This window comes from Oncorhynchus tshawytscha, linkage group LG09 (genome assembly GCF_018296145.1).
Source record: "Oncorhynchus tshawytscha isolate Ot180627B linkage group LG09, Otsh_v2.0, whole genome shotgun sequence".
In the NCBI taxonomy this organism is placed as follows: domain Eukaryota; kingdom Metazoa; phylum Chordata; class Actinopteri; order Salmoniformes; family Salmonidae; genus Oncorhynchus; species Oncorhynchus tshawytscha.
Window position 1 is genome coordinate 17,909,850 of NC_056437.1, and position 72,089 is coordinate 17,981,938.

Genomic DNA, 72,089 nt, shown 5'->3' on the forward strand with positions numbered 1-72,089 from the left:
CAAACCCCCCTCCAACCAGCAGCCTGTCCCTCCAAAATGTAAATCCCTTCACTCCGACCCTCAGATTGAAATGCATCTAATTACGTATCCCTGCTTGCTGCCATATTTGGTCACGACGGCTATGAAAGGAGGACGTAGGGAGGGAGGGGTTAGAAACAAAATGCAACCTATTGTGTTGAACCTTGACCCCTTCAAGGGTCAACTGGCATGTGACACCAGGAGGGGAGGGGCTTAAAATGGGCCTCACATTATCAACCACTCTGCTCCCCCAGGGGCAAAGTTGTTTCGAAGGGATACAGCTTTTGACAAAACATTTCGCAGCAGGTTAAGAACTTACACAGCAGGTTAGGAGAATTAGGTAAAGGGTTATCTAAAATGTAAAACAATTCAACTTTTGACATCAATTTGACAAAAGTGGTATCACATTTGTCACAATTATAGTATTAACCATGTTTTGAGGCTGTAGTGTTTGTTTACATTTATATTGTTTACAGTGTAAAACTAGCTTACATGACACAGGGGCAAGGGTGTGTGTTGGGGGAGTAGCTAAGTGGGGTGCACAGGGTTTACACCAAGACAAACAGGCAGGCTATGACCAAAACGACAGCCATGCTCTCCACTGAAAACATCTAATGAAACATTGAAGTGCACTACTACTTTCAGACCAATTCTCCAACTCTAATCACAAAGAAGATGAGAGGCGGGCTAGGTTGATTATATCGCGGGTAGCATTCTCCTCATCCTGGTGATAATGGACCTAAGAGGGCTGGCTGGCTGGGGAGAGATCAGTCTGCTGAAGGAAAGCCTATTTGACTTGGGCACAATAGACAGATGGTAGACATTGCCCCATGCCCCCTCCCCCAACCCCAACCCACCCTTCAACCATGCCCAACTGGAACAGGGCCCCCCTAGTCTGGACCCTTCCCCTCCCCCTTTCTGCCCTCTCCAGCACCCCATCAATAACCACCAGTGACAAATCCCCCCGACACACACACACCACAAAAGAAAAACATTTAGTTCTTTCCAATCAAGTTTAATGAAAAGATCTTTATAAAGATGACACTCATATCTGTACATTAAGAGACTGCAGGTTAACCAGTGGACTCTGAATCATGACATTGTGTTGAATCACGTGGTGGTGCAGCGAAAACCACACAGATCAAGAAACTCCTGAACACAAGCTCTGAGGAATTGAACTTTGGAGTTTCTCAGTAAAGCATGTTGAAGACTGAGAAAAATATATATAATTGAACAAATATTTAGTAGAACAGAGAAACTTGTTGTACAAAGACAGAGTAAATGAATACATAAAGCCAGCTTTGACATGGTTTCATGCCCAGAAGTCTTAGGAATTATATGAATAGACCTGCTGCCTTAGACTGCCTTTGGTTTAGTTCATAAGTGGCTTGGTTTGGATTAGTAGTGGCACGTGTGACTATGTACATATTTATGCTGCCATAGACACCTTTGGTTTTCAGATAGAGATTAAACAAGAAGCGTCTCTGTAATAGTAACAATACCAGCCTTTAACAGAAGTTGCTTTGACAAAACCAATGCTTTCTGTAGAATACAATACATATTGTATCTGTACCAGGAGTCAGTGGTCCCATACCAATGGATAAGACCACCTATAGAACAGATGACAACAACACAGATTACATTCTCAGAAAAACAGGAAACAATGTAGCACAATAAAAAACATTTCATCTTTGTGTTCTACATGCTTTGGATGAGGTAAAAGTGGTACAAAACACCTATACCACAGGAGCAGTACATTCCCACTGTCTCCAGTGTCTTGGGCTGGGAGCTTGATCTTATTTATAGCCATATCATGTTTAAAGGGTCCTTTCACCCAATAAATCATAGTTTGACGTTCTCACACAGAGTGGTTGTCAAGCTATTTGGGGTTAACTACCCCTTTAACATATTTTCTCTCTAAACTGTATTAGCAGTAACAAAGTAATAAAGCCCCTGACTATCATCCACTGAGATATCATAAAGCGGTTTAAAACAGGATCCAACTAATAAATACATTCATCAATAGACTACACTGTCTGTAAGTGACTGCAACAACTTACTTAATAAGAGAGAGACAGTAAGAGATAAATAGAATAATGTAACTGGATAAAGGGTTTGTGACCAAATCCCTGACTGGTGTACTCGGAGGTAATATTTCCTATTCTTAAAAATAATGAGTTGTAGACTAAATAACTCGATATTACAGCCTACTCCCTTTTCACATGTTGTTTCTACCCCTTCGTAAAACATTTGGTTGGTCACAACAAACAATCAACAACAAACAAGATATCAAAAATGGCTTCATCATATTTTCATAACATGCGGATACTTAAGTTTACAGGCTCAACAATACATGCAAATAAACATAATGCTGTTCTTTTCTTTGTTTCTAGACGTGAAAAAACGATTCCTTGCCTGAGGTCTGACTGTTCGGTTTATGTAAACAATGAGATCACGCTCCCACACACTCACACTTTACGCCACACAAGCCGTCAGTCGTTCAGTATGTGCTTTGGTTTAGAAAATAGTCTGTTGATTTGGAACAAGCTTGTATCTTTTATACAATGCATGCTGATAACATTCAAGAACTAATATTTTATAATATATTTTAAACACCTCTACCTTTTATCCAGAAGTTATTTGAAAGATAATCACCACCCACCTCCTTTAAAAAATCTCTTGCTTAGGAAACTAGTGTTTTTGCTTTCTGACAGTACAGACAGTTTGACAACACAGCAGAGGGTTCTTCAGTTAAAATGTGAGGAACCATCCCTGAAGATATGGTTTAGAGTTATCACCCTCACAGCTGAAACATGTTTATCCTTTTCGCTCTGCTCTTTCATTTCATCTGTGGACATTCTAAATGCCTGAACCAAAACAACCAGTTTTACAGTTTAACGGAACTCATAAGTGTGGATATGTACTTTATGGACGCCAGACCCTGACATCAATGTTCCTGAGTTATGTACACTTTTTTGAAGTAAAAATGACTTTTTTCAACACTTAAGTGATAAACATGTAGGAAAGAGAATTTTAAAACTATGTACTTACTAGTCTAAAACGAAGCAATTACAACACATTCTTAGATGTTCAGAAATGACACGTATGTAGTCCTCCTGAGGACATAGTGAAGACAAAGTAAGGCAATGAGGTGAGGTTGGTCCAATCAACATGAGTCATTTCTACCACAAGGCTGTTTGTGTGGAACTAGGAGTGGACATAATAGCATCGTTAAAACTACACTGACATTGAAAAACATTAGTTGTTGTTAGTTTGCAATCATTTTCTCTTTGGATTTCACCTTACAATCTCCTACACTAGTACCAGTAACACACTTATCCAGGAAGCAATACTCTCCCCTCCTCACAGCATTAACAGACGAGAGGAACTTGTTGAAAACCAAAAGCAAACTTAATACAGGGATACTGGGAGAGTATTATTAAATGGTTAATCTGAAGAGTGAAGAGGTAGCAGTGTGACAGGGCTAGTAGCAGTAGACCAGCCTTTTAAAAATGCAGACAAAACAACAGTACCAACAGAATATGATGCCTCAAATTAAAAAGAAACACCCCTACCTGACCCAAACCCCTTAAAGTAGAAATACCCAGTCTAAACATTCACAAACGCATAACTAAGTTCTCAAACATTTTACACCCAAGTTAAACTACAAAGTCTGACCTATGAACTACAAATAAAGCAAACATTGCTGTTAGAACACCCCTGATCATTTTCTAATAATGCCACGTTTCCAACAGGCAGTGTATGTAAAGGTGATAAGTTATTATATGCACACTGGCTAGGCTGACTCACCGGTCCGATCTAGCTGGAGAACATAATATTAGTGACTTCTAGCCAACTTTGCCTGGGGTTCAGTATGTGTCTGATAATGAGGCAGGAGAGCCAATGAGGTCCCCCATTGGCCAGCGAGAGACAGCTACAACAGCCTGGAGGAACGACAGCACGGACTGACACCCTGGGAGGGCTAGTTTGGTTGGATGTTAAAAGCTATCATCAAAACATATTTGAGCCACCTGGGATGGGGAGGAAGGCGTCTTTGGTTTTATGTCAGATGGAGAGGTGTGGTGTGTTGACCCTGAGATAGCCAGAACAGCTGGCTGGCTGAATGTGGATTTATGATGGGTTCTAAGGGTGAAGTAATGGTTGGTATTAGTAAGATGAGGAACAGTTCTCAAATAGAGGTACGGAATCATGGTTGCCATGATGAGGGTGATAGTTGTTAAGCGGATGAGGGTATGGGTGATAGTTGTTAAGAGGTTGAGGGTACGGATTAACACTGGTAACCGGGATCCTGGGACTGTCCCTGGACCACTTGTCACATTTCCCGAAAAACATGTGACAAGACCTGGGAAATTACCAAATTTACCTCAATGTTGCAGTAATGCAATTCCACCAAATGCCAACATCTACAGCAGCAGATTGGCAAAAAATAAAATGGTACATTATCCAAACAAGTTGTCACATGGAAGCCTTTAACCTAGCATATTTTCTTTACACAAAGTCGTCATAAATGCAAAGCAAATGCCGGATTGCACACAAGACCCGAATGCAGTTTAGAGTTCTCATCAGAAATGACAATTCGATCCCGGGCCGACCCAAGCCAGTGAGCTGAAGCCTGATCCCAGGCCTGGTCCGACATCACAGAATAAAAAAATGCCAGATTTCTAGATAACAGTAGGCTATATTGATTTAAACTGGTGTTGAGAATAACGTGGTGGAGGTGGGAAGCACCGGAGTGAGGAGACGAGGAAACAGGCATTGGGCCGAGGAAAAGCAAAGAGAGAGGATAACACCTGAGTTATGATCAACTGAATGATGAAAATATTAGAATAGAATAAAGTAGGCGAAAGCAAAATTATTGCATGTATCAAATTCTTGGTTACACTGAAACTGACAAAGTTATATCCAACCGTTATACTAAATTAAAGCAATAGTCGTGTGTGGTCACCTAGATGATCATTTCAGCAGTTTTAATTGAGACAGCACCATCGCACTGCTTCGAGACAAGCGTGGGGGACTCGTCTAGATAAATCAATCAATGTCCGGTTTTTGTTTTCACTGAATCTCCGTTTGGATATTTGGTAGGCTGGGGAATTGTTAGTCAAGTTGAGGTGAGTGCTAATGATCATCTTTACTCTAGTTTGCTCATATATTAGCTGATCAGAAAATGTTGCTAGCATGTTATACAAGTCTGCTTGCTCTTCACTCGCATAGTAGCCTGTCCTACTCGCAACAAAAAGCCTGTGTCAATCAATCAATGTAATTTGGTTTCACTGAATCTCTGTCTATATATTTGGTTCATTTATCTTGGCTGGACAAGTAGAAGTGGTAGTTAATTTATTTGTTTATCACTGATCAGAAACATTTAGAATGGAATAATGTAGCCAAATTCAAGTGTATTATCTATTGACTCAGGTAGTAGCCTTATATAGAGCCTAGGCTATTTTCCTATAGTCCCAATAATCCCACTGAAACCAGAAATCTTGACTCTTGTCTCGAAATAAAATTCCTATCTTCATTCTGTAATCTATAGGTTGCACTATCAATGCATGTCTGCTTATGCTCCTGAGTGGCGCAGCGGTCTAAGGTACTGCATCTCAGTGTTAGAGTCATCACTACCCTTGTTCGATTCCAGGCTGTATCACAGCCGGCCGTGATTGGGAGTTCCATAGGGGGGCGCACAATTGGCCCACCGTCTTCCGGGTCAGGGTCTGGCCGGGGTAGGCTGTCATTGTAAATAAGAATTTGTTCTTAACTGACTTGCCTAATTAAATAAAGGTTAAATAAATCAAAAATAAAACAATGCATGTCAAAATACCTGGAACATTTCCCCCGTTTCTCTGCGCTATTTCGTATTCCTGACCATATGAGAGGATCGGTACAGAATGTGAGATCAACAAACAGTACGAGAGGAGAGTATGGTCCCCGTTAAGATACATTGATCTTTAAACAATTTCCCCTCTTCAACTACTAGTTATTCATGAGCTGATCTGCTATCTGTATAATCATCAACTCCATTTTGCCAAATAGGAGATATTTTGTCATTTGATGGAGGTTAACAAGCGTAGCAACTTTAGTCATTTGACTTTTGTTTGACTGCCTTTACAAAGTTTGTATGATTCGACAACACTATAGCCTACTCTGGGCTCTGTGGGTCCTGACCATGCTCTGTCTCGAGATAGCATATTTCAGCAGTAGTCCTGGGCTAAATTAATTGAGTAACATGATAATGCTCGGAATTCATGAATAGCCTGTTTCGCAATTCACAACAATGTCATTGGTGATCAAAGTTACTCTATCATTACTAAATATCAGTTTCACTTGCTGTGAAACCTTTACAGTGGCGCAGCCAAGCCGGCATTGTGGCACAGCGACAATCTTATTTTGGGAGAACCCAGGCATAGTGACATATCTTGGTTTTAAAGGGCTGAGAATGGGCACATCACATTTTTTTAGGTATTTCCCGGGACTCTTGGGATAAATATAAATTATTCCCCGTATTAAAACTTGGTAGGTTTTCGTGAAAATATGAATCCCTAGTTGAGGGTATGGGTGATAGTTGTTACGAGGGTGAGGGTATAAGTGATAGTTGTTAAGAGGTTGACAATATTGGTAAAGTTACTCGGGGTGAGTGGTTATAAAGGTGAGGTAATTCATTTCAAGGTGTTTCTGAAGTTGAGGTAGAACCCATGTGTGTTTACAAGGGTGAGGAGGTACTATGGGTAACCGAGGCTCCAGATGGTTAGCTGAAAATGAGGTAGAAGCCAGGTGTGTTTACAAGGGTGAGGAGGTACTATGGGTAACCGAGGCTCCAGATGGTTAGCTGAAAATGAGGTAGAAGCCAGGTGTGTTTACAAGGGTGAGGAGGTACTATGGGTAACCGAGGCTCCAGATGGTTAGCTGAAAATGAGGTAGAAGCCAGGTGTGTTTACAAGGGTGAGGAGGTACTATGGGTAACAGAGGGTCCAGATAGTTATCTGAAGATGAGGTAGACAGCCTAATAGAACCCAGGTAGCTGTGGTTCAGCTGCAGTAACCATGGTGAAGTGTCCTCTATGAGGGCGAGGTGTGCATCCTCATATGACTAAGGAGGTTGCGTTGCTGGGTGAACTTTCCGCCACACAGCTGGCACTCGTACGGCTTCTCCCCCGAATGGACCCGCATGTGCTCGGCGAGGCGGTACTGGCGTGTGAAGCGCATGCCACACTCCTCGCAGGCGAAGGGCTTGAGGCCCAGGTGACTCCTCATGTGGCGCGTCATGGTGCCTCGCTGAGTGAACAGCTTGCCACAGATGTTACAGGGGAATGGCCTGTTCAGCCAATGGCTCTTCTCGTGTTGCCGTAGTGATGTCGCGTCCTTGCAGCTCTTACTGCAGACTGTGCAGAGATGCCCAGGTTCTTCAGGGTCAGGCTTCATCCCCTTTGATGCAGAGTCATCTGGGCATGTGTCCGGATCTTTGTCCTTCAAGTATCCACCACATTCCTCTTCCTCCTCCTCGTCTTTCAGGTAGAGTTGGTCGTGGGTGTGTGTGTCGACATGGGCATTGAGCTGTTCTGAGCTGGGGAAGCCTTTCCCACAGGGGATGCAGACGTACAGGTTGTCCCCCACACCTGGCTCAAACCCTGGCTGGGGCTGACGGTAGATGTAGTTGGTGTTTCCATTTCTCCTCCCTTTTCTTCCTCCTCCTCCTCTTCCACTGTGCCCGCTCCCCTCACTCTGATCTAGACCGTTCTCCTCTCCATCCACCTCTCCATCCTCCAGCTCTGGGGTCACTTTATCACCTCGGGGCCTCTTGCGAGGGGCTCTGGGCTGGATGTCTGTGGAGGTCTTTGGAGGCTCTGGCTTAGCACTAGACGTTGTGGGAGGAGTGGGAGTGGGGGAGAGAGAGGAGGAGTGGGGGGAAGAGCTCTGGAGCAGACTGCTGGGGGACACCTCCTCTGTGGCAGTGCTCTCTGATGGACTCCTTTTGGACAGGTCCAGTCCCAGCCCATTACTCCTACCTTCTCCAGAGGGGCTGAGGGAGGCACAGCGCGAGCCTGAAATAAACACCTTCTCGGACAGATCCTCTCTCAGCCTTCCCTCCTGGCTCGGTCTCTGGTTCCTCTGGCTCCCCTTCTTGGACCCTGAGTGGTTGTTATGGTGCTGGTGGTTGTGGAGGGGGGTGGAGGAGAGGCAGAGTGGGCCAGGGGTGTGTCCATTTGGGGTTGGGGAGGTGGAAGAGGAGGGGGTCATCTTGTTGGAGCTGGAGGGGGTCTGACCGTTGTGTTTGAGCTTCCTGCGACAGAGAGCAGCCAGTTCAGTCAGCTGGAGGTAGGAGGCGGCGATCAGGAGAGACGAGATACTGTGGTCACTGACGGAGTCAGAACTGGACAGACAACCTGTATAGATGAAGTCCAACACCTAGAGGAAAGGGGGGTAGAGAGTAATCTTTATATTGTCCCAATGAGCAATTTGTTTCACAGCAAGTTGATATCAGAATGCAGATAAAACTGCTAGGCTTCACAGCATTGATGTGGAAACTAAAACGTTGATTAATGTGTACTGTCCGTGGCTACTAAATTACATGAATGACAGAGTCCCATACAAATATGTCTGTATATGTGACTGTGGTCAGTGAGACACTGCCCGTTAAGTGACCCACCTGTCTGAAAATGGAGGGGCTGACCATCTCTGTGTCCAGGTTGATGAGGTTGTCGTGGGGGACCAGCGACTTGAAGTAGACGCTGCTAGCCGCCAGGACGTTCTTGTGGGCGCGGAACAGCGCGTTCTCCACCACGATGATGACATCACACAGGTATCCTTTGGCTCGCTGCTGGTTCAGCTGCAGTAGCAGCTGCTTTGAATGATTCTGCTGTTCCATCACACACACTTTGGTTTACACACCTGGGGAGAGAGGGAGAGTTCAGTTCTGAGAACTCACAGAAATCCCACCACTAATGTTCTGAGACTAATTTAAACTCCTGCAGGTCCAAACGTGCTCCTGAAATTCTTGCAATGCCCAGGATGCCTAAAAAAAGAAACGTAAAAAGTTGCCCAAGTATGGCCAATACATTACACCTCTCTGCTCACCCTGAAACCATCACACTGTTTTCCTCAAAGATGGGCCTCAACAACATACAGGCAGGAGGAAGAAAGATAACCAACGCGATAAACTAACCACCAACCCACTAACGAATACCAACAAATATCAAAAACCTGGTAAAAATAACCTAAATTGTTTTTTTTGCTGCTCTACCATTTATTCTTGGCCCATTGTAGCTTCTTTGGTAGCAATAGATTCTGAGGAACCAGAGAAAGTAACCATGAAATGGTTCTATTCATTATCACAGCACACAAACACTGTAACCCAGCTCTACAGTACTGTCAGCTAACCCATGTGCTCCTGATCAGCCATAAATGGAACTCATTAGATGGGTAAAGGACTGCATCGCTAACGCTCATATCTATATACACCCACCCTGACAGTATGTGAAGTGAGAATTCAGGTGGGCTTTGATAATGGCAAATTGTTAACTGCTTTCGAAAAAGAAACAAGTTACGCTGCGTTCACACAGGCAGCCCAATTCTGATATATATTTTTTATTTTGACCAATCAGATCAGCTCTGAAAAAGATCTGATGTGATTGGTCAAAAGACCCATTAGAGGAAAAAACATCATAATTGGGCTACAAATTCTTATTTTCAATGACGGCCTAGGAACAGTGGGTTAACTGCCTTGTTCAGGGGCAGAATGACAGATATTTACCTTGTCAGCTCGGAGATTCAATCTTGCAACCTTTCGGTTACTAGTCCAATGCTCTAACCACTAGGCTACCTGCCGCCCCAACGCAGCCTATCAGACTTCATTTACCGGGTTAAACAATTAGTTTAGCCAGTCAGTAACATCGCCAGAATACAGATCCCAGCAGAAAATCATAGGCTGCCCTACACTGGTGCGGTATCAGGGGAAAACAGGTTCTTCTTAAAGCAGTCTTCTTAAAAGCAGAACACAAATACTCACAGATTGGTCTCACAGATTGGGGATCGAGACTGAGTGTACAAAAAAAAAGTGTAGGACCTCACCGCCCCCTTTTGCCATCAGAACATGCTCAATTCGTCGGGGCATGGATTCTAGAAGGTGTTTGAAAAGCTGGCCCATGTTGACTCCAATGCTTCTCAAGTTGGCTGGATGTCCTTTGGGCGGTGGACCATTCTTGATAGACACAGGATTCTGTTGAGTGTGAAAACCCCAGCAGCGTTGCAGTCCTTGGCACAAACCGGTGCGCCTGGCACCTACTACCATACCCAGTTCAAAGGCACTAAAATATTTTGTCATGCCCATTCACCCTTTGAATGGCACACATAAAAGACAGTACTGTGCAGCAGTCTTCATCGACCTGGCCAAGGCTTTCGACTCTGTCAATCACCATATTCTTATCGGCAGACTCAGTAGCCTCGGTTTTTCTAATGACTGCCTTGTCTGGTTCACCAACTACTTTGCAGACAGAGTTCAGTGTGTCAAATTGGAGGGCATGTTGTCCGGTCCTCTGGCAGTCTCTATGGTGGTGCCACAGGGTTCAATTCTCAGGCCGACTCTTTTCTCTGTATATATATCAATGATGTTGCTCTTGCTGCGGGCGATTCCCTGATCCAGCTCTACTCAGACAACACCATTCTGTATACTTCTGGCCCTTCTTTGGACACTGTGTTAACAAACCTCCAGACGAGCTTCAATGTCATACAACACTCCTTCCGTGGCCTCCAGCTGCTCTTAAACGCTCGTAAAACCAAATGCATGCTTTTCAACCATTCGCTGCCTGCACCCGCACGCCCGACTAGCATCACCACTCTGGATGGTTCCGACCTAGAATATGTGGACATCTATAAGTACCTAGGTGTCTGGCTAGACTGTAAACACTCCTTCCAGACTCATATCAAATATCTCCAGAGTCGGCTTTCTATTCTGCAACAAAGTCTCCTTCACTCACGCCGCCAAACTTACCCTAGTAAAACTGACTATCCTACCGATCCTCGACTTCGGCGATGTCATCTACAAAATAGCTTCCAATACTCTACTCAGCAAACTGGATGCAGTTTATCACAGTGCCATCCGTTTTTTACTAAAGCACCTTATACCACCCACCACTGCGACCTGTATGCTCTAGTCGGCTGGCCCTCGCTACATATTCGTCGCCAGACCCACTGGCTCCAGGTCATCTACAAGTCCATGCTAGGTAAAGCTCCGTCTTATCTCAGTTCACTGGTCACGATGGCAACACCCACCCGTAGCACGCGCTCCAGCAGGTGTATCTTACTGATCATCCCTAAAGCCAACACCTCATTTGTCTGCCTTTCCTTCCAGTTCTCTGCTGAGTGGCTGCTGCCAACACACTGACTCAACTCCAGCCACTTTAATAATGGGAATTGATAGAAATGATCAAATCAAATTTTATTTGTCACATACACATGGTTAGCAGATGTTAATGCGAGTTATATCACTAGCCACTTTAAACAATGCTACCTAATATAATGTTTACATACCCTACATTATTAATCTCATATGTATATACTGTACTCTATATCATCTACTGCATCTTTATGTAATACATGTATCACTAGCCACTTTAACTATGCCACTTTGTTTACATACTCATCTCATATGTATATACTGTACTCGATACCATCTAATGTATCTTGCCTATGCTGCTCTGTACCATCACTCATTCATATATCTTTATGTACATATTCTTTATCCCCTTACACTTGTGTGTATAAGACAGTAGTTTTGGAATTGTTAGCTAGATTACTTGTTGGTTATTACTGCATTGTCGGAACTAGAAGCACAAGCATTTCGCTACATTCGCATTAACATCTGCTAACCATGTGTATGTGACAAATATAATTTGATTTCATTTATCACTCCAGTGTTAATCTGCTAAATTGTAATTATTCGCCTACCTCCTCATGCCTTTTGCACACAATGTATATAGACTATTTTTTTCTCCTGTGTTATTGACTTGTTAATTGTTTACTCCATGTGTAACTCTGTGTTGTCTGTTCACACTGCTTTGCTTTATCTTGGCCAGGTCGCAGTTGTAAATGAGAACTTGTTCTCAACTAGCCTACCTGGTTAAATAAAAATAAAAATACACAATCCATGTCTTAATTGTCTCAAGGCTTAAAAATCCTTTAACCTGTCTTCTCCCCTTCATCTATACTGATTGAAGTGGATTTAACAAGTGACATCAATATTGGATCATAGCTTTTACCTGGATTCACCCGGTCAGTCTGTCATGGAAAGAGCAGGTGACGATGTTTTGTACACTCAGTGTATAATCAGTGTTAGTAACTAGGCTTACTGTTAACATAAGCCTACAACCATTATCATATGTCAGCTATTGGTATTCAAACACCTGCTTTAGATAAAGATTTTTATGTAAACAACTTGATTGGAGCAATTAACAATAGTTCTATTTACAGTACTGAGCTTCAGCAAAACTTAAAACCGAACTACTCTCTAGTTCTAATCTTCCATATCCCCCTCCTCCAATCTGCTGCCCTACATCTGTACGAGTAGCATTTACATTTGAGTCATTTAGCAGACAATCCACAAACCTTGTCGTTGCAAGTACCATGCTCTACCAACTGAACTGCACGGGACCCTTGGGTAATTTAAAAACAGGATGGTACAAAATTTGAAATAGTACTACTGATAACAACGCATCTCATCAGTCTTGCCATCAATACAGTATCACAAAACACACGCTCCCTCCCCCAAAAATACACACTGAAACAAAAGAGTTGTTTGGGTAATCCATCTAACGACTGCACAACACACTGAGGGTGATAAGATGCTGAGGGTCCATTTATGAGCCTACAGCCCCGTTCTGTCCCCCTACTACCCTGCCTGCTCAAAAATCACCTCATCGCTTAAGATGAGAGAACCATAGACTTACAGTATATAATCAAACCATAACCAGGAGGGCAGGCTGGACAGAACAGGCCGTAACCAAGGCATCTGGAGGGAAGAGAGAACAGAGAGCAGGCCATATAACCAGGTGGTCTGGTCTGGAGAGGATGTCTGGCCTACAGGATCAATGAGTTAGCCTTGCTAGAATCTGATAAACACTCCTGTTTATAAATTATTTCAATATAGGTTGCCTGTACTGTTCCATCTTGTGTTCTAAAACTGTTCTAGTCTGTTCTAGCCTGTGTTCTGTAACTGTTCTAGTCTGTTCTGTTCTACCCAGTGTTCTGTAACTGTTCTAGTCTGTTCTACCCAGTGTTCTGTAACTGTTCTACCCAGTGTTCTGTTCTACCCAGTGTTCTGTAACTGTTCTTGTCTGTTCTGTTCTACCCAGTGTTCTGTAACTGTTCTAGTCTGTTCTGTTCTACCCAGTGTTCTGTTCTACCCAGTGTTCTGTAACTGTTCTACTCTGTTCTACCCAGTGTTCTGTAACTGTTCCATTCTACCCAGTGTTCTGTAACTGTTCTGTTCTACCCAGTGTTCTGTAACTGTTCTAGTCTGTTCTGTAACTGTTCTAGCCTGTTCTGTTCTACCCAGTGTTCTGTAACTGTTCTAGTCTGTTCTGTTCAACCCAGTGTTCTGTAACTGTTCTGTTCTACCCAGTGTTCTGTAACTGTTCTACCCAGTGTTCTGTAACTGTTCTGTTCTACCCAGTGTTCTGTAACTGTTCTAGTCTGTTCTGTTCTACCCAGTGTTCTGTAACTGTTCTAGTCTGTTCTGTTCTACCCAGTGTTCTGTAACTGTTCTTGTCTGTTCTGTTCTACCCAGTGTTCTGTAACTGTTCTAGTCTGTTCTGTTCTACCCAGTGTTCTGTAACTGTTCTAGTCTGTTCTGTTCTACCCAGTGTTCTGTTCTACCCAGTGTTCTGTAACTGTTCTACCCAGTGTTCTGTTCTACCCAGTGTTCTGTAGCTGTTCTTGTCTGTTCTGTTCTACCCAGTGTTCTGTAACTGTTCTAGTCTGTTCTACCCAGTGTTCTGTAACTGTTCTGTTCTACCCAGTGTTCTGTAACTGTTCTAGTCTGTTCTGTTCTACCCAGTGTTCTGTTACTGTTCTAGTCTGTTCTGTTCTACCCAGTGTTCTGTAACTGTTCTGTTCTACCCAGTGTTCTGTAACTGTTCTGTTCTACCCAGTGTTCTGTAACTGTTCTAGTCTGTTCTGTTCTACCCAGTGTTCTGTAACTGTTCTAGTCTGTTCTGTTCTACCCAGTGTTCTGTAACTGTTCAAGTCTGTTCTGTTCTACCCAGTGTTCTGTAACTGTTCTGTTCTACCCAGTGTTCTGTAACTGTTCTGTTCTACCCAGTGTTCTGTAACTGTTCTAGTCTGTTCTGTTCTACCCAGTGTTCTGTAACTGTTCTAGTCTGTTCTGTTCTACCCAGTGTTCTGTTCTACCCAGTGTTCTGTAACTGTTCTAGTCTGTTCTACCCAGTGTTCTGTAACTGTTCTACCCAGTGTTCTGTTCTACCCAGTGTTCTGTAGCTGTTCTTGTCTGTTCTGTTCTACCCAGTGTTCTGTAACTGTTCTAGTCTGTTCTACCCAGTGTTCTGTAACTGTTCTGTTCTACCCAGTGTTCTGTAACTGTTCTAGTCTGTTCTGTTCTACCCAGTGTTCTGTAACTGTTCAAGTCTGTTCTGTTCTACCCAGTGTTCTGTAACTGTTCAAGTCTGTTCTGTTCTACCCAGTGTTCTGTAACTGTTCTGTTCTACCCAGTGTTCTGTAACAGTTCTAGTCTGTTCTGTTCTACCCAGTGTTCTGTAACTGTTCTAGTCTGTTCTGTTCTACCCAGTGTTCTGTAACTGTTCAAGTCTGTTCTGTTCTACCCAGTGTTCTGTAACTGTTCTGTTCTACCCAGTGTTCTGTAACTGTTCTGTTCTACCCAGTGTTCTGTAACTGTTCTGTTCTACCCAGTGTTCTGTAACTGTTCTGTTCTACCCAGTGTTCTGTAACTGTTCTTGTCTGTTCTGGTCTACCCAGTGTTCTGTAACTGTTCTAGTCTGTTCTACCCAGTGTTCTGTAACTGTTCTGTTCTACCCAGTGTTCTGTAACTGTTCTAGTCTGTTCTGTTCTACCCAGTGTTCTGTAACTGTTCTGTTCTACCCAGTGTTCTGTAACTGTTCTTGTCTGTTCTACCCAGTGTTCTGTAACTGTTCTGTTCTACCCAGTGTTCTGTAACTGTCCTAGTCTGTTCTGTTCTACCCAGTGTTCTGTAACTGTTCTAGTCTGTTCTGTTCTACCCAGTGTTCTGTAACTGTTCTGTTCTACCCAGTGTTCTGTAACTGTTCTAGTCTGTTCAGTTCTACCCAGTGTTCTGTTACTGTTCTAGTCTGTTCTGTAACTGTTCTAGTCTGTTCTGTTCTACCCAGCGTTCTGTAACTGTTCTAGTCTGTTCTGTTCTACCCAGTGTTCTGTTCTACCCAGTGTTCTGTAACTGTTCTGTTCTACCCAGTGTTCTGTAACTGTTCTAGTCTGTTCTGTAACTGTTCTTGTCTGTTCTGTTCTACCCAGTGTTCTGTAACTGTTCTTGTCTGTTCTGTTCTACCCAGTGTTCTGTAACTGTTCTGTTCTACCCAGTGTTCTGTAACTGTTCTTGTCTGTTCTGTTCTACCCAGTGTTCTGTAACTGTTCTAGTCTGTTCTACCCAGTGTTCTGTAACTGTTCTAGTCTGTTCTACCCAGTGTTCTGTAACTGTTCTGTTCTACCCAGTGTTCTGTAACTGTTCTAGTCTGTTCTGTTCTACCCAGTGTTCTGTTACTGTTCTAGTCTGTTCTGTAACTGTTCTAGTCTGTTCTGTTCTACCCAGTGTTCTGTAACTGTTCTAGTCTGTTCTGTTCTACCCAGTGTTCTGTAACTGTTCTAGTCTGTTCTGTTCTACCCAGTGTTCTGTTACTGTTCTAGTCTGTTCTGTTCTACCCAGTGTTCTGTAACTGTTCTGTTCTACCCAGTGTTCTGTAACTGTTCTGTTCTACCCAGTGTTCTGTAACTGTTCTAGTCTGTTCTGTTCTACCCAGTGTTCTGTAACTGTTCTAGTCTGTTCTGTAACTGTTCTAGTCTGTTCTGTTCTACCCAGTGTTCTGTTCTACCCAGTGTTCTGTAACTGTTCTAGTCTGTTCTACCCAGTGTTCTGTAACTGTTCTAGTCTGTTCTGTAACTGTTCTTGTCTGTTCTGTTCTACCCAGTGTTCTGTAACTGTTCTTGTCTGTTCTACCCAGTGTTCTGTAACTGTTCTTGTCTGTTCTGTTCTACCCAGTGTTCTGTAACTGTTCTGTTCTACCCAGTGTTCTGTAACTGCTCTAGTCTGTTCTGTTCTACCCAGTGTTCTGTAACTGTTCTTGTCTGTTCTGTTCTACCCAGTGTTCTGTAACTGTTCTAGTCTGTTCTGTTCTACCCAGTGTTCTGTAACTGTTCTTGTCTGTTCTGTTCTACCCAGTGTTCTGTAACTGTTCTAGCGTTCAGTCCTAGCCTGTGGGTTCTAACCTGTTCTCTGTAATATCCTATGTTCTGTTAGCCCGTGTTCCGTTTGGCTGTCCAGTGTTTCATCTGGTCTTCCTGTCAGAGATCACTGCCAGTAAATCACATGATCTGGTAATCTAGCTGGGCTTTAGGCATTAGGTCCGCTACAGGACGCAGTTTGGCCCTCTGGTAAGACCTAGGGAATACTGATAATCTGAGCCAGTCCAATTGAACCTCCTTAATGCTCATTAACTTAAATTAACTGTTTTCTAGGAATAAAATAAACATCCTTTCCACTCACCAGGTGGGCTGAACGTGGAGCGGGACATGAAAAATAACATCCCCATTGTTGAGCCAGGTTTACTCCCGGTGTTCTGGAAAAGGGCACCCCAAGGATAGCCCATGTTAACTCCTAACAGAAGTAGTTTGTTCGATGCATGCCAAGAGGAGTGTAGTTGGCTGGCTCTTACTACCTTCTGATGGAAGACATTTTTTAAGTCTATTTGCTTCATATTATGGCAATTTTGTTCCGTCCAAGTTTGTATTCATCCAGTTCAACCAAAAAAGGCCAGTAAGTTTTTACAGCCACAATCCCGAGTTTGTGTTTCAGCCAAACAGTAGTCTTATCACCTGGTATAAAGCTGAGGGATGTGGCTGAGGAAATGTAACCACTAAAACTTATAGACCAAGCTAAAAAAGCAGAGACTGGCTGTACATAATAACATTGATTTGACGCCACAGTTTTTAAACATATTGCTACACATTGTTTGTGTAAAACTGAAATGGCAATAAAACATACAAATTTGAGTAAAATAACCTCAGGCCTATTCTGGGCCATGATAGGGTAAGAAAGGTGTACTAGCGGATGTAAACAATCATGAAGCTTTTGTTATATATTCTTCAGGAACCAATGGGTAGAAATCATTCATAGAAATGTAACAGCAGGAAACATTCTAAGAGATAGTGGCAGCGATCAGAAAATAAATAAATAAATAACCAAATCTACAAATTCCAGAACAATTATTTTTTTTATTTCAGCTATATATATACATATATATATATGTATATATATATAATTTTGCACGCCCAATTTTTCAGTTTTTGATTTGTTAAAAAAGTTTGAAATATCCAATAAATGTCGTTCCACTTCATGATTGTGTCCCACTTGTTGTTGATTCTTCACAAAAAAATACAGTTTTATATCTTTATGTTTGAAGCCTGAAATGTGGCAAAAGGTCGCAAAGTTCAAGGGGGCCTAATACTTTCGCAAGGCACTGTATATACACTATTTTGTAGCAATTCTGCTAGATTTTGGTCAAACCTACGCAGCAAAAAGTTAAATCAATGCTACTGGTTGCTATGTTGCAAAAGCCCAACGTTTCTCACATACTGGAGAAACATTTAAATTCAATGCTGTGACCATCATCCTACAAGCATTCCAAACCAGTGCTGCTCTACCATGATCTAAAACAGGGATCAACAATTAGATTCAGCCGCGGGACGATTTTTTTCTTGAGCAGATGGTCAGAACATAATTACAAATCATTTGTAGACTGGAAATTGACTGCAAGAAGTCCAAATAGATATAATATTTAACGAAAACAACTCATTCAAATCTTGCTCCAATTTGCTTACCGCCCAAATAGGTCCACAGACGATGCAATCTCAACCACACTGCACACTGCCCTAACCCATCTGGACAAGAGGAATACCTATGTGAGAATGCTGTTCATCGACTACAGCTCGGCATTCAACACCATAGTACCCTCCAAGCTCGTCATCAAGCTCGAGACCCTGGGTCTCGACCCCGCCCTGTGCAACTGGGTACTGGACTTCCTGACGGGCCGCCCCCAGGTGGTGAGGGTAGGCAACAACATCTCCACCCCGCTGATCCTCAACACTGGGGCCCCACAAGGGTGCGTTCTGAGCCCTCTCCTGTACTCCCTGTTCACCCACGACTGCGTGGCCACGCACGCCTCCAACTCAATCATCAAGTTTGCGGACGACACAACAGTGGTAGGCTTGATTACCAACAACGACGAGACGGCCTACAGGGAGGAGGTGAGGGCCCTCGGAGTGTGGTGTCAGGAAAATAACCTCACACTCAACGTCAACAAAACTAAGGAGATGATTGTGGACTTCAGGAAACAGCAGAGGGAACACCCCCCTATCCACATCGATGGAACAGTAGTGGAGAGGGTAGCAAGTTTTAAGTTCCTCGGCATACACATCACAGACAAGCTGAATTGGTCCACTCACACAGACAGCATCGTGAAGAAGGCGCAGCAGCGCCTCTTCAACCTCAGGAGGCTGAAGAAATTCAGCTTGTCACCAAAAGCACTCACAAACTTCTACAGATGCACAATCGAGAGCATCCTGGCAGGCTGTATCACCGCCTGTACGGCAATTGCTCCGCCCACAACCGTAAGGCTCTCCAGAGGGTATTGAGGTCTGCACAACGCATCACCGGGGGCAAACTACCTGCCCTCCAGGACACCTACACCACCCGATGTTACAGGAAGGCCATAAAGATCATCAAGGACAACAACCACCCGAGCCACTGCCTGTTCACCCCGCTATCATCCAGAAGGCGAGGTCAGTACAGGTGCATCAAAGCTGGGACCGAGAGACTGAAAAACAGCTTCTATCTCAAGGCCATCAGACTGTTAAACAGCCACCACTAACATTGAGTGGCTGCTGCCAACACACTGACACTGACTCAACTCCAGCCACTTTAATAATGGGAATTGATGGGAAATGTAAAATATATCACTAGCCACTTTAAACAATGCTACCTAATATAATGTTACATACCCTACATTATTCATCTCATATGCATACGTATATACTGTACTCTATATCATCTACTGCATCCTTATGTAATACATGTATCACTAGCCACTTTGTTTACATACTCATCTCCTATGTATATACTGTACTCGATACCATCTACTGTATCTTGCCTATGCTGCTCTGTACCATCACTCATTCATATATCTTTATGTACATATTCTTTATCCCCTTACACTGTGTATAAGACAGTAGTTTTGAAATTGTTAGTTAGATTACTTGTTGGTTATTACTGCATTGTCGGAACTAGAAGCACAAGCATTTCGCTACACTCGCATTAACATCTGCTAACCATGTGTATGTGACAAATAAAATTTGATTTGAATTTGATTTGATTTGCTTACATTTGTATACAATCACATATAAATCTCTATTAGCGTGGGTATACTTTGGATCAAAATTTCCAAAAATATTATCACTTGCAGCTGATTTGCTGGTGTTTTTACATTTTAACTCTAACAATAATAATAAACTCTAAAATGTATGATTCATTGACAGTTGAGAGAACGAAATCTTGAAAAAAAGAAAAAAAAATCAATAGGCGATAGGCCTACTCGTCTACCACAAAATGGATAATGCCCTACGTGCAGAGGGGGTGGCGAAGGGATCCACCAATGTCTTTTATTCAATTAGCCTATATATATATATATTTTTTTTTAAACATTTATTTTATTTCACCTTTATTTAATCAGGTAGGCCAGTTGAGAACAAGTTCTCTATTGCAACTGCGACCTGGCCAAGATAAAGCAAAGCAGTGTGACACATACAACAACAGAGTTACACATGGAGTAAAACAATAAACAAGCCAATAACACAATAAACAAGTCAATGACACTGTAGAAAAAAATAAAGTCTATATACAGTGTGTGCAAAAGGCATGAGGAGGTAGGCAATAAATAGGCCATAGGAGCAAATAATTACAATTTAGCAGATTAACACTTGAGTGATAAATGAGCAGATGATGATGTGCAAGTAGAGATACTGGTGTGCAAAAGGGCAGAAAAGTAAATAAAATAAATACAGTATGGGATGAGGTAGGTAGATTGGGTGGGCTATTTACAGATGGACTATGTACAGCTGCAGCGATCGGTTAGCTGCTCAGATAGTTGGTGTTTAAAGTTGGTGAGGGAAATAAAAGTCTCCAATTTCAGCGATTTTTGCAATTCGTTCCAGTCACTGGCAGCAGAGAACTGGAAGGAAAGGCGGCCAAATTAGGTGTTGGCTTTGGGGATGATGAAGTGAGATATACCTGCTGGAGCGCGTGCTACGGGTGGGTGTTGTTATCGTGACCAGTGAACGTGACCAGTAAGGCGGAGCTTTACCTAGCATAGACTTATAGATGACTTGGAACCAGTGGGTCTGGCGACAAATATGTAGTGAGGACCAGCTGACTAGAGCATACAGGTCGGGTGGTATAAGCTGATTTGGTAACAAAACGGATGGCACTGTGATAAACTGCATCCAGTTTTCTGAGTAAAGTGTTGGAAGCTATTTTGTAGATGACATCGCCGAAGTCGAGGATTGGTAGGATAGTCAGTTTTACGAGGGCAAGTTTGGCGGCGTGAGTGAAGGAGGCTTTGTTGCGAAATAGAAAGCCGATTCTAGATTTGATTTTGGATTGGAGATGTTTAATATGAGTCTGGAAGGAGAGTTTACAGTCTAGCCAGACACCTAGGTATTTATTGTTGTCCACATATTCTAGGTTAGAACAGTCCAGGGTGGTGATGCTAGTCGGGCGGGCGGGTGCGGGCAGTGAACGGTTGAAAAGCATGTATTTGGTTTTACTAGCGTTTAAGAGCAGTTGGAGGCCACGGAAGGAGTGTTGTATGGCATTGAAGCTCATTTGGAGGTTAGTTAGCACAGTGTCCAAGGAAGGACCAGAAGTATACAGAATGGTGTCATCTGCGTAGAGGTGGATCAGGGAATCGCCCGCAGCAAGAGAGACATCATTGATATATACAGAGAAAAGAGTTGGCCCGAGAATTTAACCCTGTGGTACCCCCATAGAGACTGCCAGAGGTCCGGACAACATGCCCTCCGATTTGACACACTGAACTCTGTCTGCAAAGTAGTTGGTGAACCAGGCGAGGCAGTCATTAGAAAAATCAAGGTAATTGAGTCTGCCGATAAGAATACGGTGATTGACAGAGTCGAAATCCTTGGCCAGGTCGATGAAGATGGCTGCACAGTACTGACTTTTATCGATGGCGGTTATTATATTGTTTAGTACCTTGAGCGTGGCTGAGGTGCACCCGTGACCAGCTCGGAAGCCGGATTGCACAGAGGAGAAGGTACGGTGGGATTCGAAATGGTCAGTGATCTGTTTATTAACTTGGCATTCGAAGACTTTAGATCGGCAGGGCAGGATGGATATAGGTCTGTAACAGTTTGGGTCTAGGGTGTCACCCCCTTTGAAGAGGGGGATGACTGCGGAAGCTTTCCAATCTTTAGGGATCTCGGACTATACAAAAGAGAGGTTGAACAGGCTGGTAATAGGGGTTGCAAAAATGGCGGCGGATAATTTTAGAAAGAGAGGGTCCAGATTGTCTAGCCCAGCTGATTTATTTGGGTCCAGGTTTTGCAGCTCTTTCAGAACATCTGCTGTCTGGATCTGGGTGAAGGAGAAGCTGGGGAGGCTTGGGCGCGTAGCTGTGGGGGAGGCGGAGCTGTTGGCCAGGGTTGGAGTAGCCAGGAGGAAGGCATGGCCAGCTGTTGAGAAATGCTTATTGAAATTTTCGATTATCATGAATTTATCAGTGGTGACCGTGTTACCTAGCCTCAGTGCAGTGGGCAGCTGTGAGGAAGTGCTCTTGTTCTCCATGGACTTTACAGTGTCCCCAAACTTTTTTGAGTTAGAGCTACAAGATGCGAATTTCTGCTTGAAAAGGCTAGCCTTTGCTTTCCTGACTGACTGCGTGTATTGGACAGTTGCATATCATGGGGACTATTCGATGCTATTGCAGTCCGCCACAGGATGTTTTTGTGCTGGTCGAGGGCAGTCAGATCTGGAGTGAACCAGGGGCTATATCTGTTCTTAGTTCTGCATTTTTTGAACGGAGCATGCTTATCTAAGATGGTGAGGAAATTACTTTTAAAGAATGACCAGGCATCCTCGACTGACAGGATGAAATCAATATCCTTCCAGGATACCCGGGCCAGGTCGATTAGAAAGGCCTGCTCGCAGAAGTGTTTTAGGGAGCGTTTCACAGAGAGGAGGGGTGGTCGTTTGACCGTGGATACAGGCAATGAGACAGTGATCGCTGAGATCCTGATTGAAAACAGCGGAGGTGTATTTGGAGGGCCAGCCCTACATCAAATCAAATTTGATTAGTCACGTGCGCCAGATACAACAGGTGTAGACCTTACAGTGAAATGCTTATTTATGAGCCACTAACCAACAGTTCAGTTTAAAAAAAAATATGGATAAGAATAAGAAATAACAAGTAATTAAAGACCAGCTGTAAAAAATAACAATATATACAGGGGGGTGCTGGTACATGTACATACATCTAGTGGTATAAAGTACTTAAGTAAAAATACTGTAAAGTACTACTTAAGTAGTTTTTGGGGGTTTCTGTACATTACTATTTATGTTTTTTACTTTTACTCCACTATATTCCTAAAGAAAATATATACTTTTTACTCCCTTACATTTTCCCTGACACCAAAAAGTACTCATTACATTTTAAATGCTCAGGCAGGACAAAATTATGGTCCAATTCACTCACCTATCAATATAACGCTTTGTCATCCCTACTGCCATTGATCTGGCGGACTCACTAAACACAAATACTGAGTTTGGAAGTTCTTGGAGTGTCCAACATCTGTCTAAAAAATTTTAATCATACTGTCTGAATTGCTTAATATAAGGAATTTGATGTATAGCATTTACTTTTACTCAAGTATGACAATTAGGTACTTTTTCCACCACTGCATACATCCAGATTTCAGTTAATATTCTTAGTTTGTTGAAAGTTATTCATCTTATTCCAAAGCTGTGAAAAACAAACCGAAGCCAGCAATCCACAGGCTAAAATTAGTGCAAGTATAGAGGTGGTTGCCAAGCTGGTAATACTAGTTCTGGAATTTGGCTATGCCCTCTGGTCATACAAGCCATTTGTTAGGCGTTTCTGGTATTTCTTCAAAAAACATAGTGCAACCTCTTGAACACAACCACACATGACAACTTAAATCAAAAAACATGACGATCTGAGAAAATGACATATTTACCTTAATTAATTGATGAACACTGTTTATTTACAATCCTCTCTCACCTCACAACCCTCGGTTCACTATCTTGCTAAGGCCAAAATGTCATAAATATGCCAACTTTGAGTATTTGTCAATTATGCTTTTAAAAACAAATGTAAAATATACTGTATGTTAACAATCCTTCCTACAAAAGGACCCTTGTGAAAATACCCAAAATCATGGTCTTTTTTTTGTCCTTGCTTCGTATTGAATCCCTCTACTGGAGGTATGTTTAGGCCGGAGGTCATCCAGCCTGGTCCTGGACAGCTAACAGGGGTCTAATCCTAATCAGTACCCACCCAATTGATTTAACCTAACCTTTATTTACCCCGGTTAGTCTCATTGAGATAAAAATCTATTTTGCAGAGAGACCCGGTCCAAGATAGCAGCAGGGTCAAAGTTTAAGTGCTGGGCTGGAACTGTCCACATACACGCACAAGACTTTAGAGAGGTAGAGATATTTGAAGAAGTGAGCAAGGCATTGTGAGCAAGACATTCTTGACATTTTTCAAAATAAGCCTCTGATCGTCAAACGTCCTCTGTGTTAATGTTGACAGAGTTTATTCTAACCAGAAACTGGTGTACCGGTTCGCCGTGGTTCATGTTAATGTCATGTTCCGTTCCTTCCTTTCAGTGAGAAGGGAGGGGGGTTGGATTGCATTAATCCCAGATACCTGAAATGAGACAGGCTGCCAGTATGGAGTAGGCTACCTCATTCATAGATGCAAACTGTTTTAGCGCCTATTGGCAATAGCATCTTCTCAGGGGAGTTTTGTTAAGAGCCCCAACGCTAATCTAAACAAACACACATCGCTTGCTGTACGTTTCTGGAAACATAAGGAACGCATCTTTGATAACAATATAGATATATTTTTAAAAGGTTAAATTACTACACCTTCTTTAGCGTTAGGGGTCACACACGGCCATATCTCCACGTTACATCGCTTGTTTTCAGAAGACAGACGGAAGACATAGTTAATTAGCATAGGTGGCTTCCTATCTAGCGTTCTCCAAACACCAGTGCTGTGTATAAGCGTAACTGGGAAGGAAGTGTAGTTCGGAAGCTGGAGGCACACACAGCTTGAAGATGTGTGCAAAACTGCTACAGTAAGTACATTCTTTCTTGCTAATTTGAAAGATAAGGAGCATACCAGCATATGTTTGGAAAATCATTTTGAAAGCGATGATTGACGTTTCTAAATGTTAAAACACAGCTTCGGAATTGTAGTTCACATGGAGCCAACAGTGGGTGAATGTAACTGCTGGAAACCTTACGTATGGAGAAGCTAAGAGTAGGTTAGTTACCAATAATCTTCCTGCCAGAGTGCCAATAGGAGGAGAGGTAACCTGGAGTGGAGCCAATGAGAGGGGTACACTATGAAGGAAACTATATTGAACAGAAATATAAAATGCAACATGCAAAGTGTTGGTCCTATGTTCCATACGCACAAAAAACAAATTTCTGTCACGGATTCCCACAGTACTGCTGCTCATTCCGTTCACCAGCTCAGGAGGTCTGACCCCCAACCCCGGACTGGAGGTCTGACCCCCAACCCCGGACTGGAGGTCTGACCACCAACCCCGGACTGGAGGTCTGACCACCAACCCCGGACTGGAGGTCTGACCACCAACCCCGGACTGGAGGTCTGACCACCAACCCCGGACTGGAGGTCTGACCACCAACCCCGGACTGGAGGTCTGACCACCAACCCCAGACTGGAGGTCTGACCACCAACCCCAGACTGTCTCGTCTCATTATTCAGCTTGTCTCATTACGCACACCTGGTTCCCATTAATGTTATGGTGCTTTTTTTGGCTGTGTGTTTATAGTAAAAATGAAATAATGTCAAATTAAAAAAAGGGGATGATGACGCAATCTTTGCGAGAGGAAGGGAATCTGATTCCATTGGTACTCAACTTGTGGCTCAGACACTTCATTCAGGATAAATGGAGTTAAGATGGAGCACTATTGCCTTTTCACAATGACACGCCGAACTGTGACCATCATTGACTGGGACGCACAGCCTTAACGCGCAGTTGAACTCAGATGCCCAAAGTTACCTCGGTAACTCCTCAAATTCGACAAGGCTCTGGTCACAGATTTGAAAGAACCCCGTAAACTGCAGTTATGAAGCTGGCTTAAAGCTGTACCTATTGTGACACTTACAGAGCCAGGTTCACCCAAGGTGTTCCGGGAAAGGCCAGCGCAAGGATAGTTCATGTCACGTTTACTCCTAACTAGCCAGGGCTGGATTAATGCAAGGGCTTACAGGGGTTGAAGGCAATATAGGTAGTAGTGGGCCACGGGTAAGCTGTTTGTTCACCCGCACCCACCCGCAATTGCTAAAACCCATCCTCAACCGCCCTACTAAGTGATCAAGTGAAAATGTGAGGCCCGCACCTGACCCTAACCTGCAAATATAGAAATGATGCTGTAGGCTACAGTCAGAGATGGAGGACCGATTGTTTTGTCAGGTTTGACAGATACGTTTCTGCTAAGAATTTCGGTAGGCTATCAGTAGGCTTGTCTGTAATTAGATACATGCAGCTTCTCTTCCGTCATTACATGCTGCCCTAGAATAGGGTTTCCCAAACCCGGTCCTGGGGCCCCCACTGAGTGAACGTTTTGTTTTTTGCCCTAGGACTACACAACTGATTCAAATAACCAACTCATCAAGCTTTGTCTAGTTGAATTAGCTGTGTAGTGCTAGGGAGAAAAACAAAACATGCACCAGGGGGGCCCCAGGACCGGGTTTGGGAATCCCTGCCCTGGAAGACCTTGCGAACCAGAATAATGTCATAAATGATAGAATGAATGCATCAATCTAGTTGACATAGGTAAAGTTCTGAAATCTCGGCTTCTTTCGCTGAGAAAAGACGTTTAGGAATCAGGGACAAAATACAATAAATAAATACAAAAGATGCACAGTCGCATTCTCTCAAGATGCTGAAAAAGAGAAATCATATTTCTCCACTCCTATTCCCGAGTCAAAATGTACATTTGGTGTATCATTCTACTGCAAGAAATGCTTAATTCTGCAGGGGTTAATATTAAGACTGAAAGATTATAGTCAGTGTCCGGATTTCAGTTTCCATTTAACCCCTCTGCACAGTAGGTTACAGTTCCCTTGACGTGCTATAGGCCTATTTGAAGTCCCCTTCTTGTTACTGTCGAATTTGTATAGCGCTTCACAATCATCACACATAACATAAGCATTGCTATCATCCTCTACCACTTCACCAAAACTTTCCTGTACCTCCCTTCTCTTTACTTTCAACTCTCCATTACGCAGCTTTTCACTTCTCCGTTTTGCTTCAGTGGATCGACGTTAACTTTTTCCTTTCACAGCATTATAAGGCTGCGTTGAGACAATGACTTATCAAAGACCCAAGCCCAGCTCATTAAATCCCTACCATTGTGTTGCTGAGTTGTCATAATGCTTCAGCAAATGTACATTATCCCAGGGGCGTTGGAAGACACAATGTAATGTACATAATATATGTCCCTCTTACTGCACTGAATGCCTCTGCTGATCCTACAGTTATTGTATGCTGTAATCATATGCCTATGAACCAGACAGAGTTATACTGTTAGCACTGAGTCCACTATGTGTAACTCACCCTACACTAACATTAATCACCCAAGCATTTCTACCTCTGCTAAGCTTCCCTGGATAACAAGAACACCTATGTGAGAACTGCAACTGGATCCTGGACTTCCTGACGGACCACCCTCAGGTGGTGAGAGTACAGACAACAAAACATCCCCCACAGGGATGAGGTCAAGCGACCTGGCAGTGTTGCGCCAGGACAACAACCTTTCCCAAACACGGCCCCATCCACACCGACGAGGCTGTAGTGGAGTGGGTCTAGAACTTCAAGTTCCTCTGTGTCCACATTAGAGGTCGACCTATATATGATTTTCCTAACGCCGATACCGATTACTGGAGGACCAAAAAAAGCTGATAACGATTAATCGACCGATTGTTAAAATGTACTTGTAATAATGACAATTACAACAATACTGAATGAACACTTATTTTAACTTAATATAATACATAAATAAAAATAAATTTAGCCTCAAATAAATAATTTGGTTTAAATAATGCAAAAACAAAGTGTTGGAGAAGAAAGTAAAAGTGCAATATGTGCCATATAAAAAAAGCTAACGTTTAAGTTCCTTGCTCAGAACATATGAAAGCTGGTGGTTCCTTTTAACATGAGACTTCAATATTCCAAGGTAAGAGGTTTTAGGTTGTAGTTAATATATTATTTATAGGGCTATTTCATAAACCTTTTACTATTGGATGTTCTTATAGGCACTATAGTATTGCCAGTGTAACAGTATAGCTTCAGTCCCTCTCCTCGCCCCTACCTGGGCTCAAACCAGGATACATCGACAACAGCCACCCTCGAAGCATTGTTACCCATCGCTCCACAAAAGCCGCGGCACTTGCAGAGCAAGGGGAACAACTACTTGTGTATTGATTTTAAGAAAGGCATTGATGTTTATGGTTAGGTACACGTTGGAGCAATGACAGTCCTTTTCTTGAATGCGCACCGCATCGATTATATGCAACGCAGGACACGCTAGATAAACTAGTAATATCATCAACCATCATAACTAGTGATTATGAGTGATTGATTGCTTTTTATAAAGATAAGTTTAATGCTAGCTAGCAACTTACCTTGGCTTCTACTGCATTCACGTAACAGGCGGGCTCCTCGTGGAGTGCAATGAGAGGCAGGTGGTTAGAGCGTTGGACTAGTTAACTGTAAGGTTGCAAGATTGAATCCCTGAGCTGACAAGGTAAAAATCTGTCATTCTGCCCCTGAACAAGGCAATGAACCCACCATTCCTAGGCCGTCATTGAAAATAAGAATGTGTTCTTAACTGACTTGCCTAGTTAAATAAAAGGTGTAAAAAAATGATAATAATAATCATAATTCAAAACCCGTCCAAATCGGTGTCCAAAAATACCAATTTCCGATTGTTATGAAAACTTGAAATAGGCCCTAATTAAATCAGCCATTCCGATGAATCGGTCGACCTCTAGTCCACATCCCAAAGGAATGAACATGGTCTACAAACACCCAGCCTCTTCCCCCTCAGGAGCCTGAAAAGATTTGTCATGGGCCCTCAGATCCTAAAAATGTTCTAAAGCTGCACCATTGAGAGCATTTTGACTTTCTGCATCACTGCTTGGCATCTGACCGCAAGGTACTACAGAGGTAGAGGTCGACCGATTAATCGGAATGAACGATTAATTAGGGCCGATTTCAAGTTTTCATAACAATCGGAAATCTGTATTTTTTTTACACCTTTATTTAATCTTTTTAACTAGGAAAGTCAGTTAAGAACACATTCTTATTTTCAATAACTGCCTAGGAACAGTGGGTTAACTGCCTTGTTCAGGGGCAGAACGACATATTTTCACATTGTCAGCTCGGGGGATCTAATCTTGCAACCTTAACTAGTCCAATGCAATAACGACCTGCCTCTTTCTCGTTGCACTCCACAAGGAGGCTGCCTGTTATGCGAATGCAGTAAGCCAAGGTAAGTTGCTAGCTAGCATTAAACTTAACTTATAAGAAACAATCAATCAATCATAATCACTAGTTAACTACACATGGTTGATGATATTACTAGATATTATCTAGCATGTCTTGCGTTGCATATAATCTGACTGAGTATACAAGTATCTGACTGAGCGATGGTAGGCAGAAGCAGGCGCGTAAACATTCATTCAAACAGCACTTTCGTGTGTTTTGCCAGCAGCTCTTCGTTGTGCGTCAAGCATTGCACTGTTTATGACTTCAAGCCTATCAACTCCCAAGATGAGGCTGGTGTAACCAAAGTGAAATGGCTAGCTAGTTAGCGTGCGCTAATTGTCGTTGTGTTGCTGGTTCGAGCCCAGGGAGGAGCGAGGAGAGGGACGGAAGCTATACTGTTACACTGGCAATACTAAAGTGCCTATAAGAACACCCAATAGTCAAAGGTTAATGAAATACACTGCTCAAAAAAATAAAGGGAACACTTAAACAACACAATGTAACTCCAAGTCAATCACACTTCTGTGAAATCAAACTGTCCACTTAGGAAGTAACACTGATTGACAATACATTTCACATGCTGTTTTCAAATGGAATAGACAACAGGTGGAAATTATAGGCAATTAGCAAGACACCCCCAATAAAGGAGTGGTTTTGCAGGTGGTGACTACAGACCACTTCTCAGTTCCTATGCTTCCTGGCTGATGTTTTGGTCACTTTTGAATGCTGACGGTGCTTTCACTCTAGTGGTAGCATGAGACGGAGTCTACAACCCACACAAGTGGCTCAGGTAGTGCAGCTCATACAGGATGGCACATCAATGCGAGCTGTGGCAAGAAGGTTTGCTGTGTCTGTCAGCGTAGTGTCCAGAGCATGGAGGCGCTACCAGGAGACAGGCCAGTATATCAGGAGATGTGGAGGAGGCCGTAGGAGGGCAACAACCCAGCAGCAGGACCGCTACCTCCGCCTTTGTGCAAGGAGGAGCATGAGGAGCTCTGCCAGAGCCCTGCAAAATGACCTCCAGCAGGCCACAAATGTGCAAGTGTCTGCTCAGACGGTCAGAAACAGACTCCATGAGGGTGGTATGAGGGCGCGACGTCCACAGGTGGGGGTTGTGTTTACAGCCCAACACCGTGCAGGACATTTGGCATTTGCCAGAGAACACCAAGATTGGCAAATTTACCACTGGCGCCCTGTGCTCTTCACAGATGAAAGCAGGTTCGCACTGAGCACATGTGACAGACGTGACAGTCTGGAGACGCCGTGGAGAACGTTCTGATGCCTGCAACATCCAGCATGACCGGTTTGGCGGTGGGTCAGTCATGGTGTGGGGTGGCATTTCTTTGGGGGGCCGCACAGCCCTCCATGTGCTCGCCAGAGGTAGCCTGACTGCCATTAGGTACCGAGATGAGATCCTCAGACCCCTTGTGAGACCATATGCTGGTGCGGTTGGCCCTGGGTTCCTCCTAATGCAAGACAATGCTAGACCTCATGTGGCTGGAGTGTGTCAGCAGTTCCTGCAAGAGGAAGGCATTGATGCTATGGACTGGCCCGCCCGTTCCCCAGACCTGAATCCAATTGAGCACATCTGGGACATCATGTCTCGCTCCATCCACCAACGCCACGTACCACCACAGACTGTCCAGGAGTTAGCAGATGCTTTAGTCCAGGTCTGGGAGGAGATCTCTCAGGAGACCATCCGCCACCTCATCAGGAGCATGCCCAGTCATTGTAGGGAGGTCATACAGGCACGTGGAGGCCACACACACTACTGAGCCTCATTTTTACTTGTTTTAAGGACATTACATCAAAGTTGGATCAGTCTGTAGTGTGGTTTTCCACTTTAATTTTGAGTGTGACTCTAAATCCAGACCTCCATGGGTTGATAAATTTGATTTCCATTGATAATTTTTATGTGATTTTGTTGTCAGCACATTCAACTATGTAAAGAAAAAAGTATTTAATAAAAACATTTCATTCATTCAGATCTAGGATGTGTTATTTTAGTGTTCCCTTTTTTTGAGCATTGTTCCACTGGTAGAGGAAATAGTCCTATAATTCCTATAATTACTACAACCTAAAACTTCTTACATGGGAATATTGAAGACTCATGTTAAAAAAAACCCACCAGCTTTCATATTCATATTCATATTTCATGTTCTGAGCAAGGAACTGAAATGTTAGCTTTCTTACATGGCACATATTTTACATGGAACATATTGCACTTTTACTTCTCCAACACTTTGTTTTTGCATTATTTAAACCAAATTGAACATGTTTCATTATTTACTTGAGGCTAAATTGATTTTATTGATGTATTATATTATTAGTTAGTTAAAATAAGTGTTCATTCAGTATTATTGTAATTGTCATTATTACAAATAAATAAATAAAAATAACTTTTTTTTAAAAATTGGCCGATTAATCGGTATCAGCTTTTATGGCCCTCCAATAATTGGTATCGGCGTTGAAAAATCATAATCGGTCGACCTCTACTACAGAGGGCCCAGTACATCACCTCTATACCAGGCTGTGTCAGAGGAAAGCCCTAAAAATTCTCTACCTCCAGCCACCCAAGTCATAGACTGCTCTCTCTACTACCGCACGCAAGCGGTACCGATGAACCAAGTCTGGAACCAACAGGACCCTGAACAGCTTCTACCCCCAAGTCATACGACTGCTAAATAGTTAAACAAATACCTATCCGGACTATCTGTACTGACCCCCTATTGCACTAACTCGTACATCACATGGAGTGCATTCAGAAAGTATTCAGACCCCCACATGAGACTCAGAATTCATTCTAACATTAAAATATGCAGTACAAATCTCCAAACGTCTTTTAGTTTTTTTTATACCACAGTTAGCTGTGGTATAGATTTTTTATACCACATTATAATGCTCCGGGGCTAATTTTGTTAGCATTTTGGTTGGATTTTCTAGATACAGAACATAAAACAAGATTTATGAAGCAAGAATGATCTCTTATGTCTAATAAAGCAAGTACTGCAATAGTTTAAGCATATGTTGCAGGACAATAAACATATTTTTTCAGAATATAAAAAAAAGAAAATCAATGTCAAGGGGGTTAGCAACCAATTGACCAACCACTGACGGAGTTGACAACAGAAACTCAAAACAGACATATTCTTGTCTTTAAAAATATAAGTTATATACAAACATTTGTAAAATATGGAAAATTATTAATTTGACAATCCCCAACAAATTATAATCATTCTATCAGATGTTTCAGCACTCTGACAGAGTTTGTTTTAGGGAGTTGATAAAATGATTCATTTTTCTTTTTTATTCAAATGGTATACAAAGTAGCAATTTTGTTTTTCCTCAGTTGATTTGACTAACTAAAATAAACATTTGAACCAACATTAATATTCTAGCTTAATATTATATAAGGGAGATGGAGTTGACATGTTTCATGTTGTGACCATGGGGATTTCAATATTGTTTGCTCAAATCTATCAATAGTTGAGAACTTGTCAGACCATAAGTGGTATTGTTGCACTACAGTTAATCAGGAGATAAGTAAGGGGTTCTCATGGTATAGCTGACCCTGCTAAATAATCATCCATTTATGATTTTAGAAAAATCTGATGGAGTTGACCAAACTCCAGAGACATTTTTTTTAAATCAAATTTTTGAGAGAAATATTGCTTAAAGTCAAAGATGGCTATTGCAAGTAACTACAGTACATGTGATACTTTCAGTTAATATTCATTTATGCCAGTTATTAGAATTTTAAACACTTTTGTGGCGTTTGAAATTGTGATCCTTTTTTCCGGACAGGGGCATTTCCTGGCAGAGAGCCGACATGGAAATGACTAAAACTGGAAAATTACTAAAAACAAATGTTTTCCGTAATAAAATTCCCCTAAATTACATTTAAGATCAAATAATTAAACAAAATTCACCCTTTCAACTATAAAAATTGAATTTCCCTGCTGGACAAGGATTGTCCCAACTTTCAGGAATCCCTGAGCTACATTGTTTGTTTACAAGACAGAAATGGCAACAAAACAAACATTGGAGTAAAATAACATTAGGCCTATTCTGGGTTATGATACGGTAAGATAGTACTAGCTGATGTAAGCCGATGTAAGCCATCATTGATGCTAATAAGGTATATTCTTTAAGAATCAAATGGGTATAAATCATTAAATTAAATTTAACAGCAGGAAGTATCCAATATTGTAAAAAATTACAAATAATAACATAATAGCTATAATTCCATAACATCAACTTATTGCTACTGCTTACACTATGCAGGTTTCCATGGACCCAAGTTTAATCAACAAAAGCAATGTTTCAAAAAAACTCAATTGAGACATGTGTAATGGAAACATCATATAGACAATATTTTTATCCGTTTGACGGGTGGATTTTTCTTGTCTAACTTGCTTTGAGACAAATGATGATGGAAACTTATTTGAAAAACAGTTATGATTGATGAATGATTTTGAAGGTAAGAGGGGCATGTGAATCACCTAGGCCTAACTATAAAAGGTCCATTCCACATTTAATTCTAATTGCTGGCAAAATCTATTTTTTCCAACTATAAAAAAAATGATGCTTCTTTGCAGGACAATGATTGTCCTGTCTTTCAAGAATACCTGAATTGCTTCGCCTTGCTTTTCTGTTCGGTTGGATGCAAGTTTCGCCATATAATTATTTCAGATCTATAGGAGTGCAAGTTTCACCATGGCACAGACCATGGTGATATGTTGGTACATGAACACTATTGGAATATGGCAAATATTAGTCAATTATTGCATTCTATCCATGCTGGCTTTCGCATGCTACCTGAGACATGAAACAGATAGGTGGGAGGGCAAACTGGTTACCACCAATTTATGAATGAGCATTGCGCAACTTGCCTAAATGGGTAATGGAAACACATCAACCACAATTATGATTTATTTATTTTAAGGTGTGACGTCATTACACCCTGCTGTTTTTAATCGACAAATAAGTTCAATGGAAATGCACTGTAGCAGACAAATGTCACATCTATTTCTATGTGAACTTTGTAAATGTTGATTAAAAAAAAAATCACTGGACAAGTTAAAGGAGTATTGTGTAATATTCTTGATTTGTAATTTCAGAAAATGTCCATAACAAATAAATAAATGGCAGTAATAGTTTTCCATAATTTTTTCACACAAAAAATATTTGGGGGCCCATACTGGCTACCGGATTCCTTGCTCCAGCCAAACACTACACCACGCCCACACACGTTCGTTTCTTTGACGTAGTACCTTTAACGGAAACATAGCTGTTGATACACAGTTGAGAGAATACAATCTCGAGAGAAAAAAAACAAAAAAACAAATGGGCGATGATACCCGTCTACAACAAAATACATAACACCTCAGAGTTTCTAAACCCAAAGGCCGAACATCGCGAGACTTCCGGGAACGCTTTAGATAGCACTGCATCGGTCTGCGGACCCAAATGTAGCATGCATCGGTCAGAAAATCCATTCAGACTGTGAATGAATCAGCGATTCATAATTTTTTGTTGTTGCTCATATTACTTTCAACCTTCCGAGAATACCTCGTATTTTCTGACAACTGATGCGTCCTCTCCTTCAGTGTCGAATTAATAAGTATGTAACTATGTTAACAATCATTGATCTACAAGTCTTTCTGCATGACGAACAACTCCAGGGAACATCAGTAGCCCAGCTTCGCGCACTGACCAATGCGAAGTAGTTGGCCTGTTCCTGATCTTACACATCTGTGCAGCACCTTCAGCATTCAAATGCTAAAATAGCTTGCGCGATATTAAGCTGTATTAGTTGAGTGGCAACCCATGTAATTTGCTAGGTTATTGTTATCTTCGCGCTTTTGAAAATGGTGTTTTACTGGAATAAAAGTACTGGGGACAACTCATCTGCCTATACCTGCTGAATGGGGCTTACAATAGATTTGATTTTGATGTTCAAGTTCAACGTCGGCGATAGTTTTGGTAGAGTATTTTGATGTTCAAGTTCAACGTCAGCAATAGTTTTGGTAGTGTATATGGTAAAAATATATATATACTGGGTAAAATGTATAATTTCATAATGAGGAATCACTTTTTCGAGGCGCACTGCATGGCCAAAACTGGAGGAGAAAACAAATAGCTCACTCCAAAAAACCTTCCAAAAGCTAAAAAAAAGATTTTGAAATGGGGGTGAAATCCAAAGTTGTGCTATATAGATATATATATATATATATGTCATAGCTCATTTGTAAATGATAAATATAGATATATTACTAGCTCAACCCCTTAATCTGCAAAAACAACAAGTTAATTAGTGGGTGATGGTGATTTCAGAAACAAAGTGGGGGGACAAAAACGAACTAAATTGCCCCCTCCCCTAACCTAACAGTGGGGTCGTAGATGCCTAGTGTCCTTTATGGCTCAGATCAGGTGCCTACATAGTATACAATATAGACATACACCATTTACACACACACACACACAAACTGAAGTCAGCTCAGACAGTTCCAGATCAGAGGCCCAGCTCATGAGCTGCATCAACAGCAGATTTGAATTTTGTGCATGAATTGTATCGCATCGATTCGTTTTCTAATCAAACCGAATCGTTTCAAACTAAAACGTATCGCTTCGGTATCGTATCAGAGCCCATGTATCTACATATGTATCGGATCTTCTTGAAAGGGAAAAATGCACATCCCCACGATATAGCCATTTTGACTTTGTGGCTGTGGTAACTAGTGGCAACCCTAGCAGAGGGGGTGGGTAAAGGGGTCCACCAATGCCTTTTATTCAATTAGCCTATATTGATGCGCCAGCCTTGCATACATTATATTTAAGTAAATGTTTTGTTTGTTTAAAGTTATTTATCTTATTCCAAAGCTGTGAAAAACAAACCGAAGCCCGCAATGCACGGGTTAAAAGGAACGCAGGTAAAGAGGTGGTTGCCAAGCTGGCTACACACGGGGAGACCTCTCTGGGCATACGAGTCAAATGTTTGTTGTTTCTGGTGTTTCTTCAAACAACGTAGTGCAAAATCTTGAACATGACTACACACACACCAAGTTACATCGCAAAACATACGAGGATCTGAGAAATATTACATAGATTTACCTTAATTCATCGATGAACGCGTTTTTCATTTACCATCCCACCTCACAACCCTCTGTTCGCCATCTTGCCACTGCAGGCTATTTCCCTGGGAAGCCTACCCCCTGGCCCAAATTTAAATAAAAGCCAACTGAAAGGGGGAGAGGAGAAAAAGGCTTGCCTCTGCCTCAGAAATGCCAGACCATCCGCCGATGAGCAGAAGTGCCCTGAACAACCAGGATACAAACCGGATCAATTGACCAGAATCCACAAAGATTACAAACGCCTCCGACACAGGGTATGTATGGGCCCCTGTCCCATGGCATTCTACAAACTCAAATATCCTTGAGCCAGGTGCTTGAAACAGACTTGATGTGAAAAACTCACTAGAAGTGATAAGAGGGTGTGGTGCAGGCTGATTATAGGTTACATGTCTCTGTCAAAAAAGGAGTAAATTATTTCAAGTCTTACACCTTGCTGACATGAAGGCACAGCATTCTTTCACCCTTGTCTCATTGATTGTATGCCAATAATGTGTATTACATCTTATAGTGTGAGATAAAAATAACTGACAGAAATAGTTAGTACACCTCTATCAAATATGAATCTCTCAAAAATAAATGATTAAAAGAAACACAAGAAATACACCCATTTGACAAGGTTAATAAAACCATGGAAAAGTTGTTGTTTGAAAAACCATTGGTAATTAAATAATAAATACATTCTGTGTTTAAGTTAAACTGTCAATGTGTAAACATGTGACAATGAGCAGTAAGACAAATAGATTTAACATAGATTGAGCTTGACTAGGGGTGCATCTCAATAGTGATTTTCAAGTACAGTAGCTTCCTCTGCTTGTATCCTCTCTCTCATGTTCTGATCTGTAAGACCTGGATGCCTCTCTCCTCTGCAGTGGAGGTTGCTGAGGGGAGGATGGCTCAAAATATTGTCTGGAATGGAGTAAATGGAATGGTATCAAACATAATTTCCCTTAGCGGTGCAGCGGTCTCAGGCACTGCATCTCAGAGCTAGAGGTGTTACTACAGACCCTGGTTTGATTCCAAGCTGTATCACAACCAGCCGTGATTGGGAGTCCCATAGGGCGGCACACAATTGGCCCAGCGTCGTCTGGGTTAGGGTTTGGCTGGGGTAGGCCGTCATTGTAAATAAGAATTTGTTCTTAACTGGCTTGCCTAGTTAAATAAAAATTCAATTTACTCCATTCCAGCTGTTGCACTCCATTCCAGCCATCATTATGCACCATCCTCCCCTCAGCAGCCGCCACTGCTCTCCAGCTATCCCTATGAACAGTGGGTCACAAGAAGACGAGGTGAAAAGAGGAGGAGAGGAGATGGTGCCAATTAATCTTTAATTTATCGTGTGTGTGTGTGTGTGTGTGTGTGTGTGTGTGTTTTTCTCTGCAAGGGATTATATGTTTACCAGTATGCCCCCTACACTGACTCAACTCCAGCCACTTTAATAATGGGAATTGATGGGAAATGATGTATCACTAGCCACTTTAAACAATGCTACCTAATATAATGTTTACATACCCTATATTATTCATCTCATATGTATATGTATATACTGTACTCTATATCATCTACTGCATCTTTATGTAATACATGTATCACTAGCCACTTTAACTATGCCACTTTGTTTACATACTCATCTCATATGTATATACTGCACTCAATACCATCTACTGTATCTTGCCTATGCCGCTCTGTACCATCACTCATTCATATATCTTTTTGTACATATTCTTTATCCCCATACACTTGTGTCTATAAGGTAGTAGTTTTGGAATTGTTAGCTAGATTACTTGTTGGTTATTACTGCATTGTCGGAACTAGAAGCACAAGCATTTCGCTACACTCGCATTAACATCTGCTAACCATGTGTATGTGACAAATAAAATTTGATTTTGATTTGATTTAGAGGGCATAGCATACACTATAATAACACCCATATCAGTATTGTCAAAAATGATATATATACTGACAAGATACTTGTCTCTCCGCCCTAACAACAACAGGAGTCGTTGTCCACAAAGCGGCATGGCGGTTGACAAGTGCCCGCAAATACATCTCTTTGGATTGGTGGATACATCTAATTATTGTAATAAAGTTAATATTCAATGAGGGTTGTTGATGTCAACCGCCTGTATTAAATGTAGAGAGATGCTATGCTACTAGCCTCATGTCATTAATTTGCATAGCCATCTCCAGACAACTCCGATATAAAGTGTTTTCAAAAAAGTGTCCGGGATGTTACGTGTCCTACTTATATCACTCATAACAACCTAAACATGACAAAACTTCTATTCGATTAAATAATCCTCACGTAGCAAATAAGCCATTCTATTTTTTGTTGATAAAATTCGACACTATCATTGAACTCCATACAAAAACTCCTTGCTTAGGCAAGCGAAGGAAACTAAACAACGCCACCTTCTGGAGGAGGTAGATTTTTGTCCGAGTTGGGCCTCTCGCTTCACCTCTTTCTCTCTGGTATCGTCCATGCAAGTTTTTGGAAGTATGTCACTTGTGTAAATTACTTAATTGACAACTTTTAGTTTTACTACACTACATTCCTAAAGAAAATATGTACTTCCTACTCCCATACATTTTGGTCATTTTCTGACAATTGAGTACTTTTTCCACCACTGAAGTATGGTACCTATAGTATAGCATATGTTCCATCATGGTAGTAGGCTATTCCATAGATTTTAAGGCAAAAGTTTGATTCAGTGAGGGATAAAAAGAAATTCACACCAAATACAAAACGTACACCTATGAACAACAACTTACAGACCAACTACATCACATACGAACAACAAGTTACAGACCCACATAAACAAGGACTACATCTCCTCTGCCATGACCTGCATTGTTTATGTGGGTATGTAAGTTGTTGTTCGTATGTGATGTAGTTGGTTTACACGTTCTGATGACAAAGGGAGGTTTGATTGCACACCTTATATTGTTCCTGGTGTATAAAACATTTTGGGAAAAATCAACTCCAGCACACTGGCATTCTTGTACACTTCAGAATGCTTTATTGATTTGGAAAATGAGCCATTCAGATTAGGCTCACAAGGGGGCATGGCACTATACAAACCATTGTTAAATATTTTGTACTATGTTCTCAGTGCTGGACAAAGTACCCAATTGTCATACTTGAGTAAAGGTAAAGATACCTTAATAGAAAATGACTCAAGTAAAATTAAATGTAATTGCTAAAATATACTCCCTTATCAAAAGTAGAAGCATAAATCATTTCACATTCCTTATATTAAGCAAGCCAGAAGGCCTGATTTTCTTATTTTTATTTATTTATGGATAAATAAATAAGGGGCACACTCCAACAATCAGACATAATGTACCAATGAAGCATTTGTGTTTAGTGAGTCCACCAGATCAGAAGCAGTAGGGATGACCAGAGAAGTTATCTTGATAAGTGTGTGAATTGGACCATTTTCCTGTCCTGCTAAGCCTTCAAAATGTATGAGTAGGCCTGAGTAGGCCTACTTTTGAGTGTCAGGGAAAATTTATGGAGTAAAAACAACATTATTTTCATTAGGAATGTAGGGGAGTAAAAGTGAAAGTTGTCAAAAAATGTAAAGAGTAAAGTACAGATATATCCCAAAAACGACTTAAGTAGAACTTTAAAGTATTTTTTAGTTAACACCTCTTAAGGATCTCACCCTTTTTTCAATTTTTGCCTAAAATGACATGTCCAAATCTAACTAATCTAACTACATGTAGCTCAGGACCTGAATCAAGGATATGCATATTCTTGATGCCATTTGAAAGGAAACACTTTGAAGTTTGTGTAAATGTGAAATTAATTTAGGAGAATATAACACATTAGATCTGGTAAAAGATAATACAATGAAAAAAAACATGCGTTATTATTATTATTTTTGTACCAGAGAAAGGGCATCATGTATTATTCCAGCCCAGGTGCAATTTAGATGTTGGCCAATAGATGGCAGCAGTGTATGTGCAAAGTTTTAGAATGATCCATTGAACCATTGCATATTTCTTCAAAACGTTGTATCAAGACTGCCCAAATGTGCCTAATTGGTTTATTAATAAGTTTTCATAATTGTGCACTCTCCTCAAACAATAGCGTGGTATTATTTCATTGTAATAGTTACATAAATTGGGCAGTGCAGTTAGATGAACAATAATTTAAGCTTTCTGCACCTGTCAGATATGTCTATGTCCAGGGAAATGTTCTCTTACCTACAACCTCATGCTAATCACATTAGCCTATGTTAGCTCAACCGACCAACGGGGGGAGGGGGGCACGGTTTACACCACTGCATGATCTTATTATTTCAACAGCAACCTGCTATAAGTATGTTTTCAGATGTGATTGCCTCAGCTCAGATGTGATTACACTTTCACTATTTAAATCAGGTGACAAATAGTGGCCCATAATGTGTAGGCTTCTCCCAAACTAGGCTAAATACATTGACAAATGCTCTCATTTGACAAAATAACTTCAAGATAATAACTCAAATCAAAGTACACTCAAATTACAGTGCGTACACAGTACACACAGTGGACAGAGGTGAGAGTGAGTGGACTATTTGGATATCGCTGTGTATTCTGGGTACAGACAGTAATTCCACGATGGCGGCGAGCAGGAGGCTGCACAAGGTACATTTCCTGATCAATCAAATTAGGATTTTCAAATATTAGATTAAAGAGAATAAAACATTCAGATTGCTAAATCTCCGATAAAATTAAAAGTGTCGTTAAATTGGTTTAATTTAGCCCCACACTGTTAGAAACCTCATGAATCTCAGTAAGCGGAAAATGAAGCTAGCTAGACGTTAGCATGCTAAGCTAACCAGCTAGCAGTTTTTTCTTGATGTTTTGATGTTAGCACCGGTATATTAATATGCAAGATCCGTGTATTGTTAATATAAGTTAAGTACCAATGTGTCATCAAATGTATTTAGATTGAATTCATTATTGTGTCATACATTGCGTGACGCAGGTTCAACATGATTGAACATTGTCTCAGAAAAACTTGGCTAGCTAGCTAACGTTACTAGCTGGCTAACTTGCGAACCTTAGCAAGGGAGTTAATTGTGCAATGCACAGCAGTTACCGAGTTAGCTAACAGTGTGGTTCTATGAGAAAACCAGCTAGTTAGCAACTCAGGTTAATTCCGCTTATTTTTTCAATGTGTAACCGAGGAAGCTAACCAGCTAGCCAATTACATGCATTTCCTCAGATTTGGTTTCTTAGTTTTTAATTGTTTTGAATAGTCATCGAGTGAATCGAAAGCGAAATTGTAGAAATGTATTCTCTGCCAAGTACGTTAGCTAAGCTAGTTGAATTTCATTCATTCGACCTCAATAAACTAGCCAGCTAGCTTTATAGCCAACAGTCACATTAGCTGACCAACACTGTGTGTAAACAATCCTCCTGTTCTCAACACTGGGTGTTAACAAACTTAATCGATTAACCTAACTTGAGCTTTTTGTTTATTTGTGCCACCAGTGGTTATTTCTTAGAACGTTTTTACATAGACTTGTAAACCATGTATTTTCTCAAAACAACCGTAGGACATAGAGTAAGTCTACATTCAAGCTCAGATTTATATGGAGAGAAATTAAACCAGGAAGCTGTGTGCCCATGTTTTATTGTTATAGGTGTGTTAACTGTAATGTCCTTGTCACAATAACACACTGTAACACTACCCCCAATCTTATGATCTGTAGTGAAAGATTACCAGCCCTGGGATTTATGAGTCATTCCTCTGGTTTGGCAGTGAGCAGTGTTCTGTAGTGAGATCAGAGTTTGAGAATGCACCGGAACACTTCCTGGGTGGGTGTCTGAGGGAAGGGATGTGGCTGCTTGGCTACCAGGATGAGAGAGAGAGACAGTTAAGGTGTCAGATATAGGCTCATCCCTAGTACTCGTTGTAGTCATTCGGTCTGTGTTTACCTGTGTGATTCAGTCATTGGGCTGTTTTGGCCTATCGGACACAGCTTGTTTAATGGTTACTAAGACTCAGCCAACAGACATGTTTTATCAGTCCTTTATCTCTAGTTTGATATACACCTTTCTGCTTCCCGTAGTGGTGATGTTTGTGATTAACTGTCATTAATTAGCAGTACAGGAGAACTTGTTCATGATGTTTTCTCTCTCTTTTTCAGGAACTTGATGAAATCCGCAAGTCTGGAATGAAAAATTTCCGTAACATTCAAGTGGATGAAACAAATATTTTGACTTGGCAAGGCCTCATTGTTCCAGTAAGTAGCCTAGCGGCACTACGTACTACTTTCTCCAGACAGAATAACAAGGAGGACCAAGGCACTCACAGTGATATTAAAATGTATTTGTTGATGTGACATGTTCAGCAGGACTCAGTTCACCTTTTAACCAAACATCATTCTCTCTCTTTCTCCCCTCTAAAAGGACAACCCTCCATACGATAAAGGTGCGTTCAGGATCGAGATAATCTTCCCTGCGGAGTACCCCTTCAAGCCCCCCAAGATCACGTTCAAGACGAAGATCTACCACCCCAACATCGACGAGAAGGGACAGGTGTGTCTGCCTGTGATCAGCGCAGAGAATTGGAAACCAGCCACTAAAACTGACCAAGGTACGGTGGAAAGAAGCACACACACACACACGGAGAGTGAGACAGAGGCAATGGACACTGGTTTTCTTCTGTAGTTATTATTTGCAATTTTTCATAATTTGTCATTGACATGCTGTCTGAACCCTAACCCTCTAGTCTCCTCTCCCTCAGAGGCTCATATCTATTTGGCAGGAGAGGTGTCCATCCTGTATCCTCTGCCTGGTTATGGATTTCAATGTGTCTTTCTGACTTGTTTCATATGTCGTCATCCATTTTTACACCATTCTTACGGTCTCTTTTGTCCTGCTTGTCTCTTTGCAGTGATCCAGTCCCTGATCGCGCTGGTCAACGACCCCCAGCCAGAGCATCCTCTCAGGGCAGACCTAGCAGAGGAATACTCTAAGGACCGTAAAAAATTCTTTAAGAACGCAGAAGAGTTTACAAAGAAACATGGAGAAAAACGACCTATGGACTGAGAACGCAAACGTGTGACTCCCTCTTCCCTTTCTTCCCTCCCCCGGGACCCTCTCTCAACTCCTCTCTCTCCCCCCTTCCAAGACCACCTATACCCCCTTTGTTCTTACCCCATCTCCTGAAAATGGCCCTCACACACGTACACATCCTTCTAGCCCCCCTCCTCCTCCTGGGGTGGTATATCTCGGCTCCACTTTGCCCTGGCAACAGGACTTTGTCGTGAATCAGGCTCGTCGGTCACCTCTGGGTGTTAGCTTGTGGCTGTTACTAACTTTCTACTGATTTCTTAAATTAAATTATAAAAGTGCCGGATTTGGGCCAGAGAGAGCAACCTGTAACAGGGAGAGGAAACAAATATGTGGATAAAATGTTGTTCTGCTCATGATTTGTTCACAGAAGTGTATTGATTGCTGGAGCAGACCTGTATAAAGATTGTTGACTGTTTTGAAAGCTATTTGCTAAATGCTCAACTTGTGGTCTGTTTGCTAACCCTTTTCCTCTCACTCCTTCCCCTCACTAAAATATGTAACATAAAAAAAACAACCCCAAAAGCAACTAAATGATAAACATTTAAAGCATCCAGGTTCAGGAGGTGTGTGACAAAATGTTTATTTTATATTTCTTTTTATTGTTTTGCTTAAGTTGCACTTTGCTCTGTGGAACTAGCTTTTAAGTTCACCATAAAACTTCAGTTTGTCACCAATACGATGTTCCAGATGTTATAAAAAGGAGAAGAAAAAAATGTGTGTGAACCTTAATTGAGAAATTATCATGAAATGTTTTGTAAAGCAGATATATGACACTTCCTGTAAAGGTCTGACCATGTGACAGGAAGTACCCCTCTTTACACCTTTGCCCACTTGCCTTTTCCAAGAAGGGAATTGGACTATCACATCTTGTTCCCATGGAAACTGCTTATCATTCTTCCTCTGTGACTGGGGGGATGGCAAAACGTTTTCTGGGTATTGAAGTGATCAGCCCTAGAAAGGCACTGCACAAATTCACTAATCTTGTACACATATTTGTCATACAAAGTGATTTGTGAATCAGATGATTAAATTGCAGAAGTTTAGTCATTTACAAATGTGTTTAGTCATTCCACCTGACCAGTACTAGGAGAAGGAACAGCTGCCATTGGGGAATAATAATGGCATTGGACCAGAACATTTGATTATTTTGTAAATGAAAGTTAGCTAGCCAGTAACCACCTAGAGGCAGGAGGCAGTTTCCCATCCAGTCCACAGGGATCTGTAAACACTGAAGGGTTAGGACCAATGATGTGATGAATTGGTTGACTGCCAATGAGATGCATGCAAGGTACTGAAGAGACCAGTATATGTCAGTAACACTTTTTCACCACTAGAGGATGATACTTTACAAGAGAAATGGAGCTCCTTATCCAAAGGTCTCTGGGTCTTCAATTGTTTTTAATTTAACCTTTAACTAGGCAAGTCAGTTAAGAACAAATTCTTATTTACACTGACGGCCTACCCCGGCCAAACCATAACCCGGACTATGCTGGTTCAATTGTGTGCTGCCCAATGGGTCTATCTCTGCCGGGGTTCCTCAACCGGCGACCCACAGGCCAGGTTGCCTTATTTGGCCCCCAAGGTTTTCTGAGCATAAAATTATAAAAATAAATGGTTTATTTACATTTTTTATTGTTGGGCATAAATGACACCAGGAGATCAGCTCCAAGTGATTTTAATTTGAGATGTGTTCCCTATTCCCACGCATAATATAGAGATGTGTTCCCTATTCCCACGCATAATATAGAGATGTGTTCCCTATTCCCACGCATAATATAGAGATGTGTTCGTATACAAATCTAAGCAAGGTCTGAAATTATTGTTTTAGTCAAATATATCTTATTTGGGATTCTTCAATTTGAAGTCAAATAGTTTGTAATTATGTTCTGCGCAGATTAGTGATTCTACGCACTGCTTTGTTCAGATCGATACCCTCACGTGTAGTAGAAACTAGGGTTGTATTTGTCTTTGAAGTGAATGTGGACTCATTTTCCCATGGTCCTCTAGTCTACACCTCCATTGGAACATTTCCATTGATGGTTTACTCCAGTCTTTTACCCAAAAGGCTCAGACTTTTATGTTTCCATCTACGGGGGCGAGCACCCGTGTCTCACTGGGCCTTTGGCTCTGGGGGACCTGCTCTAATTTGGAGACAACGCAAGGGCCTGGGTACTTTTCAAGTGGCATTTATAATAATGTCTATAACTGTTAACTTTTAACACCTTCTCACAAAGCAACAGTCTTGAGTGATGCTGAGGTCGTTGCGGAGGTTCTGTGCATCACAAGTCTTTAGTGTCCCTCCTGATGAAAACACAACACTACAGCTACATTAACATAAAACACTGGCGAGCCACTAGTGTGGGAGTAAGTCTCAATGGAAAAGCGCCCGTAGGAGTTGGAGCAGCGAGGTCAGTGTGGTGACCCCTGCTGCTGATGATGAGCGACCAAGGACCGTAAAGGTTATGGAAAAATTCATTTAGACAGCACCACACTATTATACTGGTGTAGTATTACATAGCTTGACCATTATGTGAATTGTCCAAAGGAAAATGAACATTTTAATAGAGCTCAATGGCAGTTGTAATATTATTGAATGGGATTTATTTTTGCTTTTATTTCAGTGGGTAGTCTAGATTCTACTATAGGACAGATCATTGTGGGATACAGATGAAGATGTATGTACGGAAACTTTCAGTAAACTACAAAAAGCTATATTCTGGTTGTTTGTGCATTATACCAAACCCCACGTATTACCATGGCACAAATCTACAACCCTCATCTCTCAAATTTCTAATGTCTCCTCCTTGGCATTAGACAGAAGACTAGTGGTCAGCACACAGAACACTGCTAAAAATACACCGACCAGATTCAGTTTCCTCTCTGACCATGTTAGTGGTCACAGACCCTCTCACACCCACACACACAAACCCACTGGCACTTGCCCTCTCAGTCACGCAATGTCCAAAGCATAGAAGCAGAACATCTAGAGCAGATCTGCCACCTGGTCTTTCCGACATGCAAAAAAATGTCCTATATGCCCTCTGTTTCTGTGGTCCCCTGACCCTCTCAGTGTAAATATAGCAGGCAGCGATTAGCTGATTATCTCCACGCCACTAAGCTGCTCCAAGTAGCCCAATTACCTCCTAGAGACAGACAGACAGACGGACAGACGGACGGACATACAGATGGACAGAATCTACCCTTTTAAGACAGACAGACGTTTTGGCACTGAGGCTACTCCCATTCTAGTCTGGAGCCCTCAACTGCGATTTGTATTTTATCTAATTGAGACTAACCTGGATGAATAAAGGTTAGATTAGAGACATCTGTGCCAATTCTACTGGTTGTTCCATTGGTGGAATTGGATCTCTGTTCCTCTGTCTGACCTCTAAAAGTGCTTAACTCAGGGTTAAACTCTGTTACTGCAGTAAACCCATTATGGCAGATCAGCTGGTGGGAGACAGAGGCCTGCTGAGAGAAGAGACTCACCGGAGCGATTGGAACTGTACACTGCCAGACTTCCACCTACAACACAGCTATAGAGTGGGGCAAAAAAGTATTTAGTCAGCCACCAATTGTGCAAGTTCTCCCACTTAAAAAGATGAGAGAGGCCTGTAATTTTCATCATAGGTACACTTCAACTATGAGAGACAGAATGAGGGAAAAAAGTCCAGAAATTCCCATTGTAGGATTTTTAATGAATTTATTTGCAAATTATGGTGGAAAATAAGTATTTGGTCAATAACAAAAGTTTATCCCAATACTTTGTTATATACCCTTTGTTGGCAATGACAGAGGTCAAACGTTTTCTGTAAGTCTTCACAAGGTTTTCACACACTGTTGCTGGTCTTTTTGCCCATTCCTCCATGCAGATCTCTTCTAGAGCAGTGATGTTTTGGGGCTGTTGCTGGGCAACATGGACTTTCAACTCCCTCCAAAGATTTTCTATGGGGTTGAGATCTGGAGACTGGCTAGGCCACTCCGGGATCTTGAAATGCTTCTTACGAAGCCACTCCTTCATTGTCCGGGCAGTGTGTTCGGGATCATTGTCATGCTGAAAGACCCAGCCACGTTTCATCTTCAATGCCCTTGCTGATGGAAGGAGGTTTTCACTCAAAATCTCACGATACATTGCCCCATTCATTCTTTCTTTTACACGGATCAGTCGTCCTGGTCCTTTTGCATAAAAACAGCCCCAAAGCATGATGTTTCCACCCCCATGCTTCACAGTAGGCATGGTGTTCTTTGGATGCAACTCAGCATTCTTTGTCCTCCAAACACGACAAGTTTTTACCAAAAAGTTATATTTTGGTTTCATCTGACCATATGACATTCTCCCAATCTTCTTCTGGATCATTGCGTGGAGCCCCAGATCGAGGGAGATTATCAGTGGTCTTGTATGTCTTCCATTGACAGCTCTTTGGTCTTGGTCATAGTGGAGTTTGGAGTGTGACTGTTTGAGGTTGTGGACAGGTGTCATTTATACTGATAACAAGTTCAAACAGGTGCCATTAATACAGGTAACGAGTGGAGGAGAGAGGAGCCTCTTAAAGAAGGATTTTTAATGGTCTGTGAGAGCCAGAAATCTTGCTTGTTTGTAGGTGACCAAACACTTATTTTCCACCATAATTTGCAAATAAATTAATTTAAAATCCTACAATGTGATTTTCTGGATTTTTTTTTTCTCATTTTGTCTGTCATAGTTGAAGTGTACATATGATGAAAATTACAGGCCTCTCTCATCTTTTTAAGTGGGAGAACTTGCACAATTCGTGGCTGACTAAATACTTTTTTGCCCCACTGTATATATAGTCAACTTCACAGTGAATGATGGATCTTCTACACAGTCATTACATATAAAAAGTCCAATTACATTTTTGGGGAATGGAAACGTACTACAGTTATGGAAAGTCCCAGTCAGTTGTTAATTGAAAAGGTATTTCCGCTTTTAGTTAGGGTAGAATGATTAGTAGGAGAAAACACAAGCCATAACATCGCCTTGGAATCAGAGAATTAGTTGTTTTATTGATCAGAGATCAGTGGTTTTATTAGGGTTGATTTTTATTGAGGTTAGTGTTACAGGTAAGACTTTCGCTCCTGGTAGAAGCTGTCCCTAACCACAGATCTAGGATCAGATTATGATACCCCCAACCCCAGCCTTAACCATCAAGGGGGATACACCAACACTTGTCCCTGGACCAGTGGAAAGACATTCTACTTCTACTTTACTCCAAATTGCTCAGTTTGGGGATGAGGAGGGATCAGGCCTAACTCCTCTTCTTTGGCCCTCTCTAACCGCAGAGCGGGTCACTTCCTCTCAGACGTGGGGCTGAGGTATTTCACTTTCTGAACTGGGTGATGGGGGAGGGGACCTTGATGTCCTGGCCCCTTTCCAGCTTCTTCTCACAGTCAATCAGATAGTTGACTCCATCAACCAGCAACTGGACCAGCTCCACCTATACACACGCACCAATACACACAGTTATCAGCGGTCAAGGGGAGTTTAATCTCTAGTCCAGATAGAGATGGTTTACAGTTTCCTTCAGTTATTCATTCATTCATAGAATATCGGTTCTAGTTTTACCTCAGATTTTCCCAGACGGTCGTTGTTGGAGATATCAAAGGTGTCTCCAGTTGTGGCTGAGTCAACTCCGCCTGTCCCTCTCTTCTGCAGACGCATGTTGTCCAGGATCTTACCAAAGCGAGGGTCCTGCATGATAAGTACAGAACTTTAATAAATGCTTTGTCTAGGGAAAGAGGGGTCAATGCACAGGGACATTCCAAGTAAAAACTTTGAGGAAAAGGAAAGAGAAAGAGAGAGCGTGTGTGTTACCTTGCTGAGGTTGGGCAGTCTGATGTGCACTCCAGCCCTGAGTCCAGTACCCAGGTTAGAGGGACAGGTCAGGATGTATCCCAGGCGCTCGTTCCACATGAACTCCCAGCCTCTCTCCTGGATCAGCTTCTCCACCTAGAGGATGGGGGGCCACATGAATGATCTACTGTACATGTCCATGTATATTATAGACAAAAGGGTGCTATCTACAACATAAAATGGTTCTTCAGCTATCCTCATAGGAGAACCCTTCAAATAACCCCTTTTGGTTCCAGGTATTATTACCTGGAACCAAAAATGGTTCTACCTGGAACCAAAAAGTGTTCTCCTATGGGGACAGCCGAAGAGCCCTTTTGGAACCCTTTTTTAAGAGTGTACAGACAAGCATCATTTCATGTGACATGTAAATGTAAAGTACCTGTTGGAGTCCTCTGCAGAACCTCTCGAACACTCTCTTCATGTTTCCTCCCTTCTCCATGGAGATGACCCTGGTGTGGTCCTCTTCATTGACCCAGATCAAGAAGGTCTTCTCATTGTTGTGCCTGTAGAGAAAGAACACATTCCTAAGAATCTAGAAACATTTGTTGGTTGCATTGATGGTCAACTTCTGTGATCACAGCACACACATGCTGGTTAGAGGATTCTGCTGATGAGAGCCTTGTAGACCCTACCAGAGGCCCCTGCCGTCGGGCCATGAAATGTACACGTCAACAAGGGGGGGACAGGCTTGTCAAACAGGAAGTGGTCCTACAAGGGAGAGGAGAGAGAAGGAGGAGGAGGAGGAGAGAGAGGGGAAGAGGAAGATAAGGAGGTGGTCACGGAAATGGGAATTCAGGGCTAGGACATTGATGTAATGACACTTTGGGGAGAAGAGGACGAGAGGAGGAGGATGAAGAGTAGTCAGAGGAAGAGACCTTTCCCAATGCCATAATGTTATGGAAACATGGTTCTGCTCTCTACTGGTCTTACCAGATGCCCCTAATCACCGATAGTACGATCTCTACAGCTATTACGATACAAGACAGTGCTACAGGTTTTTAAAGCTACAGGGACAGGGTTGGGCTCTCTACTACTCTGGCCTTACCAGTTTCTTAGTACTAAGTCTCTCTACAGGTAGTGTAGTTTTGGGGACATGGGTTGGCTCTCTACTACTCTGGTCTTACCAGATACCCCTGGCATCAGGCCAGTCACGGGCCATGAAGGCAGAGGTCAGCAGAGGAGAGACGGGCTTGTCGAACAGGAAATGCTCCTGAGGCAACGTGAGGTTCAGAGGACAAAGGTTAATGAGACTGAAAGTTAAAGATCAAGACTAGTGTAATCTCTCCCAAAGATTACCTCTATTTCCAATCTTAATCTTAGCCATTAGGATTAAATGCAAAGTCACCCCAGTCTGTCTAGACTGAGTGGATTAACTGGGTAAAACCCTTTTTTCCACTGTGCTAAACTTCCTGAAATCATTGGTAGGCCTACCACTGGGGAATGAAGACAAATTAGTGCAATTAAGAACCATGTCCTCAAATGAGTCGGGTCAAATAAAAGTAATGAAACAATGCTGTCACTACAGTCCAGGTTCCAGTTGCACTATTTCAGCATAATCCCACAACAATCCCTGCCATTAGCATGGCAATATAAGTAGACATTATCATGGATATGAGGAATCCCATATGCAGTCAGATTATGATAATACATGTATGTACATTTTGGGATAAGAGGCGAAGAGAGACAGACAAAGAGGAAGAGAGAGAGGGGGATGCAGAGAGAGAGAGAGAGAGATACAGACGGATGGACAGACAGACCCACAGACAGAAAGATAGATAGGTAGATTAGATAGATAGATCGATAGATAGATAGATAGATAGATGTCCTCTGAGTGTCTCACATCAATAAGCTGCTGCTGCTCCTTCTCCGTCATGTCTCCCAGGCTGTAGTAACGTCCGGCCAGATCACCCTTCAGGCCGGCCAGGGCCTGGACGGTCACACGCTCTACCTCACGGCGCTCCGAGCGGGAGCAGCACGGGGGCAGGCTCAGACCACGGATACTACGGCCTGTACGCACGCGAGACGACAGAACGTATTTCTCATCAAACATACCATTGGTGATCTGAGGAGAAGGAGGGTTATCAGTAAATCGGAGAATAATGGACTATCTCATGTAGTGTGTAGAGGTTACTGGAGGTGTGTGTGTGTTACCTTGGACGCGTCCAGATCAGTGGGGTGTTTCATTGTTTTGGGGTCGTAGCCATTGTGTCGGTCTTTGATGACGGGGTCAAATATATCAGCAAACACCTGCAGAGGACAGGATGAACAGTTAACCAAAAGGAGATACCTCCTTCAAAATATAGAAAAACACACAAACTCAAGCACACATACAGTACCTCGTAGCTCTCCTCGTCCCCAGCCACCATGCCAACAGTCTTAATGAACGGGTGGCCAGGGTTGTCCACTCCGGTCTGGATGCACTGGTCCAGGCTCCAGTTGTTAGGGGTCACCTTGTCTCTCAGCTTACCGTAGATAGCAGGGGTCAGGGAGTGCGCCATGCAGTTATTGTGCCTCCTCAGGTCAGGATAGTCAGCGCTGGGGATGATGGGAAAAGTAGTTTTCATTCGAAACATAGAGATTCCAAATGAATTATCTGTCTGTATAGGATGTGCACTGTGAAGGACATTTCAAATAGGGTTTGATTATGGACACACCCCTTGCCAAGAGGGCTGCGGTTTTAGATGTAATGTGTATGTCGTTTTTTTGGACAGGTACATATTAATTGGTTGCTTGATTGATTGAGACAAGTAAGAGGAAGTTATTTTAGAGTGTTGGTGATCTGTCTAATCTATGGCTCAAGCCTTAGTTCCTGATCTGGTCTCCCCTTGGCTCCTGTCCCTGTGTGTGTGTGTGTGTGCGTGTGCGTGTGTGTGTGTATGTGTGTGTGTGTGTTTACTAAATGTGAATGTCAGAAAGGGCGTGAAGGAGGTGACTGGCAACACTTGTATCTACTAAGGTTTCATTCCCCGTCCCTCTACCTTAGACTTACATTTGGACTGCACACTGGGTGTCAGATTACAGTTGTTCCTAATTCAATAGATGCAGCTATCCTAGGCCCAACACCTGTATTCCAAATGAATTATCCGTCTGGATAGGATGGCCGTGCCACGATGGCCGTCCACAGTCCATTAGAGGCCATGTTGTTTGTAGTCCTACCTGGGTGGATAGAGCTTCCTCCTCTCCTCAGCGGACAGGATGTTGCTGTCGGTCATCAGGTAGCCGGTTGCCATGGTGCCTACTCCCAGGCTGGCCAAAAGCACGGCCGTGTTACGGCCGGACATCATTCTTGTGAAGGAGGTCGCCATCTTGGACAGTTCAGAGGTCAGAATCAGGTCAACTGGGTGAGAGAGAGAGAGAGGAATTAGGGAAGAAGAGAGACAAGATCAAATGTACACATTTCAAAGGTTTTACTTCTTAAAAATTCTTAAATATGTATTTATCTATGCATTAGTTTCTTTGTGTGTATGTCCTTCACATCAGGTGAGCTGCGGGAGGAATCTCCTCCTACAGAACAATACACTTCCTACCTTTAACCCATTGGCCACTACCTTTTGTCTATGAAATACAGACTGTGGATGCTGCAGCTCAAACTTACTCCATGTCCTCAGTTGAGTTACAATGCACTTCCAGTTGGTTGATTGTACTGTATTCAATTGTATCGTAACAAGTCCATTTTTTTAATGTTTTATATCTTATAGAGTAGATGTAGGTCGTTGATAACAAGCTTACAGTATGAGACGGGAGTATCAGCAGATGGCTGATTAAGCTCAGTCTCCTAAACTGGCCTCACAGGATGGCCTCTTAGCAAGCACAATCTGGCCGCCACCATCAAGGAGGTGTAGGTAGGATGAAGTTGCCCCTATACACTGATCTTAGGTCACCAAGATAAAATTACATTTGGTTTTGCCCCTGCCCGAACAAGTTATTCCTCTCAGTATGTCCTGTGACTAAAATCTAAATGTGAAAGCTTGTCCTTCACCGCAGTGCAGAGGACAGAGAGAGATGGAAAGCTGTCTTAAAATAGAGAGGTCTACTGTATTTAGGTCTGTAGAGGTCTAGTAGAGGTCTATTCACTAATCCCTGTCAGAGCGGAAACAAAAGCTGGGATTGACTTCCTGTCTTGATTATCATTCTACACATCTATTCCATCATGATCTGCAGTCGTCAGTTGACTTAGTTCCATGCGATTGTTCTTCATTAAGAATACAGGAAGAATACTATTCCATCAGATCATCAGTTGGCTGCAAAGCTAATGATCCACCCTCTCTGCTCTATGATCCATATCAAGGAAAACCACATATCAGTGTCTGAACACAAGGTAACATCTCTGGGTCATTTAAACTCTATTGACATCAAAGTTGTGGCTGTGTTTTCCTTGATACAGCATGACTAGAACACACTAGATGGCTGAGGAGTCAGACTGGAGGAGGCTGTCAGCACTGCAAATAAATGATTATTTATAGAAATCTGGAGGAGAGAAACAGTGCCAGATGGGTCTAATGCCAAGACCGCTCTTTCTGGAATCAAAACACCACAGGCCTCGTGTTCTGTTCTGCTCTGACATTCTGAACCAGCCACAGTCTCTCGAGACAGGACACAGGCCAAGACAAAGACAGTGGGATGGGAAAGGAGGAAAGAGAGAGAGACACACACACACAGCGAGAAAGAGATACAGAGAGTTATAGAGACAGAGAAAGAGATCGAGAGATAAGTGAGAGACAGAAAGAGAGGGATGAGGGATGAGGGAGAGATGGAAAATAAGAGGTGGAAAAGATGAACACAGAGACATAGAAAGAGAAAGGGGGGCTACAGCCCTGACAGCAAAGACCAGTGAATCAGTGATAAGGTTATGTCAGAAACAGACACTTTCTGGTATGACAGGCCTATATGGTGGTTTATAAAGGCAGCCATCAGTCAGTCACATTGGATTGTAATGCTTTAAAGCCAGGATTATTATCCTCCCCCAATTCTAATCATCAGGGGGAGAAACGTAAAACTGACCTTAGATCAGTATCGAGAAGCAACTTTCATCCCTACTAACCATACGGAGAGGAGTGTTAACACTGTCACACTTAATTCAATTAATTGTATTTTTTTTCTTCCGGGAGGGGGTGGGGGGGACCGTGGGAGGGGTCTCGAATGATTGAGGGACAGCTATTGGGGAACTGTGGGTGGATCTTGGAGGGTTCGGGTTTTACAAGATTGTGATCATGAAAAGGGAAACTATGACATATATTTTATATCACTATCATGCACACGCACCCTCACACATAAGGATGGCTCTGTTGCGGAAAGACTGAAACATGTTTGATAGTGTCCTGATGCAGTATTGTTTGTTCTTCATGTTCTAATACTTTTGTGTTACCCCTTCCATGTGTTTTTTGTCATAAATAATTGTAAGAAAAAACAACAACAAAAAACAACAAAAACACTGCTTGAGTATTTAATATGTGGGGATGTAGTTAACAGACATAATACTACTTCTTTGTAAAGCTCTCAAAATGATGCATTATCTCGAGTCATGAAGCAGTTACTGACAGTTAATAATGTATATAAGGATTAAGTATCACTATGAACATGCTCTGCTGTCCTTTAGAACATCAGACTAGACCAGGGCTCTCCAACCCTGTTCCTGGAGAGCTGCCTACCATCCTGTAGGTTTTCACTCCAACCCTGTTCCTGGAGAGCTACCTACCATCCTGTAGGTTTTCACTCCAACCCTGTTCCTGGAGAGCTGCCTACCATCCTGTAGGTTTTCACTCCAACCCTGTTCCTGGAGAGCTACCTACCATTCTGTAGGTTTTCTTTCCAACTCTAATCTAGCGCACTTGATTCTAATAATTAGCTGGTTGATAAAATGAATCAAGTTAGTTACAACTGGGGTTGAAGTGAAAACCTACAGGAGGGTATCTCTCCAGGAACAGGGTTGGAGTGAAAACCAACAGGATGGTAGGCAGCTCTCCAGGAACAGGGTTGGAGTGAAAACCTACAGGATGGTAGGCAGCTCTCCAGGAACAGGGTTGGAGTGAAAACCTACAGGATGATAGGCAGCTCTCCAGGAACAGGGTTGGAGCAAAAACCTACAGGAGGATAGCTCTCCAGGAACAGGGTTGGAGCGAAAACCTACAGGAGGATAGCTCTCCAGGAACAGGGTTGGAGCGAAAACCTACAGGAGGATAGCTCTCCAGGAACAGGGTTGGAGCGAAAACCTACAGGAGGATAGCTCTCCAGGAACAGGGTTGGAGCGAAAACCTACAGGAGGATAGCTCTCCAGGAACAGGGTTGGAGCGAAAACCTACAGGAGGATAGCTCTCCAGGAACAGGGTTGGAGCGAAAACCTACAGGAGGATAGCTCTCCAGGAACAGGGTTGGAGAGCCCTGGTCTAGACTATGTAGACCCGTCTACATTTCAACACCAAAAGGCTCCTGTTCTGTTCTTCAAATATCATGTCAGTCTTCAATGATAGTGACTACATCAGCAAAATCTTATTAAAATATGCAGAAGGAAACATTAACTTCAAATCCGTCTGTAGTTCTCAAGGTGGGAGGGAGGGGCTCTCACCAAAGTCATTTAGATTTGAACAACTACTTGGCTTCATCTACCATTTTAAAATGTATCAAGTATCTAACTTAAAACAGTTTGTTAATATCCCCCCTTCCAGAATGAATGAGAGATAGAGGAGAGCTATCGAGAGAGAGGAATCATAGAGAGTACAGTACCTGTTTCACTGCCGGTATCCCTCCTTGCTGTAGAATCCTCTTTCAGGAGTCTTTTTCTCTATTTCTCATCCCACACTCCGCCCACTAATGTGGGATTAGGACCTGTGCTTTAAACCAATTAAAAATGCAGAATTTACGCTGTGGGCCAATGGGGAGATAAGAACCTATGCTGCTGACCAATCGTATTTTTATTCCTCGTGCAACACCTTGGACGGTCCTTGCTCTGCTGTCTGTCTTGACCTTGTTCTTTCCTTAATCTTTGCTAGAGGTAACCCCCGCTCCCACACACACAATGAAAATTGTATTTCCATTGTGAATTCATGAAACATATATTGACAGGCTATATCATATAATTTTATCACGTCAGTGCATCTGTTAGATACTAATGCATATAACATAGAGGGATTTGATCAATTAAAGGCACATGTGAAAGTGAAACCATTGTTGAAATAGGCTACTATAAAAGACAGAGCTAATGGGAAGTCGAATGAGAGATCAAAATATGATTTTTATTTGTCAAATGCACCGAATACAACAGGTGTAGTAGACCTTACCGTGAAGTGTAGTAGACCTTACCGTGAAGTGTAGTAGACCTTACCGTGAAATGTAGTAGACCTTACCATGAAGTGTAGTAGACCTTACCGTGAAGTGTAGTAGACCTTACCGTGAAATGCAGTAGACCTTACCGTGAAGTGTAGTAGACCTTACCGTGAAGTGTAGTAGACCTTACCGTGAAGTGTAGTAGACCTTACCGTGAAGTGTAGTAGACCTTACCGTGAAATGTAGTAGACCTTACCGTGAAGTGTAGTAGACCTTACCGTGAAATGTAGTAGACCTTACCATGAAGTGTAGTAGACCTTACCGTGAAGTGTAGTAGACCTTACCGTGAAATGCAGTAGACCTTACCGTGAAGTGTAGTAGACCTTACCGTGAAGTGTAGTAGACCTTACCGTGAAGTGTAGTAGACCTTACCATGAAGTGTAGTAGACCTTACCGTGAAGTGTAGTAGACCTTACCGTGAAATGTAGTAGACCTTACCGTGAAGTGTAGTAGACCTTACCGTGAAATGTAGTAGACCTTACCATGAAGTGTAGTAGACCTTACCGTGAAGTGTAGTAGACCTTACCGTGAAATGCAGTAGACCTTACCGTGAAGTGTAGTAGACCTTACCGTGAAGTGTAGTAGACCTTACCATGAAGTGTAGTAGACCTTACCGTGAAGTGTAGTAGACCTTACCGTGAAATGTAGTAGACCTTACCGTGAAGTGTAGTAGACCTTACCGTGAAATGTAGTAGACCTTACCATGAAGTGTAGTAGACCTTACCGTGAAGTGTAGTAGACCTTACCGTGAAATGCAGTAGACCTTACCGTGAAGTGTAGTAGACCTTACCGTGAAGTGTAGTAGACCTTACCGTGAAGTGTAGTAGACCTTACCATGAAGTGTAGTAGACCTTACCGTGAAGTGTAGTAGACCTTACCGTGAAATGTAGTAGACCTTACCGTGAAGTGTAGTAGACCTTACCGTGAAATGTAGTAGACCTTACCATGAAGTGTAGTAGACCTTACCGTGAAGTGTAGTAGACCTTACCGTGAAATGCAGTAGACCTTACCGTGAAGTGTAGTAGACCTTACCGTGAAGTGTAGTAGACCTTACCGTGAAGTGTAGTAGACCTTACCGTGAAGTGTAGTATACCTTACCGTGAAGTGTAGTAGACCTTACCGTGAAGTGTAGTAGACCTTGCCGTGAAGTGTAGTAGACCTTACCGTGAAGTGTAGTAGACCTTACCATGAAGTGTAGTATACCTTACCGTGAAGTGTAGTAGACCTTACCGTGAAGTGTAGTAGACCTTACCGTGAAGTGTAGTAGACCTTACCGTGAAATGCAGATGGCTAATCATGCTCTGTTGGAAGACCCTGCATTTTGCAGAGTGTGTTTTTAGAGACAGGTGGGACTTTTGCAGAAAGTATAGACGGGCTCATCAGATATAGATTAACAAAACACATTTCATTAGATTTTTGCTAGTATTTAAGACCTACATTAGAAAGGCAAACACATGCCATTCCGGTGCACATCTAAGTGCTATCCACCATCAGGTTTTGGCAATGGACACTTTTCAGCGGGAGTTTGCCGATCAGCATCGCACAGGTCTTGATGAGCCTGTGGTTTTATATTCACACATTCGGACATTCAACAGACATTCAACAAACAATCATCAGACATTCAACTGACATTCGCCAAAAGCCATTTAAAAATGTAAAAATCAATAACTAATTCACCATTTGTCACAGAATGATCAAACTAGATATGATTTATTCTATAAATGTCTAGGATATTTTTACAACCTTTGTTTTGAGTAGAAATTCCAGTTGGAAATACATAAAATATATAAAATGGAATTTAAAGCAGTATAAATCATTAACTAATTCACAGTTTGTCACAGAAACATCAAACTAAGTAAATGTATTCTATAAATGTCTAGCATACTTTTACAACTTTTGTTTTGAGGAAATATTCCAGTTTTGACTTGATAGAAATACATCAAATCTATCGAATGTCATTTTAAACTGTATAAATCAGTAACTAATTCACCGTTTGTCACAGAAACATCAAACTAGATATGATTTATTCTATAAATGTCTAGCATACTTTTACAACTTTTGTTTTGAGTACAAAAATCCAGTTTTGATTTGATAGAGGGCATGTAGTCCGTCTAAAGGGTGTGTGGTCAAAGTTCTAACCAGTCTGGTATACACTATCAGAAGGGGCCTGGCATAAACTTCTGCATCTTCAGTCATATTAAAATAAATAACTGGAATAAACTACGGGATGAAGGGGTCAGGCCTGACTAACAAAGACAGGTGGATGGACCAAGAGGATCAACATGGACATTCCACAGGGCCACAGAAGGTACAGAAGGTGACAGTGGAGATAAGGAAAACTAAGATTGAACCTTAACATACACTACCGTTCAAAAGTTTGGGGTCACTTCGAAATGTTCTTGTTTTCAACAGTGAAGAGGCCACTCCGGGATGTTGGCCTTCTAGGCAGAATTACAAAGAAAAAGCCATATCTCAGACTGGCCAATAAAAATAAAAGATTAAGATGGGCAAAAGAACAGACACTAGACAGAAATTTGGCTTTTTCTTTGAAACTCTACCTAAAAGGCCAGCATCCCGGAGTCATCTCTTCACTGTTGACGTTGAGACTGGTGTTTTGGGGGTACTCTATTTAATGAAGCTGCCAGTTGAGGACTTGTGAAGCGTCTGTTTCTCAAACTAGACACTCTAATGTACTTGTCCTCTTGCTCAGTTGTGCACCGGGGACTCCCACTCCTCTTTCTATTCTGGTTAGGGCCAGTTTGCACTGTTCTGTGAAGGCAGTAGTACACAGCATTGTATGAGATCTTCAGTTTCTTGGCAATTTCTCTCATGGAATAGCCTTCATTTCTCAGAACAAAAATAGACTGATGAGTTTCAGAAAAAAAGTGATTTGTTTCTGGCCATTTTGAGCCTGTAATCAAACCCACAAATGCTGATGCTCCAGATACTCAACTAGTCTAAAGAAGGCCAGTTTTATTGCTTCTTTAATCAGGACAACAGTTTTCAGCTGTGCTAACAAAATTGCAAAATGGTCAATTAGCCTTTTAAAATGATAAACTTGGATTAGCTAACAAAAAAATGCCATTGGAACACAGGAGTGATGGTTGCTGATAATGGGCCCCTGTACGCCTATGTAGATATTCCATTAAAAATCCGCTGTTTCCAGCTACAATAGTCATTTATAACATTAACAATGTCTACACTGTATTTCTGATCAATTTGATGTTATTTTAATGGACAAAATTGTGCTTATCTTTCAAAAACAAGGAAATTGACCGTAAACTTTTGAATGTTAGTGTAAATTAGCATGAGTATTGAAAGATACCAGAGGGTGGATAACACAAAAAAGCACTAATAGAAGAAGTGGACGGTACATGTTTTGTTTTTGGGCTGAATGCACTGACCATTAAAAACTAGGACTTCAACCAGGCTGTCCCTATGCTATTTGCTCTCTTTCTTTCTTAAACTGCTAGCACAAAGTCTATGTGAAAATGTGGTTTTTCACAAAAGATCATGAAAAAAAATAAACTGGCCCAAATCAGCTCTACATAATTCAGCAGGGAGGTGAGCAACTACCACACATTATACTCATTATACCAGTGTAGAGACTACGTAATACCTACATATGGTAATACCTACATAGGTATTACCATATCCCTTTCAATTCACATTACTTGCAGAAATAACTATTTGCAAACCTTGTAGAACCTCCAGAAAGACAGTGGTCTTAGAAGGGTATTTATACTTTAAAAGACATATTTTATGTGAATGGATGTAGATTAAATCATTCTGCCAGTGTTTTAATGTCCTAGTTTCATTTTTTTTTCTTTACCTCCAACTCTATATATCCGAGTGAGCCTATGAGGACCTTGGGGATCAGATTTACCATTATACCCATTGATCAAACGTATGTCACGCCCTGACCTTGGAGATCCTTTTTATGTCTCTATTTTGGTTTGGTCAGGGTGTGAGTTGGGGTGGGCATTTCTATGTTTAGTGTTTCTATGATTTTCTCTCTCTATGTTTTGGCCGGGTATGGTTCTCAATCAGGGACAGCTGTCTATCATTGTCTCTGATTGGGAACCATACTTAGGTACCCTTGTTCCCACCTGTGTTTGTGGGAAGTTGACTTTGTTTAGGGCACATCGCCTTTGAGCTTCACAGTTTGGTTTTGTAGTGTTTATTGTTTTGTTTGGCGTCATTTTAAGTTAATAAAGAAAATGTACGCTCACCACGCTGCACCTCGGTCCACTAGGTGACAGGTCCACTCCTTTCAACAGCCGTGACAATATGACAGACAGACACTGTTCGAAAGGAGTTGTTTGTGATATCTACACTCAGTTGACACTTTATTATGTTCACCACACTATTCACTCAAATAAATTGCTCCTACATACACCAAGTCCAGTGGTCTTGCTTTGCTAGACACTAAAGCATGCAGAGAAGTATTCAGGTACTCTGTTACTGTTTGTTTGAACTTTAGAATGTGCAAAATGACAGTACATTTTGTGATAGTCTTTTGTAACTCAAAAGTTCCAAAACTTGTACTGACTGTAAACTCCAACTGGACTTAAAAACTTGAACCATCAAATAAAATGATGTTAGCAGATGTTAGCAGATGTTAATGCGAGTGTAGCGAAATGCTTGTGCTTCTAGTTACGACCATGCAGTAATATTTAACAAGTAATCTAACAATTTCACAACAACTACCTTTTACACACAAGTGTAAATGAATGAATAAGAATATGTACATAAAAATATATGGATGAGCGATGGCCGAACGGCATAGGCAAGATGCAGTAGATGGTATAGAGTACAGCATATACATATGAGATGAGTAATGTAGGGTATGTAGACATATAAAGTGGCATTGTTTAAAGTGGCTAGTGATACATTTATTACATCCAATTTTAATTATTAAAGTGGCTAGAGATGAGCCAGTATGTTGGCAGCAGCCACTCAATGTTAGTGATGGCTGTTTAACAGTCTAATGGCCTTCAGATAGAAGCTGTTTTTCAGTCTCTCTGTCCCAGCTTTGATGCACCTGTACTGACCTTGCCTTCTGGATGATAGCGGGGTGAACAGGCAGTGGCTCGGGTGGTTGTTGTCCTTGATCTTTTAGGCCTTCCTGTGACATCGGGTGGTGTAGGTGTCCTGGAGGGCAGGTAGTTTGCCCCCGGTGATGCGTTTACGGTTGTGGGCGGAGCAATTGCCATATCAGGCGGTTATACAGCTCTTCAGGATGCTCTCGATTGTGCATCTGTAAAAGTTTTTGAGTGTTTTAGGTGACAAGCCACATTTCTTCAACCTTTTTCACCACGCTGTCTGTGTGGGTGGACCATTTCAGTTTGTCCATGATGTGCACACCTAGGAACAAAACTTTGCACTTTCTCCACTACTGTCCCGTCGATAGAGGGCTACTCCCTCTGCTGTTTCCTGAAGTCCACGATCATCTCCTGTTCTGCCTATTCAGGGGCGGAACAACAGAATTTTACCTTTACAGATCGGGGGTTTGAACTTACTACCTTCCGGTTACTAGCACAATGCTCTAACCACTAGGCTACCCTGCCGCCCCAGGTAGACGGCTTATTTGTGAGTGTTGCCTAAACACTTGAAGTATATTTGCCATTGCTGAAGCAACTTGAATTGTCCTAAAGGTCATCTCTTTGTAGCTATGTTTTTATTTCTAATGGGCAAGCCACAACTGAGCGAGACAAATAAAACATTTTTGTTGTACCTAATCTCTGACACCAGCACCTATTTCAGTCTCGGAAAAGTATTTTTCTGCATCTCTTTTTTTGGTTAAGCCATTGTATTTCCTGGTACGGCGTTGTATATTCCACACGGGCTTTAAAGGTATTGTTTGGACCATACGGTTAATTAGATTAATTAGAAATGCAAATAGCCAAGGTCGTGCACGGGCACAGAGGCTGAGAACCAATGGTATTTATCAATTGTGTGCATTGGACGTTCATAAAATTGTTTGATATATCATACTTTTTTATGCCTACGAACATTCTAAATTCCGTTCGTAAGTAGTATTTTAGAATAGTTTCTATGCAAAATTGACCAATTGAGACCAAATTGAGACCATTAATGGTCAAAATCATCCCTTTAATAAAGCCCGCGCGGAATATACAACGCTGTACCATGAAATACAACATCGCAACCTAAAAAACTACAAGACAGAAATATGTGCTGGTGTCAGAGATTGAGTACAACCAAAATGTTTTATTTGGCTATCTCAGTTGTGGCTTGACCAGTAAAAATAAAACCACCTCTACAAAGAGAGGGCTATTAGGACAATTCAAGTTGCTTTAACAATGTAAAATATGCTTAAAATTAGTAGGCAACACTCACAAATCACAAATAAGCCATCCATCCTCAACAGCTCCCTCCTATAGGCGTATAGGCGAACATTGCTGTTCTGCAGAATTAACGAGTAATGCATTCCACCTTTCCTCCACATTCAGCAGCGTCTTTGCACATCACAACCTATTACTTGCAGATTAAGAGCGGAACCTTTTCTGTTCACATAGTTGAAATCATTTTGGGATGGTTCTTTTGTGACTATGTGTGTGCTGTCTATTGCTCCGTTCATATTTGGGAACCCATTGATGGCATCATGGCAAAGAAATCCCTCTCGACTTCAACCTGTTGTGCGATGGTGTATGGAAATTGCTTGCGTTACTGTTCGTTTTGCTGATGTTTGCATCCAAAACATTGTCTCATCGAGGGCTGTGAGATGCCGTAGGCAAGGTCCCATTGAAAAGTGCCCTTTGCCAAAAACCCCAGGGTGGACAGCACTTGGATATGCACAGGAATGGCCAGCCTGGTCTCATAGACTAGACATAACATAGTACAAGCAAATCCGGGAATCAGACACTCAAATTAGTATGTTTCAGTATATTATGTTTGTTATGGTTACATGAGACAGAATTTTACTTCAGGCAAAACAAAAATTGCTGTGGCAGATGGATGAGCATATAACGCAAATTTCTAGCAACCCAAAGGTTGAGAGGTTAAATCTCATCACAGACAACTTTAGCATTTTAGCTAATTGGCAACTTTTCAACTACTTACTACTTCTTAGCTACTTTGTAACTACTTCTTATGTTAGCTAACCCTTTCCCTAACCTTAACCCTTTTAGCTAACCATTCCCCTAATCATAAACCTTTAAACCTAATTCCTAAATTGAACCCTAACCCTAACCTTTATCCCTAACCCCTAGCCTAGTTAATGTTAGCCAGCTAGCTAGAATTCATAACATATCATATGTTTTGCAAATTCGTAACATATAGTAAGTTTTTCAAGTTCGTAACATATACTGAACAAAAATATAAATGCAGCAATTTCAACGATTTTACTGAGTTACATAAGGAAATCTGTCAATTTAAATAAATAAATTATACCCTAATTTATAGATTTCACATGACTGGGCAGTGATGCAACCATGGGTGGGCCAGGAAAACCATAGGCCCACCCACTTTGGAGCCAGGCCCAACCACTGGGGAGCCAGACCCAGCCAATCAGAATGAGTTTTTCCACACAAAAGGGCTTTATTACAGCCAAAAATACTCCTCAGTTTCATCAGCTATCCGGGTGGCTGGTCACAGATGATCGCTCAGGTAAAGAAGCCGGATGTGGAGGTCCTGGGCTGGTGTAGTTACACATGGTCTGCGGTTGTGAGGCCGGTTTGGCGTACTGCCAAATTCTCTAAAATGACATTGGCTTATGGTAGAGAAATTAACATGAAATTATCTGGCAACAGCTCTGGTAGACATTCCTGCAGTCATCATGACAAATGCACGCTCCCTGAAGACTTGAGACATCTGTGGCATTGTGTTGTGTGACAAAACTGCACATTTTAGAGTGGCCTTTTATTGTCCCGAGCACAAGGTGCACCTTGTGTAATGATCATTCTGTTTAATCATCTTGATATGCTACACCTGTCAGGTGGATGGATTATCTTAAAATGCTCACTAACAGGGATGTAAGCAAATATGTGCCCAACATTTAAGAGAAATAAACTTTTTGTGTGTATGGAACAATTCTGTGATCTTTTATTTCATCTCATTAAACATGGGACCAACACTTTACAAGTTGCGTTTATTTTTTTGTTCAGTATAAATGGAGTGGCTCGGATTTACCTACAGAATAATGAAAAATGCTCTGAGACCAGTTGGAATGGTAGATCTTAAGCAAAGATTGTTTTGGGAAACAATATCTAATGAGCCAGTCTATACCTTCTGTAGAAAAAAATCCCATCTGTCTCAACCTCGCAACTAAAAAAAGCGACAAAAACAAATCGAGACTGAAATAGAGGTCCTAGTGTCATAGACTGATTACAACCAAACGGTTTTATTTGTCTCGCTCAGTTGTGGCTTGACCAGTAGAAATATAAACATATCTACAAAGAGAGTATCTTTAGGAACATTTGAGTAGGCAACGCTCATCAATAAACCAGCCATCCTCAACAGCTCCTTCCTGTATGCGTATATGCCAACATTGCTGTATTGCAGAATGAACGATTCTTGCGTTTCACCTGACCACAGTGCAACCACATTCAGCAACGTATTTTGCGCATCACATAACCTCAAATGCACATAAAGAGTGGAAGCCTTTACTTTTAACTTAATTTAAATCGTTTTGGGGTGATGGTTTTATGGTTTGGTGGGTGCCGTCTAATGCTCCGTTCGTATTTGAGAACCCATTGATTGCTTAATGGCAAATACATCCCTCTTGACTTCCAAGCTGTTGTGCGATGGTGTATGGAAATTGTATTCGTTACTGTTCGTTTTGCTATGAGATGCCAATCGGAAAGTTCCTGCTGAAAATGGACCGTTGCAAGATACCCGAGGATGGATAGCACTTGGATGTGCACCGGAATGGTATGCGTTTGCCTTTTTAAAGTAGTATTATAAAGTAATTATAAAGCATGTTAAGATATGCTGCATGAATTCACAATCGAAATACACTGACATCGAAAAATTATTTAATTATTACCCTCACAATTTCACAAATGTTCAACATTTATTTTCCCCAAGCAGTTCGCTTATTCCATAACTTGGCACTGTGCGTATGCATGGTCATGGCTGTGCGTACATTTACGCAAAGTTCATACTGATAAATCTCAAACTTTGCGTGGAAATGATCCCATGCATGGAAATATGTACATTCTCTAAGGAAATGCATGGAAAAAATACTGCGGTAAAACATCAGGTTTCATAACAAAGTACATGGTCATGTATAAAAGCAGGGCTATAGAATGTATCAGGTTGTGAGAAAGATTCCTGCCATTCAGGACTGCAGAAAAACGAAGCAGTCTGAAAGGTGGTTCTGTTACTGCTCTCAGCCAATAAGCTTCACAACAAAAAAATGATCTGAAGAACAACACTGTAAGGAAATAAACATGTACCTCTTTAATAATAAAAAAAAGTTCAAATAAATGTATTAATTATTATGAATATCTGGATTACAGACACTTTTTTTTTGACATAGCATAGAGCACAAACGTTGAGTGTACAAAATATTAGAAACACCTTCCTAGTATTGAGTTGCACCCCATTCTGTGTTGTAAGATCCCCAAGGCACTGCCACTGAGTTTGTATCCTTCAGATATAAAGGACTATGTGATCAGTTCAATAAAATAGGTATGGTATCAAAATATATCAGCCTAACTTGAGTGTATGATTTTGTTATGCTATACACTGAGTGTATAAAACATTGCACCCCTTTTCCCCTTCAGAACAGCCTCAAATCATAGGGGCATGCACAGTATAAGGTGTCAAAAGCGTTCCACATGGATGCTGGCCCATGTTCACTCCAATGCTTCCCACAGTTGTGTCAAATTGTGTCAAGTTGGTTGGATGTCCTTTGGGAGGTTGACTATTCTTGATACATACAGGAAACTGTTGAGTGTGAAAAACCCAGCAGCATTGCAGTTGTTGACACACTCAAAACGGTGCACCTGTCACCTACTACTATACCCCGTTCAAAGGCACTTAAATCGTTTATCTCTGAATGGCACACATTCATAATCCATGCCTCAATTGTCTCAAGGCTTAAAAATACTTCTTTAATCTGTCTCCTCCCCTTCATCTACACTGATTAAAGTGGATTTAACAAGTGACATAATTAAGGGATCATAAGCTTTCACCTGGATTCACCTGGCCAGTCTAGGTCATGGAGAGAGCAGGTGTTGAGGGTACATTATGGTTAGGGTAATTTATATCATATTGCTAATTGTAAAGGCTGTCTTGGGTGGAAGAAGGAGAGGACCAAAGCGCAGCGTGGTTAGTGTTCATCTTTTTAATAAACAACTGAACACTTCAAAAATACAAAACAACAAAGTGACAACCGAAACAGTTCTATCTGGTGTAGACACACAAAGACTGAAAATAACCACCCACAAAACACAGGTGGGAAAATGCTACCTAAGTATGGTTCTCAATCAGAGTTATTTTCTGTTTTGTGTTTCTGCGCCTGACAGAACTGTTCGTTGTCGTTTCCTCGCTTTTTTACTTTTGTTCTAGTTTTCAGTTTTAATAAAAATCATGAACACTTACCACGCTGCGCTTTGGTCCGATCCTTCTTCATCAGACGAGCGTTACAGTAAGGCTGCAACATGTTATGTTGCAACCCTGTAATGTCCCGTGTAGCTTAGTTGGTAGAGCATGGCGTTGTGTGTTTGATTCCCATGGGGGACCAGTAGGAAAAAAGTATGAGCATTTATTAACTTTCTACTGTAACATTTATTAACTCTCTACCTGGACAAAAGGAACACCTATGTGAGAATGCTGTTCATTGACTACAGCTCAGCGTTCAACACCATAGTACCCTCAAAGCTCATCCCCAAGCTAAGGATCCTGGGACTAAACACCTCCCTCTGCAACTGGATCCTGGACTTCCTGACAGGCCGCCCCCAGGTAGTGAGGGTAGGTAGCAACACATCTGCCACGCTGATCCTCAACACTGAAGCTCCCCAGGGGTGCGTGCTCAGTCCCCTCCTGTACTCCCTGTACACCCACGACTGCATGGCCAGGCACGACTCCAACAGCATCATTAAGTTTGCTGACGACACAACAGTGGTAGGCCTGATCACCGACAACGACGAGACAGCCTATAGGGAGGAGGTCAGAGAATATTCTCCTGGTGCCAGAATGACATCCCATCCCTCAACGTAACCAAGACAAAGGAGATGATTGTGGACTACAGGAAAAGGAGCACCGAGCACATCCCTATTCTCATCGACAGGGCTGTAGTGGAGCAGGTTGAGAGCTTCAAATTCCTTGGTGTCCACATCAACAACAAACTAAATTGGTCCAAACATACCAAGACAGTCGTGAAGAGGGCACGACAAAGCCTATTCCCCTCAGGAAACTAAAAAGATTTGGCATGGGTCCTGAGATCCTCAAAAGGTTCTACAGCTGCAACATCGAGAGCATCCTGACTGGTTGCATCACTGCATGGTCCGGCAATTGCTCGGCCTCCGATGGCAAGGCACTTAAGAGGGTAGTGCGTATGGCCCAGTACATCACTGGGGCAAAGCTGCCTGCTATCCAGGACCTCCACACCAGGCGGTGTCAGAGGAAGGCCCTAAAAATTGTCAAAGCCCCAGCCACCCCAGTCATAGACTGTTCTCTCTACTACTGCATGGCAAGCGGTACCGGTGTGCCAAGTATAGGACAAAAAGGCTTCTCAACAGTTTTTACCCCCAAGCCATAAGACTCCTGAACAGGTAACCAAATGGTTACCCCGACTATTTGCATTGTGTGCCCCCCCAACCCCTCTTTTACACTGCTGCTACTCTCTGTTTATCTTATATGTATAGTCACTTTAACTATACATTCATGCACATACTACCTAAATTGGCCCGACCAACCAGTGCTCCCGCACATTGGCTAACCCGGGCTATCTGCATTGTGTCCCACCACCCTCCAACCCCTCTTTTTACGCTTCTGCTACTCTCTGTTCATCATATATGCATAGTCACTTTAACGATACCTACATGTACATACTACCTCAATAAGCTTGACTAACAGGTGTCTGTAAAATGCCTTGCTACTCTTTTTCAAATGTCTTTTTACTGTTGTTTTATTTCCTTACTTACCTACACACACACACACACACACACACACACACACACACACACACACACACACACACACACACACACACACACACACACACACACACACACACACACACCTTTTTTTTCTTCCGCACCATTGGTTAGAGCCTGTAAGTAAGCATTTCACCTGTTGTATTCGGCGCACGTGACAAATACACTTCGATTTGATTTGAAGTTGCTCTGGATAAGAGCATCTGCTAAATGAATAACATGTACAATGTAATGATATAGGGAAGAGGGCTGGAGGGAAGGGGAATGGTTCACAGGGGGGTTCTGGGTGGGGAATGACCAATGGCTGGGTTTCATTCTTATTTTTTTTAAACAATGGGAACGCTAGCTATTCTCTCTTGGAATTTGAAAGGCCTAAACTGTCCTATTAAATGTTCCAGCTGTCTTGATATCCTAGCAAAAAAACCTGTTGATATAGCAATGCTCAAAGAAACACACCTGCTCCAAAAGGACTCAGAAAAGAGAACCATTTTTACAAACTGGCTGCTTTTTCATCAGCCCCAAACAAAGCTATAGGTATTATCATAATGATACATAAGAAACTCAAAATTACCATATTGGGTAAAGGCAGCTAAGATCAAGAAGGCAGTATCACTTTCCTTAAATATATCCACAATGGAAAGAAAATTGCCTTTATTAGTGTGTATGCTCCAAATTCATATGATGCTACGGTTTTTTGATTCTCTGAACAGCATATTGTTAGAATTAAGTTAATTGCATCTGGTTATTGGGACAGACATGAATGCCATTTTGGACATGCGTGACAAATCTAATAAAACCAACTATAATCTACACACTACCAAGGCTCTCCAGCATATACTCTCTGATTACAACCTCATTGATGCCTGGCGGACACATAATTCTAAAGCAAAAGTTTACACTTTCTACTCAAACAGGTATAAATCATTCTCACAAATCGATTTCATACTATTATTTACACCTCTATTTCCTTTAATTAAGAAAATCGAAATTCGACATGCTTACTATTGCCAACGTCAAATGTCAGAATCTCCTAAAAGAGCCACAAGATGGCGTTTCAACATTTCATAACGACAAAATCCTACATTCTGTGAATTGAAATTGAACTAAATGAATTTATAATGATCAATACAAATTCAGTCGATGACATCCAGATTCTATGGGATGCCACCAAAGGTTTTATATATATATATATATAAAAAAGCAACTGAATTTGCATCTGGGTTGAATAAATCACAAAGAAAATATCAGATTTGGAAATGTTGTTAACTGTGTTAGAGTGGCCTCTACTCTTTCCAAAGTCAAAACATAACTTAATTTATTGATAAGACAGAGAGCAGAATTAGCCATCCATCGAGTAAGAGTCAACCATTACTTTCTTGGTAATCATTAATCATCCCAGTCGTTTACTGACTAACAAGCTACGCAGTAATAATCAATTAGCTGATACAGTGAGTTTACAAAACATTAAGGACTCCTGCTCTTTTCATGATATAGACTGACCAGGTGAATCCAGGTGAAAGTTATGATCCCTTATTGATGTCACCTGTTAAATCAATGTAGATGAAGGGGAGGAGACAGTTAAAACAATTATTTTTAAGCCTTGAGTCAAATGAGACATGGATTGTATGTGCCATTCAGAGGGTGAATGGGCAAGACAAAATATTGAAGTCTCTTTGAACAGGGTATGGTACTAGGGTTTGAGTCAAGAACTGCAGAGCAAAGGTTTTTCATGCTCAACAGTTTCCTGTGTGTATCAAGAATGGTCCACCACCCAAAAGACATCCAACCAACTTAACACAACTGTGGGAAGCATTGAAGGGAAAAAAGGGAACAATATTAGTAAGGTGTCCTTAATGTTTTGTACACTCAGTGTATAGCAACTATTGAATCTGAAACAGGGGAATTACTATCAGAAACCAAATTAATCAAAGATTCTCCCGCTTCTATAAAGAACGATACACTTCTGATTGTAAATCCACAGACTAAGTCCTTTCTAACAGAATTAAGAACTCCTCTTCTCTCAACAGAGGAAGCCACCTCGCTGGGAGCCCAAATCTCTCTCAAAGAACTCAAAAGGGCATTGGATGGCATGAATACAAATCACCTGGATGGGATGGTTTCCTACTAACGTCCATTTAACATTTTGGAATCAATTATGTCCATTATTGCTCTAAATGATAAATACAGCTGTTCACAAAGGTTCATTTGGGAGATGTAAATACAGCAAAAATGTTGCTTTAATGAAATAAAAGGTAAGGATGCCACCCAGTGTTCTCACTATTGCCCGCTATCTTTGATAAACACAGATATTAAACTGTTTTCACACATTTTGGTATCATTTTCAAGACTTACGTACCCAGATTTTTCACACTTACCAAAGCGGGTTTGTTAAAAATGTTTTATCCTCGGATAACCTCCTGCAAATATGACATATCTTAGATGTTTCATCAGAAACAACAGCTCCTTGAGCTGTATTAGCTCTCGATGTAGAAAAAGCTTTTCATAGACTAGAATGGTCATCCCGCTGGTCTGTCTGGGAACATATGGGAATCGGCTCCAATTTCATTAATATGATTAAAATACTATATACCAATCCTTCAGCCATAGCTATAACAGGAAATATCTGCTTTGCTCTGTTATTTACATAAGTATTCAGACCCTTTACTATGAGACTGGAAATTGAGTTCAGGTGCATCCTGTTTCCATTGATCATCCTTGAGGTGTTTTTACAACTTGATTGGAGTTCACCTGCGGTAAATTCAATTGATTGGACATGATTTGAAAAGGCACACACCTGTCTATATAAGGTCCCACAGTTGATGGTGCATGTCAGAGCAAAAACCAAGCCATGAGGTCGAAGGAATTGTCCGTAGAGCTCCGAGACAGGATTGTGTCGAGGCATAGATCTGGGGAAGGGTACCAAAACATGTCTCCCGCATTAAAGGTCCCCAAGGACACAGTGGCCTCCATCATTCTTAAATGGAAGAAGTTTGGAATCACAAAGACTCTTCCTAGAGCTGGCCACCCAGCCAAACTGAGCAATCGGGGGAGAAAGGCCTTCCTCAGGGGGATGATCAAGAACCTGATGGTCACTGACAGAGCTCCAGACTTCCTCTGTAGAGGTGGGAGAACCTACCTTCTAGAAAGACAACCATCTCTGCGGCCTGAATGCCAAGTGTCACGTCAGGAGGAAACCAGGCACCGCTCCTGTGCGTTCAGGACCTCAGACTGGGGCGAAGGTTCACCTTCCAACAGGACAAAGACCCTAAGCACACAGCCAAGAGAACGCAGGAGTGGCTTTGGGATAATTTTCTGAATGTCCTTGAGTGGCCCAGCCAGAGCCCGGACCTGAACCCAATCTAACATCTCTAGAGAAACCTGACAATAGCTGTGCAGCGACGCTCCCCATCTAACCTGATAGAGC

The 72,089-nt window shown here is 41.8% G+C and overlaps 3 protein-coding genes across 3 annotated transcripts; 1 reads left to right on the forward strand and 2 right to left on the reverse strand.

Annotated features, from left to right (window-relative positions):
- Positions 1-5,740: 5,740 nt before the first annotated feature.
- On the reverse strand, positions 5,741-36,558 carry LOC112237009 (hypermethylated in cancer 2 protein-like). The gene is made up of 3 exons (XM_024405633.2): positions 36,258-36,558; positions 8,677-8,918; positions 5,741-8,435 (listed from the first exon to the last, which is right to left on the reverse strand). Exons 2-3 carry the CDS (start codon positions 8,893-8,895, stop codon positions 7,089-7,091), a joined length of 1,566 nt encoding a protein of 521 aa, XP_024261401.1. The 5' UTR covers positions 8,896-8,918; positions 36,258-36,558; the 3' UTR covers positions 5,741-7,088.
- Positions 36,559-40,764: 4,206 nt separating this feature from the next.
- On the forward strand, positions 40,765-44,399 carry LOC112237005 (ubiquitin-conjugating enzyme E2 L3). The gene is made up of 4 exons (XM_024405630.2): positions 40,765-40,906; positions 42,418-42,513; positions 42,680-42,866; positions 43,167-44,399. The coding sequence occupies exons 1-4, from the start codon at positions 40,880-40,882 to the stop codon at positions 43,319-43,321; spliced, it is 465 nt and encodes a 154-aa protein (XP_024261398.1). The 5' UTR covers positions 40,765-40,879; the 3' UTR covers positions 43,322-44,399.
- Positions 44,400-48,347: 3,948 nt separating this feature from the next.
- On the reverse strand, positions 48,348-56,096 carry LOC112237008 (creatine kinase S-type, mitochondrial-like). Its single transcript, XM_024405632.2, has 10 exons — positions 55,941-56,096; positions 52,377-52,557; positions 51,557-51,755; positions 51,372-51,467; positions 51,061-51,282; positions 50,345-50,430; positions 49,600-49,723; positions 49,182-49,316; positions 48,933-49,058; positions 48,348-48,804 (listed from the first exon to the last, which is right to left on the reverse strand). The coding sequence occupies exons 2-10, from the start codon at positions 52,523-52,525 to the stop codon at positions 48,688-48,690; spliced, it is 1,254 nt and encodes a 417-aa protein (XP_024261400.1). The 5' UTR covers positions 52,526-52,557; positions 55,941-56,096; the 3' UTR covers positions 48,348-48,687.
- Positions 56,097-72,089: the final 15,993 nt, after the last annotated feature.

Coding starts and splice junctions, on each gene's coding strand:
- LOC112237005 (XM_024405630.2), top strand. CDS start 40,880: ATGGCGGCGAGCAGGAGGCTGCACAAG. Junction 40,907..42,417: donor CGAGCAGGAGGCTGCACAAG/GTACATTTCCTG, acceptor TCTCTTTTTCAG/GAACTTGATGAAATCCGCAA. Junction 42,514..42,679: donor GGCAAGGCCTCATTGTTCCA/GTAAGTAGCCTA, acceptor CCCCTCTAAAAG/GACAACCCTCCATACGATAA.
- LOC112237008 (XM_024405632.2), bottom strand. CDS start 52,525: ATGGCGACCTCCTTCACAAGAATGATGTCCGGCCGTAACACGGCCGTG. Junction 51,468..51,556: donor GGGACGAGGAGAGCTACGAG/GTACTGTATGTG, acceptor TGTCCTCTGCAG/GTGTTTGCTGATATATTTGA. Junction 49,059..49,181: donor GACTGCCCAACCTCAGCAAG/GTAACACACACG, acceptor CTTATCATGCAG/GACCCTCGCTTTGGTAAGAT.
- LOC112237009 (XM_024405633.2), bottom strand. CDS start 8,895: ATGGAACAGCAGAATCATTCAAAGCAGCTGCTACTGCAGCTGAACCAG. Junction 8,436..8,676: donor GCCCCTCCATTTTCAGACAG/GTGGGTCACTTA, acceptor CCTTTCCTCTAG/GTGTTGGACTTCATCTATAC.